This window comes from Pseudophryne corroboree, chromosome 2, assembly GCF_028390025.1.
Source record: "Pseudophryne corroboree isolate aPseCor3 chromosome 2, aPseCor3.hap2, whole genome shotgun sequence".
Lineage (NCBI taxonomy): Eukaryota > Metazoa > Chordata > Amphibia > Anura > Myobatrachidae > Pseudophryne > Pseudophryne corroboree.
The window spans coordinates 716,904,726-716,976,814 of record NC_086445.1 but is presented as its reverse complement, the minus strand read 5'-3'; the positions used below and the strand labels follow the sequence as shown (position 1 = coordinate 716,976,814).

General features: G+C 46.3%; 1 protein-coding gene across 1 annotated transcript; it reads right to left on the bottom strand.

Annotated features, from left to right (window-relative positions):
- Positions 1 to 41,645: 41,645 nt before the first annotated feature.
- ADORA3 (adenosine A3 receptor) lies at positions 41,646 to 52,514 on the bottom strand. Its single transcript, XM_063957284.1, has 2 exons — positions 51,790 to 52,514; positions 41,646 to 42,482 (listed from the first exon to the last, which is right to left on the bottom strand). Exons 1-2 carry the CDS (start codon positions 52,260 to 52,262, stop codon positions 41,852 to 41,854), a joined length of 1,104 nt encoding a protein of 367 aa, XP_063813354.1. The 5' UTR covers positions 52,263 to 52,514; the 3' UTR covers positions 41,646 to 41,851.
- Between the last annotated feature and the right edge of the window lie 19,575 nt (positions 52,515 to 72,089).

Here is a 72,089-nt window from a genome sequence, read left to right as displayed (position 1 = left end):
ACACACATGCTTCTGCTATCTCACTAGGTCATACCCTTTTCACACCTTCTTCTCTCCTCCCCTACCCAACCATGGAAATGTATTTACACATGACATATATTTTTCTCTTTTTGAAATGTTTTAGGAAGTGGCAGTTATTGTTGACTGCCAAAGGGTGGACTGTCAAAGTCAGAAAAATATCACTCCACACGTTGCCATATTTGCACCTCATTCGTGTCCCCGCTGCGCATGCGTACGCTCTCCCGTGCGTGTGCATACTCGCTGTTGCGTGCACCCGCAGGCGCACGGTATGCGCATTTACGGTAGAGTTTATGCGCGTCTAGCGGGCGACTCAATCGTTACATATTTTTACCATATAATGTATTTTGTAGATTATGGTCCCTTTGATAGAATCTGAAAGTTTAGTTAATGTAGCATGTTCATAGACAAAGAGATCCCTCTTTGTTTGATACGAAGGGTCAGACAGGGGTTACGCAGTGGTGTTTAGTATCCATCGGAAGAGTATTTAATTAGCAATATTCCGGTGTTGGTTTGAAGCGGATAAATCGCTCGTGCGAATAGTTATGGACATAAGAAGTTTATGGACTTTTACTATTATTTGCACTCTATTATCCATGCGGCGGGAAACCTAGTTTCCCACCCACCTGAGCAGTTGGAAATAGTCACAGCCCACCTGTATGAATCAACCTATGACCTTTTGCTATAATGCGAAGACGAATTCCTGTGTCCAATGAACAATAAGAATATAGGGACCATTGTACTGTATTGTGTGCAGTGTATATAAGGGTCACCGTCCCCAGACCGGCCAGTACTCTCTCTTCAACAGTTATCGCTGATAATTGGAGGACTGGATTCCGGTTGCGCCTGCGAGTGTTCCCCGTATGGTATGTTTCTCTGTTGCCACTTTGTTACTCGTATATTGTTAGCCATTCACACTTAGTCTATGTATTTGTAATGCGATCGTTCTCTATTGTGTATATTACTGCCTAGATACTCTGTTAGAATTATATGTTAGTTTGTAGCGTATGACTTGTGAACTGTTTCTCTTTTCAAAATAACTTAATACTCTTGTTAGTAAAAGGTGTTGGATCCTTAGCACGGTAATTGTGTGTTTATTATATTGCAAGGGGTAATAGGAGCGTCTCAATCGCTCAAACTGTTTTAGTATTAAAAAGGTTAAACAGCGTTATATCGCTACAGGGTTCTAGTACAAGGTTTACAGCATAAGAATATCGTATCAGTGTGTTACATACAAAGTTTACTGATTGTCATCCTGTGAGCGTCTGCGCCGCTCGTGATCTCCTCGTGGTCTCGAGTGTCCGCAACGCTGTTAGCGTACCCTTACGGTATTCCATACGCCAATAGCGTACAAAGTCTCTTAACCTCTTAGAGTGTTTAATAAGGTAATCAATATCGGCATTCTCAATTGGGGCCTCGTCCGTCCTCCACACATCCATCCGCACTAGCGAAAACAGACTTTATCTGTCAGCAAAGGGCGGGAACGCAGTATCCTTTCGTATCCGTATTGGTGGTGAGGGATACAGTAGTGCTGGCTAGATAAGCGTCTGTTTCGCTACGCTGTAGGAGTGCTGGGGTGGAACCCGGAACCGGAGGTAAGAACAATACGCTATTATCTTTTAAAACTGTTTATTTTTTGTTTTTTTTTGCATACGCACACACGCATGCACGCACACATCTACATTGTTGCAGCTCACTTTCTTGTTGCCATTAGAATTGATTATTAGACACGTGCTGAGGAATCTAGTGCTATTTAGTTAAGATTACAAAGGAAAATTGTTAAGGGTATAAGTGTAAAGGACACACACACAGCATAGCAAATACTGTGTGGTGTACGGTAAGCGATTACTGTTGAATATTGTTTACATTGATAGAAACGTGTTGATTGTGTTGCTGTGGGCGTATCTGCACTTTGTGCATAAGGGTCTCGGACAACGCGCGAAAGCACGCACGTGACGCAAAGGCATACGCACGTGGCGTGTTTTACGCAACGGAGCGTACGGATACGTCCATTGAGACTCAAATCACACAATAACCTTGTTTAGGGTGGGCGGTATAGTATAGCCACCTGATAAATAGCACACGGTTGTTCAGTTCAGTTTTCCAAAAAGTATTAGTTAAAAGAAAACCTTTTTCTACTGCAAACCCAGGGATTGGACCCCTACCTGTATGAAAGGAATTTCTGTACAGAAAGATTAAAAGTGTATATGATTGAATAGGAGTGAGTGTGGAACTTAAGGTATTATTTTTGTGAACCCACAAATCGGGATCCCGTCGGAGACCACATCAGGTGAGTGGACACTTGGTGGCGTGGGACTGGCTTGCCCGCGTTAACATTGTATAAGGTAAAGGAGCAAGTAGTTTCCGCAGACAAAAAGACTGCGAGGTATTTAAGCGCAGCCCCGGGGGTTTGGCGCAACACCCATATAGTCAAGGTAAAGCTCCGGCTGAAGGTTTCGCAGCCTAAACAACCGATTCTGTTGGTCGTAAGGCGGATAAGTAATAGTTACTTATACGCAGTGCGACTGTACCGCACGTAATTGTGTGCATTAGTTTGTTACCTTGATACCCATTAACAATTTACTGTGGGATCATAAACGCTAATTGTACATTCTAACGTGATTTGTGTAGGTGTTTGTTATTTTAAGGGAGTTTCGTTGTTCACTCAGCAAATCTCTAACAACCAATATTTGCTGGGGAGGGTAGCATACTCCCAACGCGCCCCAGTAAATAGAGGTCACAGGACGGAAGTGAGTGAAAGCACTAGTTGAACTTTCACCGTCGCCTTACCGCGGGCAAATTTGGTCTGTTTGTAAGAATTAGCTAAGACAGCAATATTTACAAACGATGGGGGCCAGTTGTTCAAAGAAGGGACGTCCAACAAGGGTTCACGTTGGTGGTTGCTGGCCCAAAGGGTCCGCACGGTATATAATGTGTGAAAAATACGGATCTCACACACAGGTATTATGCAACGAATGGGAACGTATGACAGAGGATGATGGGGAACAGTTTCCCCGGGTAGGCAGTCTGAACCCTGAGGTATTGCAGAATCTAAGAAAAAGGATAGGTCTAATAAAATCTGCAAAGCAGAGGATTAGACATTATGATTGTTTACTGATATGGCAACAGGAATGTGAAATACAACAGGAACTAGCTCAAAAAGCAAATTCCCATCCTGGTAGAAATCTAATAGCAATGGCACCACCACCATATATAGTAGGGGACAAAGTGGCTGCAGAGAATGACATGCGGGTGTGCGATAAGGGTGCACTTAATCAATGTATTAATGATAAAATTAAGATAAAAGTAAATGCAAATGTTGATACTAACGCTAACCCATGCAAGTTGTATCCTATGTTAAACTTCCCCCAGGAATACGACCAAGAAGATGAGCCCACTACGATTTCAGCTCTCTCTCTAGCGGCCACCATAAGCGATACTCCAGTGGGCACCGCCCAACCAGTAAGGGGGGCATCAAAAGCCCATAGCTCAGGGACAGGTGAGGTTGTGTCTACAGGTAAGTACGGCACTGTACAATATGCTGAAACTATTACACCTCACACTGAAGAATCAAACCAGAGTGAAGTAGTCCAGATTAACCCTGTTAGAGTAATAGCGGTCCCCAATGGTAAGACTGATACAAATGGAGCCACACCCATTAGAAATATTGCTATGCACTGCCCCTGGTCCCGAGCAGAATTAAGAACAATTTTGTCTGAATTTCCTGATCCCAGGAAAGATTTAGCCGCATGCCAAAGGTTCATTAAGGACCTAGGTAACTCCACTGAACCAAACGACAAAGATTGGAGAACACTACTGCGGGCATGTCTGCCCTCTAGTATTGACCCTATCAAGTTTATAGCTGACTGTAAACTAGATCAGGAGGTACCCCTTACGGATGCATATAATCAAGAAAATGTAACCAGGATCAATCTGCAGTTGGGAATATATTTCCCAGCTGTAGTAAAATGGAACAAAATATTTTCCATTAAACAAATGGAAGGGGAAACTGCCCCCGACTATTTCCACAGAGCATTAGAGGAAATGGCTAAATACACTGGGATCATGGATATTGAGGCAAATGTACACCATAGAGAGGTAGCGGTGTCCGTCCTGATGGACGGTTTAAAGGAGGTATTAAGGAGTAGGGTACAAACCACTCAACCTAACTGGAGAGGTATGTCGGTGGCCGCCTTAAGAGAGACTGCTGTTGGGCACGACAGGAACATTACAAGACGCAGGGAGTCACAGAGTGATAGACTAATGGCAATAAGTATCCAGGCCCTAACAACAAGGCCGCCTCAGTCCAGATCACAGATCCCTGGTGGTAAGCCGCATGTGGTAAAATGTTACAATTGTAACAGGGAAGGACATTTTGCACGGAATTGTACAAGTAACTCACATAATGCACATAAAAACCCTAGACAACGACACGACATACGGAATTGGGATCAAGGACCGCAGAGAAGGAGTTATGAGCCACACGCAGGGGAAACAAGAAGGTATCCCCCAAAAAGAGACTGGCAAGTCTCTGATAATACCCATTTACCCCCTTCACAGGTGATAGCTGCAACTGCAATGCAGGGAGGTCACCATACCCAATAGGGGTGTGGCCACACCTGTAATCTGCAGCCAGTAAAACTGATTGCAAGTCTTGGAAGTGAACCCAAGATTGCAATTGATGTAACTGGTAAAACATTAAATTTCCTTGTAGATACGGGGGCGGCCAAATCAGTGATAAATTCGACAGTGGGCAAGACAATTCCAGCCATGGGAGTAACGGGAGTAGTCCAGCACTACCCTGTTAGCAAACCAGCAAACCAGCAGAGGTTACAGTAGGGCCTTTGCATACCAAGCATTCCTTTTTGCTGGCTGCATCGGCACCGACTAATCTCCTGGGAAGAGATCTATTGTGTAAAATGGGGTGCGTCATTTATTGTACTCCTGAAGGTGTATTCTTGGACATACCTGAGAATCACGCTCAAGAAGTGCGAGACATGTTAGACTCGCCATCAAAATGAATGTCACATACCGTCATGACAAATAGGACTCCATCCCAAGTAGAAGAAATGACATCCCAAATACCAGAGTCGCTTTGGACTAAAGATGGACAAGACACTGGATTAATGGCAAACGTAGCTCCGGTAGTTGTGCAAGTAAAAGATGGTAGGATAGCTCCAAAAATCCCACAATACCCTCTGAAGCCAGAGGTGGAGTTAGGAGTGTACCCCGTAATAGAGCGCTTGCTACAACAGGGCATTCTGGTAAGAACATCCAGCACTGCCAATAGTCCCATCTTCCCTGTTAAAAAGAGTGGGGGGAGGGGTTACAGGCTAGTACAGGATCTAAGGGGGATTAACAAAATAGTTGAGAGTCAGTTCCCCGTAGTGCCAAATCCAGCTGTCATCCTTATGCAGATCCCTCCCACTGCGAAATTTTTCACTGTTATTGACCTCTGCTCCGCCTTTTTCTCGGTACCTCTACACCCTGACAGCCAATATTTGTTTGCATTCACATACAGAGGAGTTCAATACACATGGACTCGATTACCACAAGGTTTCATAGACAGTCCAAGTATATTTTCACAGGCTTTGCATGATTGTTTACAGTCTTTCCAACCAGAGAGTGGATCAATATTGATACAGTATGTTGATGATTTACTACTGTGTTCAGATTCATTGGAAGCGTCCCTGAAAGATACGAAACAGCTCCTGTTTCATCTTTCAGACACAGGACACAAGGTTTCCAAAGACAAGTTGCAATTATGCCAGACTAAAGTGAAATATTTGGGACACTGTCTGACACAAGGACTGAGACACCTGACCGCTGATAGAATTCAAGCAATTAGAGACATGACTCTGCCACAGACCCAGCAACAGATCAGAACGTTTTTAGGAATGTGTGGGTATTGCCGTAACTGGATCCCAGGGTTTTCCATTCTAGCATTACCTTTGCAGGAGATGGTCTCATCAAACAAACCTGATCGGATTTCGCATACAGACGAATCCGAGATGGCATTTGAGAGACTTAAACAGTGCCTAACGCAGGCGCCAGCATTAGGTATGCCAGACTATGGGAAACCCTTTGAGCTGTACGGAACAGAAAGTGCTGGTTGCGCGGCAGGCGTCCTAACCCAAAAGCACGGTGATGCCAGCAGGCCGGTAGCATACTACAGCGCTCAGCTAGATACGGTAGCGCGATCCCTCCCCACATGCTTGCGAAGTGTTGCTGCGATAGCATTGCTAGTAACGAAAAGCGAAGATGTAGTGCTAGGTCACAACCTCACAATTCATACACCACATGCAGTGTCAGCCTTGCTAAATTCTGCCCAAACCAGGCACGTCTCATCAGCGCGGTTTACAAGATGGGAATTGGCATTAATGGCCCCCGTAAACATCACCATAAGTAGATGCAGTGCATTAAATCCTGCAACATATCTCCCAGGTGTGCCTGGACAGGCACAAAGGGTGGAGGATGAGAGTAATAGTGAAGGAGGATTTAATACAAGGAATGACATGCATGATTGCATGGAATATTTGACCCAAAATTTCACAGCAAGGCCTGACATCAGTGACAACCCACTGGAAAATGCAGATTTTACTTTCTACACTGACGGTAGTTGTCACAGACAGACGGACTCGGGAGACTTGTGTACTGGATATGCAGTCGCAGATGACCAAGGCACCATAGAAGCAGAACCGCTAGGCCCACCTCACTCAGCCCAGGTTGCTGAACTGGTTGCCCTAACCAGAGCATGTGAATTGGCTAAGGGCAAGTCAGCCAATATCTACACCGATTCTAGATACGCCTTCGGGGTAGTCCATGATTTCGGAGCCCTATGGCGCCTCAGAAATTTCATGACGGCAGCTGGTACACCGGTAGCGCATGCAGCTCACATCAAAAGGCTTCTAACAGCGATACAGGAACCCGACAGAGTGGCTGTTATCAAGTGTAAAGCACACACATATAGCCAGGACCCAGTATCACTTGGTAACAGCCGAGCAGACGAAGCTGCTAAGTTAGCAGCTGGTACCCCCAGACAGACAGAAAGACACCACACAATTGATGGTATTTAATACCATCAACACACAGAAGTTGTGTGAAATGCAAAATTTGTGTTCCACACAGGAAAAGGCAGTCTGGAAGGCAAAAGGATATGGCCAGGAGTCCTCAGGACTCTGGACAGATGGACAGGGTAAACCAGTGGCCCCCAGAGCATATCTTCCATGTTTAGCTGAGGCAGCACACGGGCTGACTCATCTGGGCAAGGAAGGAATGTGTAAGTTGGTAAGAGCATATTGGTGCGCCCCAGGATTTTCATCCCATGCAGGTAAGAGAGCAATGTCATGCCTTACCTGCTTGAGGAAGAATATCGGAAAGGCAATACCAACAGAACCATCTCATATCCCACCTACAGGCGGCCCTTTTCAGGTAATACAGATTGACTTTATACAATTACCCCCTTGTCGAAATTTGAAATATGTACTTGTTTGCATAGATGTATTCTCAAATTGGGTCGAAGCATTTCCTGCGGCCACAAATACCGCTATGTTTACTGCTAAGAAAATTGTGCAGGAATTTGTGTGTAGATACGGTATCCCTAGAATAATTGAAAGTGATAGGGGTACCCATTTTACAGGTGATGTCTTTCAAGGAATGTGTAAGTTGATGGGAATTGATAGTAAGCTGCACACTCCATACCGCCCCCAGGCAAGTGCGAAGGTGGAAAGAGTGAACAGCACTATTAAAAATAAACTGAGCAAAGTTATGGCAGAAACGGGATTGACATGGCCAGAAGCTTTACCCATTGTACTATACAGCATCAGAACCACTCCCTGGTCCCCTCTTAATCTGTCCCCCTTTGAAATCTTGTTTGGTCGACAACCGCATGTTATGATTAACCCTCAGGATGATTTGAAGTGTAACAATGAAGTGACTGTAAAATACCTGGTTAACATGAGTAAACAGCTAAGGAATCAAAATGATAATTTGAAGTTGGTGATTCCAGATTTGCCAGATAGTAATTGTCATGACATTGAACCTGGGGATTATGTAATGATACGGAATTTTCTACGCTCAGGTTGCCTTATTGACAGATGGGAAGGACCGTACCAAGTCTTATTGACCAGCACAACTGCTTTGAAGGTTGCCGAGAGAAAGACTTGGGTCCATACGTCTCACTGTAAAAAGGTTGCAGATCCAGAGAGGTCCCGTGACAAAGAACAGATGGTAGAGGTGGTATCACTAGAGTGTCTGTTCGGGGAAGATTGAGACAACACCTGAGCGTAGAGGATAATAAGACCTGAAGCTTGTCGAGCCAGATTTCTTTCTCCCTTTTATTGTTTTCCCCACTTCCCATCCCATCTCCCTCAAATTATTTTTCCCCCTTCTCATTCTTCTCCGTTTCCTCCTATAAGATGGACTTGCCCCAAGAGACTGTGATCCGGATTTTCCTGTTGACCATGATGTTGACCAGAGCAGTCTGTTCCGGCGAGAGTACCATGGAGGTCGAGAGAGGTTCTGGAATGGGTTCTGATGACAAAGATGGAGGCGTAGTTTTCCAAGAGCAACTTAACCAACAAGTAAAGGCGAGTATCAGAAAACGATCCGATAGCATTGACAATAGAAGAAATTGTGAAGGATTGTTAGCTGAAGAAAACTGTATCTGTAGACTCTGTGACAATGTAGTTGAGGATGGGTGCATCAAGAAATGTCAGTCCAGTTTTAATATCCACATGGACCGGCATCCATTGAGTGACTATCACTCCTTAGTGGGTAATGTGTTAAATCAGACAGATTGTTGGGTATGCTCTCAAGTACCTCAAGGCCATAGCAAATCAGGATTAGTACCATTCCCTTTAACGGTAGGGGAGGTACTTGAGCTAAAGGGTGGGAGACCGGTGGACAGGAGGTTTAATATCTCCAGTCCTCCTAGTTTGAAGCTCCACCAATATCATGTGGATAGATCCCTAATATGTTTTAACATTTCCAATCCCCGAAAGCCGGGAAATTGGGAAGTGTCATGGAGTAACCAAACCATGACCTTTTCATATAGAGCAGATAGAATGCCTACAGATACAGAGCTTATACGCCACATAGCCGGTAGGGAAAAATCTTTCCGATATAGGTATACCCTAGGAAATAGGATCATGAGAGTCGGAGAGGTATCACCAGGATACTGTGCACATATCATACAAACAGATACGTGTACTAGACAGATGGGAGAATTAGGGTTAGGAGATTTCACATGGAAGATGTGTAATATGGTTATGTCCTACTCAGTCCCATATGGTCTCCCCGATGATGCATATTTCATATGCGGGAGAAAGGCGTATAAGTGGCTTGCCCCAAACTCTGAAGGATTGTGTTATATTGGAAAGGTACTGCCTGAGGTAATGACTGTATCGCATACCAAAATGAAAGATATTCACCGTGGTGCCCAAGCTCCTTACACTCACACTCATTACGAGCACGTAGTTAAAAGGCAACTGACAGAAAGGACAGAGCATCCGGCCTCTGATCTGATCCATGAATCCACCGGGATTCAGGTTCTACTCGCGTTAGATTTCACTCGCACCGCTAGAGGAGTGTTGAATTATAGATATATATCTGCGCTTGCAAATTTATTAGACAATATCACTGAAATGTATGACGACACTTTAGGTATACTGGAAGGGAGCTCCAAGCTTATAAAACAGAACTGGTTCAGCATAGGATGGTTCTTAATTATCTCACGGCAGTGACAGGTGGATATTGTGTCACACTGGCAACGCAGTACGGCGTGAATTGTAATTCCAATGGATTTGATTTATGACCCAACGATAGAGACAATGATGTGATGAAAATGTGATTCTACGGTCCGTTTCTTTCACCCGTTTCTCCTTTGTTTTTCTCCAAGATAAAAAGACCCGCTTGGAAGAAGAATTTGACGACCTTGTATACAGACAACAGATGGACTAAAGAAGAAGTTTGACAACCTTGTACACAGACAACCGATGGACTATGCCATAGACCCCCAGTTTCCCTAGAAATTTTAACTTACGCTAGCCCAACATTTTTTTTGTAAGTCTATGGACATTGACAAAGCTTTTTGCATACCGCTAATAGCAAAAGCCCAAAGGAGACTACAGACAACATGTACATCGAGACAAGACACCAGACAAGACTTCAATCGACAAATGTTTATTAACCTCACATAGAATACCACTGCATTTACCATAATTGTTTCTTATCTTCACCTCTACAACCTTCAGGTAATGACACACATAGTCGATAGGGAATACAGGCACAGATATCAGCACTCACATATTCCCCCCCATTCATGTATCATCAACTAAAATGTGCTCCCCCATTTTGTTGCAACTAAAAGCCGAAAAGAGCTCGGTAAAGTTTGACAGCCCATCCACAGACCCGTACCACGGGATAAGAAGGAATTCAAATGTATACTTCGCAATACCTCGAAGCTTGATCTAAAACACGTACGGCACGATGATACATGACCCTCCAAACATGGACTCATACACACATGCTTCTGCTATCTCACTAGGTCATACCCTTTTCACACCTTCTTCTCTCCTCCCCTACCCAACCATGGAAATGTATTTACACATGACATATATTTTTCTCTTTTTGAAATGTTTTAGGAAGTGGCAGTTATTGTTGACTGCCAAAGGGTGGACTGTCAAAGTCAGAAAAATATCACTCCACACGTTGCCATATTTGCACCTCATTCGTGTCCCCGCTGCGCATGCGTACGCTCTCCCGTGCGTGTGCATACTCGCTGTTGCGTGCACCCGCAGGCGCACGGTATGCGCATTTACGGTAGAGTTTATGCGCGTCTAGCGGGCGACTCAATCGTTACATATTTTTACCATATAATGTATTTTGTAGATTATGGTCCCTTTGATAGAATCTGAAAGTTTAGTTAATGTAGCATGTTCATAGACAAAGAGATCCCTCTTTGTTTGATACGAAGGGTCAGACAGGGGTTACGCAGTGGTGTTTAGTATCCATCGGAAGAGTATTTAATTAGCAATATTCCGGTGTTGGTTTGAAGCGGATAAATTGCTCGTGCGAATAGTTATGGACATAAGAAGTTTATGGACTTTTACTATTATTTGCACTCTATTATCCATGCGGCGGGAAACCTAGTTTCCCACCCACCTGAGCAGTTGGAAATAGTCACAGCCCACCTGTATGAATCAACCTATGACCTTTTGCTATAATGCGAAGACGAATTCCTGTGTCCAATGAACAATAAGAATATAGGGACCATTGTACTGTATTGTGTGCAGTGTATATAAGGGTCACCGTCCCCAGACCGGCCAGTACTCTCTCTTCAACAGTTATCGCTGATAATTGGAGGACTGGATTCCGGTTGCGCCTGCGAGTGTTCCCCGTATGGTATGTTTCTCTGTTGCCACTTTGTTACTCGTATATTGTTAGCCATTCACACTTAGTCTATGTATTTGTAATGCGATCGTTCTCTATTGTGTATATTACTGCCTAGATACTCTGTTAGAATTATATGTTAGTTTGTAGCGTATGACTTGTGAACTGTTTCTCTTTTCAAAATAACTTAATACTCTTGTTAGTAAAAGGTGTTGGATCCTTAGCACGGTAATTGTGTGTTTATTATATTGCAAGGGGTAATAGGAGCGTCTCAATCGCTCAAACTGTTTTAGTATTAAAAAGGTTAAACAGCGTTATATCGCTACAGGGTTCTAGTACAAGGTTTACAGCATAAGAATATCGTATCAGTGTGTTACATACAAGGTTTACTGATTGTCATCCTGTGAGCGTCTGCGCCGCTCGTGATCTCCTCGTGGTCTCGAGTGTCCGCAACGCTGTTAGCGTACCCTTACGGTATTCCATACACCAATAGCGTACAAAGTCTCTTAACCTCTTAGAGTGTTTAATAAGGTAATCAATATCGGCATTCTCAATTGGGGCCTCGTCCGTCCTCCACACATCCATCCGCACTAGCGAAAACAGACTTTATCTGTCAGCAAAGGGCGGGAACGCAGTATCCTTTCGTATCCGTATTGGTGGTGAGGGATACAGTAGTGCTGGCTAGATAAGCGACTGTTTCGCTACGCTGTAGGAGTGCTGGGGTGGAACCCGGAACCGGAGGTAAGAACAATACGCTATTATCTTTTAAAACTGTTTATTTTTTGTTTTTTTTTGCATACGCACACACGCATGCACGCACACATCTACATTGTTGCAGCTCACTTTCTTGTTGCCATTAGAATTGATTATTAGACACGTGCTGAGGAATCTAGTGCTATTTAGTTAAGATTACAAAGGAAAATTGTTAAGGGTATAAGTGTAAAGGACACACACACAGCATAGCAAATACTGTGGTGTACGGTAAGCGATTTCTGTTGAATATTGTTTACATTGATAGAAACGTGTTGATTGTGTTGCTGTGGGCGTATCTGCACTTTGTGCATAAGGGTCTCGGACAACGCGCGAAAGCACGCACGTGACGCAAAGGCATACGCACGTGGCGTGTTTTACGCAACGGAGCGTACGGATACGTCCATTGAGACTCAAATCACACAATAACCTTGTTTAGGGTGGGCGGTATAGTATAGCCACCTGATAAATAGCACACGGTTGTTCAGTTCAGTTTTCCAAAAAGTATTAGTTAAAAGAAAACCTTTTTCTACTGCAAACCCAGGGATTGGACCCCTACCTGTATGAAAGGAATTTCTGTACAGAAAGATTAAAAGTGTATATGATTGAATAGGAGTGAGTGTGGAACTTAAGGTATTATTTTTGTGAACCCACAAATCGGGATCCCGTCGGAGACCACATCAGGTGAGTGGACACTTGGTGGCGTGGGACTGGCTTGCCCGCGTTAACATTGTATACGGTAAAGGAGCAAGTAGTTTCCGCAGACAAAAAGACTGCGAGGTATTTAAGCGCAGCCCCGGGGGTTTGGCGCAACACCCATATAGTCAAGGTAAAGCTCCGGCTGAAGGTTTCGCAGCCTAAACAACCGATTCTGTTGGTCGTAAGGCGGATAAGTAATAGTTACTTATACGCAGTGCGACTGTACCGCACGTAATTGTGTGCATTAGTTTGTTACCTTGATACCCATTAACAATTTACTGTGGGATCATAAACGCTAATTGTACATTCTAACGTGATTTGTGTAGGTGTTTGTTATTTTAAGGGAGTTTCGTTGTTCACTCAGCAAATCTCTAACAACCAATATTTGCTGGGGAGGGTAGCATACTCCCAACGCGCCCCAGTAAATAGAGGTCACAGGACGGAAGTGAGTGAAAGCACTAGTTGAACTTTCACCGTCGCCTTACCGCGGGCAAATTTGGTCTGTTTGTAAGAATTAGCTAAGACAGCAATATTTACAAACGATGGGGGCCAGTTGTTCAAAGAAGGGACGTCCAACAAGGGTTCACGTTGGTGGTTGCTGGCCCAAAGGGTCCGCACGGTATATAATGTGTGAAAAATACGGATCTCACACACAGGTATTATGCAACGAATGGGAACGTATGACAGAGGATGATGGGGAACAGTTTCCCCGGGTAGGCAGTCTGAACCCTGAGGTATTGCAGAATCTAAGAAAAAGGATAGGTCTAATAAAATCTGCAAAGCAGAGGATTAGACATTATGATTGTTTACTGATATGGCAACAGGAATGTGAAATACAACAGGAACTAGCTCAAAAAGCAAATTCCCATCCTGGTAGAAATCTAATAGCAATGGCACCACCACCATATATAGTAGGGGACAAAGTGGCTGCAGAGAATGACATGCGGGTGTGCGATAAGGGTGCACTTAATCAATGTATTAATGATAAAATTAAGATAAAAGTAAATGCAAATGTTGATACTAACGCTAACCCATGCAAGTTGTATCCTATGTTAAACTTCCCCCAGGAATACGACCAAGAAGATGAGCCCACTACGATTTCAGCTCTCTCTCTAGCGGCCACCATAAGCGATACTCCAGTGGGCACCGCCCAACCAGTAAGGGGGGCATCAAAAGCCCATAGCTCAGGGACAGGTGAGGTTGTGTCTACAGGTAAGTACGGCACTGTACAATATGCTGAAACTATTACACCTCACACTGAAGAATCAAACCAGAGTGAAGTAGTCCAGATTAACCCTGTTAGAGTAATAGCGGTCCCCAATGGTAAGACTGACACAAATGGAGCCACACCCATTAGAAATATTGCTATGCACTGCCCCTGGTCCCGAGCAGAATTAAGAACAATTTTGTCTGAATTTCCTGATCCCAGGAAAGATTTAGCCGCATGCCAAAGGTTCATTAAGGACCTAGGTAACTCCACTGAACCAAACAACAAAGATTGGAGAACACTACTGCGGGCATGTCTGCCCTCTAGTATTGACCCTATCAAGTTTATAGCTGACTGTAAACTAGATCAGGAGGTACCCCTTACGGATGCATATAATCAAGAAAATGTAACCAGGATCAATCTGCAGTTGGGAATATATTTCCCAGCTGTAGTAAAATGGAACAAAATATTTTCCATTAAACAAATGGAAGGGGAAACTGCCCCCGACTATTTCCACAGAGCATTAGAGGAAATGGCTAAATACACTGGGATCATGGATATTGAGGCAAATGTACACCATAGAGAGGTAGCGGTGTCCGTCCTGATGGACGGTTTAAAGGAGGTATTAAGGAGTAGGGTACAAACCACTCAACCTAACTGGAGAGGTATGTCGGTGGCCGCCTTAAGAGAGACTGCTGTTGGGCACGACAGGAACATTACAAGACGCAGGGAGTCACAGAGTGATAGACTAATGGCAATAAGTATCCAGGCCCTAACAACAAGGCCGCCTCAGTCCAGATCACAGATCCCTGGTGGTAAGCCGCATGTGGTAAAATGTTACAATTGTAACAGGGAAGGACATTTTGCACGGAATTGTACAAGTAACTCACATAATGCACATAAAAACCCTAGACAACGACACGACATACGGAATTGGGATCAAGGACCGCAGAGACGGAGTTATGAGCCACACGCAGGGGAAACAAGAAGGTATCCCCCAAAAAGAGACTGGCAAGTCTCTGATAATACCCATTTACCCCCTTCACAGGTGATAGCTGCAACTGCAATGCAGGGAGGTCACCATACCCAATAGGGGTGTGGCCACACCTGTAATCTGCAGCCAGTAAAACTGATTGCAAGTCTTGGAAGTGAACCCAAGATTGCAATTGATGTAGCTGGTAAAACATTAAATTTCCTTGTAGATACGGGGGCGGCCAAATCAGTGATAAATTCGACAGTGGGCAAGACAATTCCAGCCATGGGAGTAACGGGAGTAGTCCAGCACTACCCTGTTAGCAAACCAGCAAACCATCAGAGGTTACAGTAGGGCCTTTGCATACCAAGCATTCCTTTTTGCTGGCTGCATCGGCACCGACTAATCTCCTGGGAAGAGATCTATTGTGTAAAATGGGGTGCGTCATTTATTGTACTCCTGAAGGTGTATTCCTGGACATACCTGAGAATCACGCTCAAGAAGTGCGAGACATGTTAGACTCCCCATCAAAATGAATGTCACATACCGTCATGACAAATAGGACTCCATCCCAAGTAGAAGAAATGACATCCCAAATACCAGAGTCGCTTTGGACTAAAGATGGACAAGACACTGGATTAATGGCAAACGTAGCTCCGGTAGTTGTGCAAGTAAAAGATGGTAGGATAGCTCCAAAAATCCCACAATACCCTCTGAAGCCAGAGGTGGAGTTAGGAGTGTACCCCGTAATAGAGCGCTTGCTACAACAGGGCATTCTGGTAAGAACATCCAGCACTGCCAATAGTCCCATCTTCCCTGTTAAAAAGAGTGGGGGGAGGGGTTACAGGCTAGTACAGGATCTAAGGGGGATTAACAAAATAGTTGAGAGTCAGTTCCCCGTAGTGTCAAATCCAGCTGTCATCCTTATGCAGATCCCTCCCACTGCGAAATTTTTCACTGTTATTGACCTCTGCTCCGCCTTTTTCTCGGTACCTCTACACCCTGACAGCCAATATTTGTTTGCATTCACATACAGAGGAGTTCAATACACATGGACTCGATTACCACAAGGTTTCATAGACAGTCCAAGTATATTTTCACAGGCTTTGCATGATTGTTTACAGTCTTTCCAACCAGAGAGTGGATCAATATTGATACAGTATGTTGATGATTTACTACTGTGTTCAGATTCATTGGAAGCGTCCCTGAAAGATACGAAACAGCTCCTGTTTCATCTTTCAGACACAGGACACAAGGTTTCCAAAGACAAGTTGCAATTATGCCAGACTAAAGTGAAATATTTGGGACACTGTCTGACACAAGGACTGAGACACCTGACCGCTGATAGAATTCAAGCAATTAGAGACATGACTCTGCCACAGACCCAGCAACAGATCAGAACGTTTTTAGGAATGTGTGGGAATTGCCGTAACTGGATCCCAGGGATTTCCATTCTAGCATTACCTTTGCAGGAGATGGTCTCATCAAACAAACCTGATCGGATTTCGCATACAGACGAATCCGAGATGGCATTTGAGAGACTTAAACAGTGCCTAACGCAGGCGCCAGCATTAGGTATGCCAGACTATGGGAAACCCTTTGAGCTGTACGGAACAGAAAGTGCTGGTTGCGCGGCAGGCGTCCTAACCCAAAAGCACGGTGATGCCAGCAGGCCGGTAGCATACTACAGCGTTCAGCTAGATACGGTAGCGCGATCCCTCCCCACATGCTTGCGAAGTGTTGCTGCGATAGCATTGCTAGTAACGAAAAGCGAAGATGTAGTGCTAGGTCACAACCTCACAATTCATACACCACATGCAGTGTCAGCCTTGCTAAATTCTGCCCAAACCAGGCACGTCTCATCAGCGCGGTTTACAAGATGGGAATTGGCATTAATGGCCCCCGTAAACATCACCATAAGTAGATGCAGTGCATTAAATCCTGCAACATATCTCCCAGGTGTGCCTGGACAGGCACAAAGGGTGGAGGATGAGAGTAATAGTGAAGGAGGATTTAATACAAGGAATGACATGCATGATTGTATGGAATATTTGACCCAAAATTTCACAGCAAGGCCTGACATCAGTGACAACCCACTGGAAAATGCAGATTTTACTTTCTACACTGACGGTAGTTGTCACAGACAGACGGACTCGGGAGACTTGTGTACTGGATATGCAGTCGTAGATGACCAAGGCACCATAGAAGCAGAACCGCTAGGCCCACCTCACTCAGCCCAGGTTGCTGAACTGGTTGCCCTAACCAGAGCATGTGAATTGGCTAAGGGCAAGTCAGCCAATATCTACACCGATTCTAGATACGCCTTCGGGGTAGTCCATGATTTCGGAGCCCTATGGCGCCTCAGAAATTTCATGACGGCAGCTGGTACACCGGTAGCGCATGCAGCTCACATCAAAAGGCTTCTAACAGCGATACAGGAACCCGACAGAGTGGCTGTTATCAAGTGTAAAGCACACACATATAGCCAGGACCCAGTATCACTTGGTAACAGCCGAGCAGACGAAGCTGCTAAGTTAGCAGCTGGTACCCCCAGACAGACAGACACCACACAATTGATGGTATTTAATACCATCAACACACAGAAGTTGTGTGAAATGCAAAATTTGTGTTCCACACAGGAAAAGGCAGTCTGGAAGGCAAAAGGATATGGCCAGGAGTCCTCAGGACTCTGGACAGATGGACAGGGTAAACCAGTGGCCCCCAGAGCATATCTTCCATGTTTAGCTGAGGCAGCACACGGGCTGACTCATCTGGGCAAGGAAGGAATGTGTAAGTTGGTAAGAGCATATTGGTGCGCCCCAGGATTTTCATCCCATGCAGGTAAGAGAGCAATGTCATGCCTTACCTGCTTGAGGAAGAATATCGGAAAGGCAATACCAACAGAACCATCTCATATCCCACCTACAGGCGGCCCTTTTCAGGTAATACAGATTGACTTTATACAATTACCCCCTTGTCGAAATTTGAAATATGTACTTGTTTGCATAGATGTATTCTCAAATTGGGTCGAAGCATTTCCTGCGGCCACAAATACCGCTATGTTTACTGCTAAGAAAATTGTGCAGGAATTTGTGTGTAGATACGGTATCCCTAGAATAATTGAAAGTGATAGGGGTACCCATTTTACAGGTGATGTCTTTCAAGGAATGTGTAAGTTGATGGGAATTGATAGTAAGCTGCACTCTCCATACCGCCCCCAGGCGAGTGCGAAGGTGGAAAGAGTGAACAGCACTATTAAAAATAAACTGAGCAAAGTTATGGCAGAAACGGGATTGACATGGCCAGAAGCTTTACCCATTGTACTATACAGCATCAGAACCACTCCCAGGTCCCCTCTTAATCTGTCCCCCTTTGAAATCTTGTTTGGTCGACAACCGCATGTTATGATTAACCCTCAGGATGATTTGAAGTGTAACAATGAAGTGACTGTAAAATACCTGGTTAACATGAGTAAACAGCTAAGGAATCAAAATGATAATTTGAAGTTGGTGATTCCAGATTTGCCAGATAGTAATTGTCATGACATTGAACCTGGGGATTATGTAATGATACGGAATTTTCTACGCTCAGGTTGCCTTATTGACAGATGGGAAGGACCGTACCAAGTCTTATTGACCAGCACAACTGCTTTGAAGGTTGCCGAGAGAGAGACTTGGGTCCATACGTCTCACTGTAAAAAGGTTGCAGATCCAGAGAGGTCCCGTGACAAAGAACAGACGGTAGAGGTGGTATCACTAGAGTGTCTGTTCGGGGAAGATTGAGACAACACCTGAGCGTAGAGGATAATAAGACCTGAAGCTTGTTGAGCCAGATTTCTTTCTCCCTTTTATTGTTTTCCCCACTTCCCATCCCATCTCCCTCAAATTATTTTTTCCCCCTTCTCATTCTTCTCCGTTTCCTCCTATAAGATGGACTTGCCCCAAGAGACTGTGATCCGGATTTTCCTGTTGACCATGATGTTGACCAGAGCAGTCTGTTCCGGCGAGAGTACCATGGAGGTCGAGAGAGGTTCTGGAATGGGTTCTGATGACAAAGATGGAGGCGTAGTTTTCCAAGAGCAACTTAACCAACAAGTAAAGGCGAGTATCAGAAAACGATCCGATAGCATTGACAATAGAAGAAATTGTGAAGGATTGTTAGCTGAAGAAAACTGTATCTGTAGACTCTGTGACAATGTAGTTGAGGATGGGTGCATCAAGAAATGTCAGTCCAGTTTTAATATCCACATGGACCGGCATCCATTGAGTGACTATCACTCCTTAGTGGGTAATGTGTTAAATCAGACAGATTGTTGGGTATGCTCTCAAGTACCTCAAGGCCATAGCAAATCAGGATTAGTACCATTCCCTTTAACGGTAGGGGAGGTACTTGAGCTAAAGGGTGGGAGACCGGTGGACAGGAGGTTTAATATCTCCAGTCCTCCTAGTTTGAAGCTCCACCAATATCATGTGGATAGATCCCTAATATGTTTTAACATTTCCAATCCCCGAAAGCCGGGAAATTGGGAAGTGTCATGGAGTAACCAAACCATGACCTTTTCATATAGAGCAGATAGAATGCCTACAGATACAGAGCTTATACGCCACATAGCCGGTAGGGAAAAATCTTTCCGATATAGGTATACCCTAGGAAATAGGATCATGAGAGTCGGAGAGGTATCACCAGGATACTGTGCACATATCATACAAACAGATACGTGTACTAGACAGATGGGAGAATTAGGGTTAGGAGATTTCACATGGAAGATGTGTAATATGGTTATGTCCTACTCAGTCCCATATGGTCTCCCCGATGATGCATATTTCATATGCGGGAGAAAGGCGTATAAGTGGCTTGCCCCAAACTCTGAAGGATTGTGTTATATTGGAAAGGTACTGCCTGAGGTAATGACTGTATCGCATACCAAAATGAAAGATATTCACCGTGGTGCCCAAGCTCCTTACACTCATTACGAGCACGTAGTTAAAAGGCAACTGACAGAAAGGACAGAGCATCCGGCCTCTGATCTGATCCATGAATCCACCGGGATTCAGGTTCTACTCGCGTTAGATTTCACTCGCACCGCTAGAGGAGTGTTGAATTATAGATATATATCTGCGCTTGCAAATTTATTAGACAATATCACTGAAATGTATGACGACACTTTTAGGTATACTGGAAGGGAGCTCCAAGCTTATAAAACAGAACTGGTTCAGCATAGGATGGTTCTTAATTATCTCACGGCAGTGACAGGTGGATATTGTGTCACACTGGCAACGCAGTACGGCGTGAAATGCTGCACTTATATTACGAATAGCACCGAGGACCCGGTCGAGGTCATAGACCAAAAGATGGACGACATTCTCCAATTAAAGTGGGAATTCCGCAGGAGACACAATCTCACCCTTGCTGCTGTGGGTAATGAGCTGACCGGTTGGGTGTCATGGTTGAACCCGCGAAATTGGTTCTCTGGTTTAGGAGAATGGGCTCAAGGAGTTATAATGGATGTAGGGAAGTTTCTTCTATGTATCCTGGGTGTTGTCATAACGATTGGCTTGATATTTAGATGCGGTCAAGCTTTAACGAAGTGTAAACGTAGTACCAGGGTAATGAGTCTAAGGAGTGAGGAAATTGTAATTCCAATGGATTTGATTTATGACCCAACGATAGAGACAATGATGTGATGAAAATGTGATTCTACGGTCCGTTTCTTTCACCCGTTTCTCCTTTGTTTTTCTCCAAGATAAAAAGACCCGCTTGGAAGAAGAATTTGACGACCTTGTATACAGACAACAGATGGACTAAAGAAGAAGTTTGACAACCTTGTACACAGACAACCGATGGACTATGCCATAGACCCCCAGTTTCCCTAGAAATTTTAACTTACGCTAGCCCAACATTTTTTTTGTAAGTCTATGGACATTGACAAAGCTTTTTGCATACCGCTAATAGCAAAAGCCCAAAGGAGACTACAGACAACATGTACATCGAGACAAGACACCAGACAAGACTTCAATCGACAAATGTTTATTAACCTCACATAGAATACCACTGCATTTACCATAATTGTTTCTTATCTTCACCTCTACAACCTTCAGGTAATGACACACATAGTCGATAGGGAATACAGGCACAGATATCAGCACTCACATATTCCCCCCCATTCATGTATCATCAACTAAAATGTGCTCCCCCATTTTGTTGCAACTAAAAGCCGAAAAGAGCTCGGTAAAGTTTGACAGCCCATCCACAGACCCGTACCACGGGATAAGAAGAAATTCAAATGTATACTTCGCAATACCTCGAAGCTTGATCTAAAACACGTATGGCACGATGATACATGACCCTCCAAACATGGACTCATACACACATGCTTCTGCTATCTCACTAGGTCATACCCTTTTCACACCTTCTTCTCTCCTCCCCTACCCAACCATGGAAATGTATTTACACATGACATATATTTTTCTCTTTTTGAAATGTTTTAGGAAGTGGCAGTTATTGTTGACTGCCAAAGGGTGGACTGTCAAAGTCAGAAAAATATCACTCCACACGTTGCCATATTTGCACCTCATTCGTGTCCCCGCTGCGCATGCGTACGCTCTCCCTTGCGTGTGCATACTCGCTGTTGCGTGCACCCGCAGGCGCACGGTATGCGCATTTACGGTAGAGTTTATGCGCGTCTAGCGGGCGACTCAATCGTTACATATTTTTACCATATAATGTATTTTGTAGATTATGGTCCCTTTGATAGAATCTGAAAGTTTAGTTAATGTAGCATGTTCATAGACAAAGAGATCCCTCTTTGTTTGATACGAAGGGTCAGACAGGGGTGTCAGGAATCGACTTACCAGGCTGACATCCGTCCGCCGCTGCGGACTCCGTCCTGGCTCCCTGCGGTCACCTGTCACCTATGCCCCTGCCATGGGACATCATCAAGGGCCTGGGAACACTCCTGAGACAGCGGGCATGTAGCGCGCCGCGTCCCTGCTAGGCCGCAGCGTGGGCGCCGCCATGACAGTCTGTAAACAGCCAGTATACTGCGGCCAATCCGGTGCTTGGCCGCACCCACTTTCCTTCACTCATCCAATCCCTGTGCACCATGGGGTACATAAGAGACTGCAGGATCAGTCTGCAGGCATCCTGGACTTTGTGTCTCTCCAGCGACCCATGTGAAAGGATCTGTTCCTGTTCCTCCTGTGTTCCTGGTTCTCTGCTTAAGAACTTGTACTCCTGGTTACTCTGCACAGCTCCGTGGAACTTCAAGGCCCAGCAATACCTGCAACCTGCAAATAAGGCTTCACACTCATCACCACCTTGTGTGCTTCAGCCTGCAGTTGAAGACTGACTCCAGGTGTGTTTCATTCCTCCACCTGTGATACAGCTTGCTGCTGCCAGTGCCTCATCACCTGCACTGTGAAGTCAGACTCCTGCCTCTGCTCAGGTTTGCCATTCTACACCTTGCTGCCTAAGTTTCCTGTTTTAAAACCTGCACTGGTTTCCAAACCAGAACCATTTCACAAACACTTGTTCTTCTGTTTATATATTACCGGATATTATTTTCTCAAGTCATCTGTCATCCATTGCCATAGACTTTCAGTTATCATACTGAGTGATTGACTTTATTCATCTGTTATTATTGTTTCTGCTACCATTCTGTGTTATATCATCTGCCAAATAAAATACCATTGCGCTCATGCGCAGGAACGTTATCCAGCCTCCTCGTTTTCTCCCATCTACCTCCACTGACCCACTAGCGCCCCCTCCGGGGACACAGCCCAAACACAATCTGACAGTAAGTCCAGGATCTATGGACTCGGATGGTGGACGGAGTGTGGGGTCAGAGGCCTTGCAAAATCTGGTCTCCCGTCTGGATGGTCAAGAGGTTGCGCAGCAGCAGATGCTTCAATTCCTGCAAGGGATGTCCTCCCGATTAGATACACTACAGCAATCCCTGCCTAGTGTACTCTCTCCTACTGTTTCTGTTACTCCAGCACCTGCCAGTGCTGTGAGTTCTTCTATGCCGGCTGCATCAGCTCCAGTGTCACGTCTGCATCTGCCCGTGCCGAGCAAGTATGATGGCAGTCCTAAGTTATGTCGCGGGTTTCTCAATCAATGTGAAATACAGTTTGAGTTATTGCCACATAATTTCCCCACGCCAAGATCCAAGGTTGCCTACATCGTCTCCTTACTCTCTGGATCTGCTCTGAGTTGGGTGTCTCCTCTGTGGGAACGTGCTGACCCTCTGATTAACAACTACACAGACTTCGTGTCAACCTTCAGACGGATCTTTGACGAGCCTGGTCGTGCGACATCAGCTTCGGCAGACCTGATCCAACTTCGTCAAGGTACCCGAAGCATGGGACAATATGTCATCCAGTTCCAGACGTTGGCTGCAGAGGTTCAGTGGAACAACCAAGCTCTGGTAGCAGCTTTCTGGCACGGACTCTCGGATCGGATCAAGGATGAACTGGCGACCCGTGACATTCCTGTTCAACTGTCTGATTTGATCTCCCTGTGCATTAAGTTGGACTCTCGCATCCGCGAACGCAATAATGAACGCGCTCGGAGTGAGCCACGCAGATCAAGGTTCATACCTTCTGTACAGTTCCAGTCTCCCTCTTCTGACGAGCCTATGCAGATAAATAGGTCCCGCCTAACTCCTGAAGAGCGGGCAAGAAGAATACGTGAGAGACTCTGCCTATACTGTGCTGCTGCGGGCCATCAGATTAACTCCTGCACGGTGCGTTCGGGAAACGCCAGATCCTGACTTGTAAGGGAGGAGTCAAGTTAGGATCTTTCAGTCAAGCTCCTTCTCAACAAGACCTCATCCTTCCAGTGATGCTAGAGACTCCAGTTGGGCTCCAGTCTGCGTCAGCATTAGTGGACTGCGGTGCTGCAGGAAACTTTATCACCCAAGCTGCGGTAAATAAATTTTGCCTATCTACCTGTGAACTTTCTTGTCCAGTTTACATTACTGCTGTGGATGGTAGTCGAATCTCCAAGGGGAACATTTCTCATCAAACTGTTCCAGTGGTTCTGGGAGTTGGATTTCTCCATTCTGAACTGATCAAGTTCCTGGTCATCCCTCAAGCCACCCAGGAGATTGTCTTGGGCATGCCCTGGCTCCAGCTACATAATCCACAGTTTGACTGGTCAACGTTGCAGCTTACCTCATGGGGTTCACATTGTCATCAATCCTGCTTAGCCCAAGTGTGTCCCATTAAGTCTACCGAAGTAAAGACACAGTCAAGTCTCCCAGCAGCTTATCAAGACTTCTCAGACGTCTTCTGTGAAAAGGCTGCTGATATCCTGCCGCCCCATAGGGAATGGGATTGTCCCATCGATCTCCTTCCTGGCAAGAAGCCACCTAGGGGGCGCACCTACCCGTTGTCTGTTCCTGAAACTGAGGCGATGAGTAATTACATCAGAGAGAATCTTCAGAAGGGATTCATCCGTCCGTCATCATCTCCTGCTGGTGCAGGTTTCTTCTTTGTTAAAAAGAAGGATGGAGGACTGCGTCCATGCATTGACTATCGGGGTCTCAATGACATTACTATCAAGAATAGTTATCCATTACCACTCATTACCGAATTATTTGACAGAGTTAAAGGAGCCCGCATCTTCACCAAGTTAGATCTCCGCGGTGCCTATAATCTCGTCAGAATCCGGAGTGGTGACGAGTGGAAGACAGCTTTCAACACTCGAGATGGCCATTATGAATACCTGGTAATGCCATTTGGGTTGAGTAATGCTCCAGCAGTGTTTCAACACTTTGTGAACGAAATCTTTCGTGATGTCCTGTATAAGTACCTCGTTGTTTACTTAGATGATATCCTTATCTTCTCCCAAGACCTTCCATCTCATCGTCTACAAGTTTGTGAAGTTCTCCGACGTCTTCGTGAGAACCGGCTCTACGGGAAACTATCTAAATGCACCTTTGAAGTTCCCTCTATACCCTTCCTGGGTTATATAATTTCCGGATCGGATCTTCAGATGGACCCGACAAAATTGGAAGCTATTGCCAATTGGTCCATTCCAAACTCTCTCAAGTCTATCCAGCGATTCCTGGGTTTCGCCAACTACTATAGAAAATTTATTTGAGGATTCTCCACTCTCATCGCTCCTATTACCAACCTAACTCGGAAAGGGGCAGACCATTCCAACTGGTCAGAAGAAGCCTTGGCAGCCTTCCAGAAGATCAAGCTAGCCTTTATGTCTGCTCCAGTGCTGTCTCAGCCAGATGTCAACAGACCATTCGAGTTGGAGGTAGATGCCTCTACAGTTGGGGTTGGAGCTGTTCTCTCCCAGAAGGGATCCGATGGGAAAGTCCACCCTTGTGGATTTTATTCTCGAAAGTTTCTTCCTGCAGAAGCTAACTACTCCGTGGGAGATCAAGAACTACTGGCGATCAAGCTGGCTCTCGAGGAATGGAGATATCTCCTAGAAGGGGCCAAACATCCGTTTAATATCTACACGGATCATAAAAACCTGCTATATTTAAAGGCAGCTCAGTGCCTTAACCCTCGCCAGTCCAGGTGGGCTATGTTTTTCTCACGTTTTAATTTCAAGCTTCATTTCCGCCCAGGTTCGCAGAATGTGAAAGCCGACGCGTTATCCCGATCCATGGAATCTGAAGAAGGAACATCTGACTCAGTGCCACATTCCATCCTGAGTCCCGTGGTTTTCGCTGCATCTCAAGTCTCCCCAGCTCCTCCTCCTGGTAAGACTTTTGTTTCCCCAGATCTCCGTCCCAAGTTGCTATCTTGGGCCCATCAATCCAAGTTTACTGGTCATCCTGGGGTCCTGAAGACCTACAAGTTCCTTTCTGCTACCTATTGGTGGCCAAAGATGAAAATGGACATCCAGGATTTCGTGGCATCCTGTCCTAAATGTGTGCAGCACAAGACTCCTCGTCAGTCTCCAGCAGGTCAGTTACAACCACTGTCTATCCCTAGTCGTCCCTGGTCACACCTGTCCATGGATTTTATCACCGACCTTCCTCCTTCTCAAGGACATAATACCATTTGGGTTGTAGTGGACAGATTCACCAAGATGGCTCATTTTGTTCCTCTCCAGGGTCTCCCTTCTGCCCCAAAACTTGCCCAAATCTTCCTACGGGAGATTTTCCGCTTACATGGTTTACCCTCTGAAATAATATCTGACCGGGGGGTACAGTTTGTAGCGAGGTTTTGGAGGGCCCTCTGTTCTGCCATGCAGGTCAAACTGAAGTTTTCATCTTCATACCATCCTCAGACGAATGGGCAGACAGAGAGGGTCAATCAAGAACTTGAGACTTTTTTAAGATTATATGTTTCATCTTCCCAGGATGACTGGTTCGATCTGCTCCCATGGGCCGAGTTTGCCCACAACTTTCGATACCATACTGCCACTGAAACGACACCATTCTTTGCAGTATATGGGCAACATCCCCGTGTACCTGATTTCCAAGAGCTCCCTCATATGGATGTTCCTGCTGCCACTACTGCTCTGACTCAGTTTTCATCTATTTGGAGAAAAATTCACGTTTCCCTCAAAAAGGCCTCCAGTCGGTACAAGGTCTTTGCCGACCGCAAGAGACGTGCGGTTCCCCATTTGAAACCTGGGGACAAGGTTTGGCTATCAACCCGTAACCTCCGTCTCAGGGTCCCATCCATGAAGTTTGCACCACGCTTCATTGGTCCTTACCCTGTCGAAAGAGTCATCAACCCAGTGGCCTATAAATTAAAGTTACCATCTTCCCTTCGTATACCTAACGCTTTTCATATTTCTCTCCTCAGACCTCTAGTCCTAAACCGCTTTCAGAATACTCTTCCAGTAGGTCCCAAGGTTCGAACTCAGCGGGGCGTGGAATTCGAGATCAACAAAATTCTGGACTCCCGTTGTCGGTATGGACGTCTCCAGTACCTGGTCGATTGGTCCGGTTATGGCCCAGAGGAGAGAAGTTGGGTGAATTCGTCCGATGTCCATGCTCCTAGGTTGGTCCGTGTCTTCCACAGCACTCATCCCTCCAAGCCACGTGGGTGTTCGGTGTCCACCCCTAAAGGAGGGGGTACTGTCAGGAATCGACTTACCAGGCTGACATCCGTCCGCCGCTGCGGACTCCGTCCTGGCTCCCTGCGGTCACCTGTCACCTATGCCCCTGCCATGGGACATCATCAAGGGCCTGGGAACACTCCTGAGACAGCGGGCATGTAGCGCGCCGCGTACCTGCTAGGCCGCAGCGTGGGCGCCGCCATGACAGTCTGTAAACAGCCAGTATACTGCGGCCAATCCGGTGCTTGGCCGCACCCACTTTCCTTCACTCATCCAATCCCTGTGCACCATGGGGTACATAAGAGACTGCAGGATCAGTCTGCAGGCATCCTGGACTTTGTGTCTCTCCAGCGACCCATGTGAAAGGATCTGTTCCTGTTCCTCCTGTGTTCCTGGTTCTCTGCTTAAGAACTTGTACTCCTGGTTACTCTGCACAGCTCCGTGGAACTTCAAGGCCCAGCAATACCTGCAACCTGCAAATAAGGCTTCACACTCATCACCACCTTGTGTGCTTCAGCCTGCAGTTGAAGACTGACTCCAGGTGTGTTTCATTCCTCCACCTGTGATACAGCTTGCTGCTGCCAGTGCCTCATCACCTGCACTGTGAAGTCAGACTCCTGCCTCTGCTCAGGTTTGCCATTCTACACCTTGCTGCCTAAGTTTCCTGTTTTAAAACCTGCACTGGTTTCCAAACCAGAACCATTTCACAAACACTTGTTCTTCTGTTTATATATTACCGGATATTATTTTCTCAAGTCATCTGTCATCCATTGCCATAGACTTTCAGTTATCATACTGAGTGATTGACTTTATTCATCTGTTATTATTGTTTCTGCTACCATTCTGTGTTATATCATCTGCCAAATAAAATACCATTGCGCTCATGCGCAGGAACGTTATCCAGCCTCCTCGTTTTCTCCCATCTACCTCCACTGACCCACTAGCGCCCCCTCCGGGGACACAGCCCAAACACAATCTGACAAGGGGTTACGCAGTGGTGTTTAGTATCCATCGGAAGAGTATTTAATTAGCAATATTCCGGTGTTGGTTTGAAGCGGATAAATCGCTCGTGCGAATAGTTATGGACATAAGAAGTTTATGGACTTTTACTATTATTTGCACTCTATTATCCATGCGGCGGGAAACCTAGTTTCCCACCCACCTGAGCAGTTGGAAATAGTCACAGCCCACCTGTATGAATCAACCTATGACCTTTTGCTATAATGCGAAGACGAATTCCTGTGTCCAATGAACAATAAGAATATAGGGACCATTGTACTGTATTGTGTGCAGTGTATATAAGGGTCACCGTCCCCAGACCGGCCAGTACTCTCTCTTCAACAGTTATCGCTGATAATTGGAGGACTGGATTCCGGTTGCGCCTGCGAGTGTTCCCCGTATGGTATGTTTCTCTGTTGCCACTTTGTTACTCGTATATTGTTAGCCATTCACACTTAGTCTATGTATTTGTAATGCGATCGTTCTCTATTGTGTATATTACTGCCTAGATACTCTGTTAGAATTATATGTTAGTTTGTAGCGTATGACTTGTGAACTGTTTCTCTTTTCAAAATAACTTAATACTCTTGTTAGTAAAAGGTGTTGGATCCTTAGCACGGTAATTGTGTGTTTATTATATTGCAAGGGGTAATAGGAGCGTCTCAATCGCTCAAACTGTTTTAGTATTAAAAAGGTTAAACAGCGTTATATCACTACAGGGTTCTAGTACAAGGTTTACAGCATAAGAATATCGTATCAGTGTGTTACATACAAGGTTTACTGATTGTCATCCTGTGAGCGTCTGCGCCGCTCGTGATCTCCTCGTGGTCTCGAGTGTCCACAACGCTGTTAGCGTACCCTTACGGTATTCCATACGCCAATAGCGTACAAAGTCTCTTAACCTCTTAGAGTGTTTAATAAGGTAATCAATATCGGCATTCTCAACCTGGATCTAGTAAATGTGTTAGGAATTTTCTTCACCCCCATTGAGTCTACCCAGATCAATGTGTGTAATTGCTTGTTTGTGTGTCCTTGTTTGTAATGTACGCATGGATATCAAGCTTTGAATATGTGTGTAATTGTTTAGCTCCCATGCATCAGTTACCATGTTTTAGTTTTATCAATTACTGTATTAGGGAAAGAATTGACCCATTAATGTGTAATTATCCTCTGGTATGAAGGTTTTGTAAGTAAATACCAACTGGGTCAGAGTTTGTATCATAAACAGATTTCGTTTAGGATTCCATGAGGCTGCGTTGTGCTTGCATGCATCAAACATTGGGAAACACAACTATCTTGTGTCCACTAGCCATCTTTCTGCAACAATTCACTGGTCACTTGTGCGTGCCTGTGGCCTAGCATGCATGTTTCAATCCCTTAGGTCAAGAAACCGAAAGTCATCTCCAGGACAGCTATGCATCATGGAGCTGTCCCAGAAAGAAGAAGATAAAACATGCCTATGGACAATCCTGGAGGTAAGTATGCATAGATATTGTTAATGATTATATTACAAATGTAATCGTCCATTTCGCCCCACTTTCTCTGCTTCATGATAATAGGACTCAAAATGTGCAACCCTACATAAAATTACATTTTATGTACTATGCTCTATTGTTCTAGCAACATTCTGCTGTACATGAAACATTAACCAGAATCTTAATTACTGTATTCCACAAAATCCCTGACCCTTGTCCTGTCTCCGAGAACAGTTTAAATCAAATATTGTAACAGTCAAAATATTCTTTGATCAATTTAAACTACTAATCTACTTTTACTTATCTTTTAATTAAATTCCTATTTATATATCTGCTACTTGCATGTAAAAAACATTAACCATAAAGCACTTGCAGCATCTTACAAAATAAAAAGCTGCAAATACTTTCATTTAGACTCATGAGTTCTCGTGTTGCTATCTTGCTGGTCTCCTTCTAAACAGAAATCTACCCCGACCTTCAAACTGTCCCAAATTTAATGTGTCACCTCTGATTTTGGAGGAGCAGTCCTGATTTTCTGGAACTCTCCCTCCGGCCTGTGATAAGGACATTGGTACTGATTTTCAGGGAGTTGGGAGGCGTTTTACCGTTGCACGCCTATGTGTACTGGCTAATCTGTATTTATCTTCTGTGATATGTGACATCCAGGTTTTTCAGGATATTTCCTTTCTTGATGGTGCCTCCACATGAGTCGTCTATCTTACAAGAAAACGGGGTTCACCAGGGGTCATAGATATCAGTGATATGTTATAGGAGTGGTGAGTCTTCCCCCTCACCCTAAAAGATAACACATATGTACACAAGGTAAAAAAAAAAAAAAAAATATCCCTCAGAGTTTTATGTCATTTTATTTATTGATGATATCTGCCACGCCCCTGCATTTCCGACCGCAAAGTAGCTCCCCATAGATGCATGTGTCGGCTGCTCAGTGCGCAGTCTCAGTCTGAACCAGGAACCAGAATGATAGCATAAGCTTTCCTCTACTTCCAGCTCTTTGCCATGACAGGCTATTGTTAGCAGTTGGGCAAAACCATGTGTACTGCAGGGGAGGCAGATATAACATGTGCAGAGAGAGTTAGATTTGGGTGGGTTATTTTATTTCTGTGCAGGGTAAATACTGGCTGCTTTATTTTTACACTGCAAATTAGATTTCAGATTGAACTCACCACACCCAAATCTAACTCTCTCTGCACATGTTATATCTGCCTCCCCTGCAGTGCACATGGTTTTGCCCAACTGCTAAAAAATGTCCTGCTGCGATCAACTTGGAATTACCCCCATTATGAGAGCCCACCTACCAACAAGAGCTTTTTGGTAAATTTGCATGAAAATATTTATTTTAACATTGCGAATTTAGGTAAAATTTATCACTTCTGCATTAAAAATGCAGATTGTGATGAATATGCCCCCAAAAGTTTTTTTGTGTCTCCGGCAACTAGTATGGTGGGAATGTCTGATTGCAGGTGAGGAGTTCTGATGGACATGCAAGTGGAATGTGGGAGGTCTAATGGAATGTGGTGAGATATGGGGGGGGGGGGGGGGTTGAATGGGAGCAGAGGAGCATTTGGTGCATGCTACTGTAGTACTGTGTGTGGGGTGGCATTATAGCATGCACTTTTATCAGGGCTCCATGCTACACCTCTGAGTCCATTGGATCAGTGGCAGAGCCCTGCCTGTTTCATTTGTTCTGACTCCATAATATCCTAAATCGGCCCTGGTACATATCAAGGTGATGAGATGCATTCTGATGAGTTCTGTTTACCACCAGAGTTAGTTGTCTGCTGTAAAATAGCCACAGGTATTGAAGATTTGATGCAGTGCTATAACTAGAGTGTGTGCATGTGTTTATACTTGCGTTTGCTCCTGAAGCAGCTGCCTTCCACCAGCCTCCTCACGCCAAAAAAGCTGCAGACACAGAAGGGGAACGAGGGACGGGAAGCTACCTGGCTACCTATGAGGCAGGCCAGTTACAGCCCTGCAAATGCAGGTTATCGGGCAGCAGCAGACATACTGATGACCGCGGCAGTGTGCTGGCTGGGTCATGGGGGATGCAGGCAGCGGCGAAGCGTGTGGCTGGGTGTGATGTGGAGATTCTCTGCCCACAGTGCCTATGCGCTGTGAGCCGAGCACACTTGGCACACACCTAGTTACGGACTAATGTACACTAACCACCAGAGATTAGAGTCCTAGGGGTAAATCTAACTGCCAGTTTTGGGTTTTTGGACACGTTTCCAATGGTTTTACAAACCATTACTAAAGGCATAACCTACAGAAAACTGACAAAATGACCAAAGTTAGACCAAAATCAGAACATCGGACAAACTGTAAATTATTTCACATAATATATACACCTCAGATTTGCCGAGTATCAGTTTTCCAACGGACCACAAAACGAGGGCCTACCCACCAAAATAATGGGCTACCAATTGGCAAGCATGTTTGACTTGTAAAACACATGGATGGGCATGTGGGTCCTCTCTGCTGCTTCTCTCCCACTTCATCTAAACAAATAATAAATAACACAAAGAAGACAGAAAAGACAAATAAGGATGTGCGCTGGCCCAAATCTCAGGTTTTGGGTTCTTGTATTGGATCTGTATCTCCTTCGTGTTTTGGATCTGTATTTGTTTTGCCAAAACCTCATTTGCAAGTTTTGGATCTATATTTGTTTTTAATCTGTAATTTTTTTAATAAAATCATTAAAACAGCTGAAATCACAGAATTTGGATCACGTTAATTTACACTCACTTCCAGTTAATTTTGACCACCTCACAGCTCACAATATTGTTTTCATCCAGTTTAGGCCAAAAGGTTGCACCGAGGTAGCTGGATGACTAAGCTAAGTGGCAACAATAGACGGCACAAACATGTGGCCTTAAACTTCCAATATGGCACATCCAGGAAACAGAATGGCACTGCAGTGACAGACAGGGTGGCATTTTAATAAACTATACAAATGTTTGTTGTCACAGCCAGCAATGCTCCAAACAGCACATAATGCAAAGAAAAGAGGTGCAAGATGGAATTATCCTTGGCCCTCCCACCCACCCTTATGTTGTATATATTAAACAGGACATGCACAGTTTAACAAACCAATCATTTCAGTGACAGGGACTGTCAGTTGTGGCTGAAATGATTGGTTTGTTTGGGCCCCCACAAAACAAATTTTTAGAAGGACTGCCTCCGATAAGTAATGACTCTGACTATGTTGATGATGAGGGTGATAACTACATTATAATCTTGTACAATAAATGTAATGTCTTCGCCGCAAATGACGTAACATGGAAGAGGTGCCTAGATGGCTAACATTCCTATATCTACTAACTTTGGCCTCACAAATGGAGCAGATGCTTTCACAAACATTGTCAGAATTGGGGTAAAAATAATCCCACACCCAAGAGGTGGCTTTTTTGGTCTTATGCCCAGGCATCGCCATGGCTTTCTTTTTTATCATGGTCAACAACTGCAGCCACCAGTGGCTGACTTACACAAACAACATCATCAACATCATCCTCAGTGTCAGATAGTAGTAGTACACACATATCTCCCTCATCTTGTTCCACTTCCACGCATGAATCCTCAATTTCTATTATGTCCTCATCATCAACACCAGCCTTACTTCTACTGCTCCCCACATGTGCAGATGTTTCAGAAATGGTGGAAGGAGGTGAAAGAGGATTCTCAATGAGGACAGTTGTCAGACAATTTCAGACTCAAACATAGCTGACGTGGACACCCCTAAACGTTCCTCAAGAATGTCTGATGGTTCTGATTCTGAATGCACAATTTGTCTTAATGCCTCTGCAGCTAACTTTCCTTTTGATGTTTTTTCTTTACCACTGTAAAATTAAATGATTTTACTTGCCCTGACTTGAGCCCTCTATGCCCCTGGGCATCTGCCTTAGTATATGACGCTGACGGACTTGTATCATCATGACTGGTGGCAGCACCTGCACCACTAGTATGTGCTTCCTGCTCTTCTCTCAATTGTACATCACACACCACACTTTGTACAAAAAATGTACTACCTTTAGTACTACCTTAAGTCAGAAATAGTAATAAAACACTGCAGTTTGTTTTCACCAACAGTGTCAAAAAAATCTGTATGAGTACAAAATAATAATAAAACACTGCAGTTTAATTTCACCAAAAGTGTCACAAAATATGTGTATGAGTATGAAATAGCAATTAAACACTGCAGTTTAATTTTGCCAACATTGTCACACAATATGTGTATGAGTCAGAAATAGTAATCGAACACTGCGGTTGATCTTCACCAACAGTCTCACACAATACGTGTATGAGTAGGAAGTAAAATATACTACTGTGGAACCACCCACACCAGCAGCATCACACAAAATGTGTGTGCGTCAGAAATAGTAATCAAACACTGCGGTAGATCTACACCAACAGTGTCGCCCAATATGTGTATGAGTACGAAATAATAATATACTGCAGTCTGACCGACTGTACTTATGTTTCACTTTACTTATGAGAATAAAATAAAAATTGTATAGTACACTGAGGTACAGCACAAACAAAAAAATATTTTTATTATAATTATATATATAGGCTTTTTGTTTTTAGATTTTATTATTTTAATTTTACACTGGGGCGGAGCCCCTGGATGGATGCACACATCACCCCTTTCAGGTAGAGCAGACAGAGCACCCCGCCTGGACATATACACGGTCGTGCAAGTAGACATATTTTCTTAGTGGTACAGAGTGTGCCAAAAAATGGGCATGGTCATATGTCATGAGGGGGCATGACCACATGACACTAGGGAGAGTGGCTACTTTACACTAGGGGTGTGGCCACACAGCATAGTCCCTTTTCAGTACACTCTAGTATCCCACATTACAATATAAATATATAGTAATATCCCATAATAATAACTCAAACCTCCTATGCCGATCGCTGACAAGGTTACGGGCTGCACTAAACACTCTTTCAGATTACACACTGGAGGGGGGGGGGGGGGCAACTTAGGTAAAATAAAGCCAGTTTGTGCAAGGGCATCCAAATTGCCTCTTTTTCCTGGCGGCACTGCTGTATCTAGGCATTTTAATGCTGTGTGCAAGAAACGGCATTGGCGCCCCCCCCCCCCCCCCATATAAGATAGGGGCAGTGTGCGCCGTAGGTGTGCGGAAAATATATAGGGGTGTGGTTTCATTGGGAAGGGGCGTGGTCACAAAATAATACCAATTCATACTACGTGCACAGTAGTCTCCATTCAAATTACGCTGCACAGTAGCGCCACTACACCAGGTAGATACCCTTTTACACATTACAGCAGACAGTCCCCTTTTTACCATTTTCTCACCAGCAGGTCTTTGAACCTCTGCAGACTTGTGTCTGCCGGAAAGATAGATACAACGTAGGCTTTAAACCTAGGATCGAGCACAGTGGCCAAAATGTAGTGCTCTGATTTCAACAGAATGACCACCCTTGAATCCTGGCAAAGCAAATGAAGAGCTCCATCCACAAGTCCCACATACTTTGCGGAATCGCTCCGTTTTAGCTCCTCCTTTAATTTCTCCAGCTGCTTCTGCAAAAGCCTAATGAGGGGAATGACCAGACTCAAGCTGGCAGTGTCTGAACTGACTTCATGTGTGGCAAGTTCAAAGGGTTGGAGAACCTTGCACAAGACAGAAATCATTCTCCATTGTGCTTGAGTCAGGTGCATTCCCCCTCCTTTGCCTATATCATAGGTGGATTTATAGGCTTGAATGGCCTTTTGCTGCTCCTCCATCCTCTGAAGTACATAGTGTGTTGAATTCCACCTCGTTACCTCTTCTTGCTACAGATAATGGCAGGCAAGGTTCAGGTGTGTTTTATGGGGCTCCAGTCTTCAGCACGCGGTGGCTGAATGCCAAAAGTGGCCCGCATTTTTTCGGGCCACCGACAGCATCTCCTGCACGCCCCTGTCATTTTTAAAGAAATTCTGCACCACCAAGTGAATTGTATGTGCAAAACATGGGAAGTGCTGGAATTTGCCCAGATGTAATGCACACATAATATTGGTGGAGTTGTCCGATATCACAAATCCCCAGGAGAGTCTAATTGGGGTAAGCCATTGTGCAATGATGTCCCTCAGTTTCCGTAAGAGGTTGTCAGCTGTGTGCCTCTTATGGAAAGCGGTGATACATAGCGTAGCCTGCCTAGGAACGAGTTGGCATTTGTGAGATGCTGCCACTGGTGCCGCAGCTGTTGTTGCTGTGGGAGGCCATACATCTACCCAGTGGGCTGTCACAGTCATATAGTCCTTAGTCTGCCCTGCTCCACTTGTCCACATGTCCGTGTTTAAGTGGACAGTGGGTACAACTGCATTTTGTAGGACACTGAGGACACTTTTTCTGACGTCTCTGTACATTGAAAAGACTTGTGACAGTAATTAGTTTATGAGGGTGCACTCTATCCCTTTCACATATGTTGTATAAATTTTAAATAAAGAATTTAATTTTAATTTAACTATGTATTACTTAGTACATGTTTCAAAATTGAAATACCAATACCCACGTGGAATGTATTCTTTTATTCGTAATCCCACATGTGGTATTATTATGACCTGGGTATAAGGTCATACAAAGCAAAATATTAAAAACAATAAAGAAATAGAAAAATGTGATGAAAAAGTTTTTTTGAATTTTTTTTGTCTGTGTGAAAAAATAATAATACATTTTAAAAACAAATCGTGTGCCGTCTCTTATTCTTATATATAATTATTATACTCTTTTATAGCGTTCTAGTGTTCTTATGCTCCAGTATTTGTGTATAATTTCAGAAGTACCAGTACTGTGTCCTGTTGCTTTATTCTCCTTACTTATAATGTATCTATTGCATGCCAATAAATGTACCTGTGTACAGATGAATGTAACTGTGCATGTAATGAAGTGATTTATTCTCTGGGCTTCTCAGTGCACTATGTTTCCAATTGAATGGAAACATTGGCTAATTGTTTCTGACCATGTATCCATTTGTCAGCTAGACACATATGTATCTTGTTCTCCAGGGCTCTCCTGGACATGTATCCATTTGTCAGCTAGACACATATGTATCTGTACATTCTCTGTATCGCCTGCCTAGAGAAGTGGAACCTAGATGGGATTTGATACCGGGGACACACTACCTCAAACAATTCTCTAAGTCCCACTGAACTAACGGCGGATACCGGACGCACATCTAACACCAACATAGCTGTCAAGGCCTCAGTTATTCGCTTTGCAAAAGGATGACTGCTGTCATATTTCATCTTCCTCGCAAAGGACTGTTGGACAGTCAATTGCTTACTGGAAGTAGTACAAGTGGTCTTCTGACTTCCCCTCTGGGATGACGATCGACTCCCAGCAACAACAGCAGCGGCAGCAACAGCAGGTGTACCACTCAAGGATCCTCTGGAGGAATCCCAGTTTGGAGAGGACTGCTCATTCTTGACAGTGACATGGCCTGCAGGACTACTGACATACCTGACTGAGGAGGAAGTTGACGTTGAGGGAGTTGGTGGTGTGGCTTGCAGGAGCTTGGGTACAGGAGGAAGAAGGGATTTAGGTGTCAGTAGACTGCTTACACTTTTACCCAAAGTTTCACAACTTGACACTGACTTCTGATGAATGCGCTGCAGGTGACATATAAGGGAGGATGTTCCTAGGTGATTAACATTCTTACCCCTACTTATTACAGATTGACAGAGGCAACAGATGGCTTGACACCTGTTGTCCGGATTTGTGGAGAAATAATTCCACACCGAAGAGGTGGCTTTTTTGATAGTTTGCCCAGGCATCACAATTGGCTTCTTCATCCCACAGACAACAGGTGTCTCCCCCGGTGCCTCATTTAAACAAACCACATCACCATCAGAATCCTCATCATCAACTTCCTCCTCAGCGCCAGCAACACCCATATCCTCATCCTGGTGTACTTCAACAGTGACATCTTCAATTTGAATATCAGAAACTGGACTGTGGGTGCTCCTTCCAGCACTTGCAGAGGGCGTGAAAATGGTGGAAAGAGCCACCTCTTCCCATCCAGTGTTGGGAAGGTCAGGCATCGCAACCGACGACACACTTGGACTCTCCTTGGGGATTTGTGATACCATCTTAGAACGCACAGTTCTTTTCTGTGCTTTTTCCATCTTAACTCTTCTAATTTTTCTAGCGGGAGGATGAGGGCTTCCATCGTCATGTGAAGCTGAACCAGTAGTCATGAACATAGGCCAGGGCCTTAGCCGTTCCTTGCCATTCCGTGTCGTAAATGGCATATTGGCAAGTTTATGTTTCTCCTCAGACCATTTACATTTATTTTATTTTTATTTTTTACTGAACTTTGGCTTTTTGGATTTTACATGCCCTCTACTATCAGATTGGGCATCGGCCTTGACAGATGACGTTGATGGCATTTCATCATCTATGTCAATATGCGACACATGAGAGCGTACCCCTAGACCTCACAGGGCAAACCCTGTAAAAATTATTTGAATTAAATATTAATAAATATTAATAACCCCTTTATTTGGAGTAAATAATATACAGTACAGGACAGCACCACTGAATTTAAATGGCAGCACCACTGGACTGGTATTATACGGAATTATATGGATTTATATGGAATTATATGGCAGGATCACTGGAATTATACGGCAGGATCACTGGAATTATATGGCAGGATCACTGGAATTATACAGCAGGATCACTGGAATTATATGTCAGGATTACTGTAATTATACACAAGTACCACTGTAATTATAATACAGGATTACTGTAATTATACGGCAGGATTAATGGAATTATACGGCAGGATCACTGGAATTATACGGCAGGATTACTGGAATTATACGGCAGGATTACTGGAATTATACTGCAGGATTACTGGAATTATACATCAGGATTACTGGAATTATACGGCAGGATCACTGGACATATACGGCAGTACCACTGGATATATACGACAGTACCACTGGACATATACGGCAGCACAGGGACACCACCACTGAACTGATGCAGGACAACACAGCACCACTGCAATGGACTGGATTTATACAGCAGCACTGGACATATGGCAGCAGAGGACACCACCACTGTGACTGGTCACTGGACTGACTGATGCACAGGACACCTCCACTGGTCTGATGCAGTACAACACAGCAACACTGTAAGGGACGTATTATACAGCAGCACTGGACATATGGCAGCAGAGGACACCACCACTGTGACTGGACTGATGCAGCACAATACACCACCACTGAACTGGTGCAGCACAACACAGCACCCTATACAGTAGCACTGGACATATGGCAGCAGAGGACACCGCTGTGACTGGTCACTGGACTGACTGATGCACAGGACACTACCACTAGTCTGATGCAGGACAACACAGCAACACTGTAAGGGACTTATTATACAGCAGCACTGGACATATGGCAGCAGAGGACACCACCACTGTGACTGATCACTGGACTGACTGATGCACAGGACACTACCACTGGTCTAATGCAGGACAACACAGCAACACTGTAAGGGACTTATACAGCAGCACTGGACATATGGCAGCAGAGGACACCACCACTGTGACTGGTCACTGGACTGACTGATGCACAGGACACCACCACTGGACCAATGCAGGACAACACAGCACCACTGCAATGGACTGGACTTATACAGCAGCACTGGACATATGGCAGCAGAGGACACCACCACTGTGACTGATGCAGCACAACACAACACCACTGGACAGCACTAGACATATGGCAGCAGAGGACATAAGCACTGTGACTGGACAAATTCAGCACAAGACACGGACACTGAGGACACTGAGAGAATGAAGACACGTCCTCTCTCTACACTCTCCAATGCTGGAGTGAAAATGGTGGCGACGCACGGGTCCTTATATGGAATCGAAACCCCGCAAGAATCCGACAGCGGGATGATGATGTTTTGCCTTGTTCTGGTTTCCGAGTCAGGCGGAAAAACCCGAGCCTGACTCGGATCCGGGCTCGGATGGTAAAGTCCGGTAGGGTTCGGTTCTCTGAGAACTGAACCCGCTCATCTCTAGTTTGAAGTCACCATGGCATAATGCTAAAAGATAGATTTTCTATCTAGCCAAAATGTCTCTTGTCAGAAGAAACTTTTAGCTGTAGAGTTGGTAAGGCAAACGTGTCCTAAGTTGCCAGTGTCTCAGAACGTTGTCTGTCTTGAGTGAGGTCAGAAAGGCTGGACAGTGACAATAATGGACACATGCAATCTGTACATTCCGTTCACCAAAACCACACATGAAAGTTGGCAAGAGTGTGGATCCCTGAGTTTCAAAAAAAGATGCTTTCTATGCTGAAGAGTTGACCATGTTCAGATCAGTGGTCAAACATATAGTTGCAGTAAAAATTGGTATTGTATAAAGAGTAGATCTGATTCTGCTTGTACTATCATTATTTCTGTAAGTGCATTATCAAGAGGGCCTGACTGTGTTCTTGGCGGCTTATGTGAGAAATTTAATGGAGGATGGTAACTCCCTCAGCGGAGTGGTGATAAGTTTTGGCAAATCACACTCCACTCATGCTATCTCATAATAAAAATGTTTGATTGGCAATAATACCGCATTATTTCTGTTGTTTGCATAACATCATCATCCTATGGAATTTCAACAATATCACAATAAGAATATAAATTTATACTGTACATCTGCACAAAAAGGAAAATATCATTATTATTTAACACCTGTGTGACTATATACATATTGGTGTTATATCTGCTTTGTCATGCGGTTCATGATGCATTCATGGAGTATTTTCATTTAAACTGAATGAATAAATAAATAAAGCATTTGTTGAATTGTTAATGCTAGTGTTTAAAAATAATCAGTTATATTTAAATCCGTTTTCACCTTTTAAATCACTTCTGACCTCAAGAAGAGCTATTGGGAGGTTGAAACCTCTACTTGAGGCTAATTACGTACCAACCACCTCTGGGTGGGACACTTTAAAATTTACATTTTTATTTTTTTTATCACTGTTCTTTGTAGTACTCCATTTAAGGTCTATAACCATTAATGATAATTTGGGACTTAGGCTGGGTACACACTTGCTGATGTCAGTGACATTGTGCAAGGTCTCCAAGCAAACAATATCGTTCATAAACACTGAACAATATCATTTGCGTCTTGTCAGTGAGGTGCATGCTGTCTCGTACAATGGGGGTCATTCCGCGTTGATAGCTAGCTGCTTTCGTTTCTTTGCGCAGCGATCAGGCAAAAAAATCTGCACTTCTGCGCATGCAGCGCAATGCGCACGTGCGTCATACTATTACAAAGAACGATGTTGTTTCACACAAGGTCTAGTGAAGTTTTTCAGTCGCACTGCTGGCCCCAGTGTGATTGACAGGAAGAGGGCGTTTCTGGGTGTCAACTGACCGTTTTCAGGGAGTGTTCAGAAAAACGCAGGCGTGCCAGGAAAAATGCAGGCGTGGCTGGGCGAACGCAGGGCGTGTTTGTGACATCAAAACAGGAACTGAACAGTCTGAAGTGATCGCAAGCGCTGAGTAGGTCTGGAGCTACTCTGAAAATTTTTGTAGCCACTCTGCGATCCTTTCGTTCGCACTTCTGCTAAGCTAAAATACACTACCAGAGGGAGGCGGCTTAGCATTTGCACGGCTGCTAAAAACTGCTAGCGAGCGAATAACTCAGAATGACCACCAATATGTTTAGCTTTCAAGTTGAAAACTAATGATATTATACCTCATTAAAAACCCGCGGGAGCGCGCATTGTTAATGATATAGAGTATACACACTTGCTGATGTATACAATATGTTGTCCGATCCACCGGTTCAGACGTTATATCAGGTACACATTGGCAAGTGCGTAACCAGCCTAAGTGGTGTGAAGTCTGCCAGCATGACACAGAGTTACAGCCGCAGGATAAGACAAAATTAAGTGGAACCATTTACACCAGTTTATTAGCTGCTTCATCACTGTATCAATAAAGCAGTTCCCTATTTTTATCATTGTAGTATATTCATTGCATATTAAATTAAATATATGGGTTTTCTGCCTATAGGTTAAAGTATTTTTTTAAATGCAAAATTATCCAAGTTATTTTATTATTTGGCAACATTTATTTCCAGCATGTGCTAATATGCAATATGTACAGTATCCTGTAAGCAGTTTGCATAATATAAAATATACTGAAATGTCTATTAATGAAATAGATGCAAGATATGTCAGTCATTAATCCGGCAGATGTAGCAACCTACCAGGATATAATAGATTTGAATATTTTTCTTGATACTCTACAGTGTTTATGATCTCTCCTGAGTTATTTCATCCAGTGTGTGCTCCCCACTCGAATCTTCAGTTAACATTCGCCTATGGAGGAAGTATGTTTTTATAATCTGAATGAATGTATCTTTAAATTTTTTAATTTTGAATGCATAAATGATGGGGTTCATTGCAGAGTTAGCATGAGACAGCAAAATGGCTGTGAAACTAGCCGGCCGGAATGCCTTGTACATCACAATATTTGGGCTAAAGTAAATTAAACAGTTGAGAATGGACAATGGCAACCAGCTGAGAGCAAACAGCAGTAAGACCAGTGCTAGGGATTTTGCAGTCTTATACTCCTTGCCAAAAAAAACTCCATTGCTTGAGGTGCTTTTTGTTAATTGTTTTCTTATCAGGTAGAAAATCTCAATATATAAAGCCAGCATGACTATTAAAGGGAAAAAAACCCATCCAATAATATTAAAGTAGACAATGTAGTCCATTCTAATAACGCTGAGGAACTTGCAGTTCAAGTAGTCTCGCTCTTCATCCTTTAAATTGGACCTGTTGTTCCATCCAAACATTGGTATCAGCCCAAGTAGAAAGGATATAATCCAGACACACCAGATGGACAGACAGATTCTCCTAGGTGTGATCACAATTTTATACCTGCAGAAGGAAACGGCTGTTACTCACTGTAGGGATACAACATGGGATTTAAAAGGGCACTCAAAAATGTTATGTAATTCATAACAGCTGCTTGATAATTAGATGTATGGAATTATTATGTCTTACTGTCTTTTGTGAAGAAATAAGCAGATCTTAAAGTTAAGTTGTTACTTCCTTTCAAGTAGAAATAGCTGCTGAGAATACTTAAACAGTTAAAAAGCCACACGGCCATCTGGAAAAGAGGAAGTGTAGTGGTCCCATGGATAACCAGAAGTAAAACATGTGACACATTACTAAACTTGCCATCATGATGTGAACTTGTATTAAAATACAAACAGTGGGGCAGATGTAATAACCTGGAGAAGGCATAAGGAAGTGATAAACCAGTGATATGTGCAAGGTGATAAAGGCACCAGCCAATCAGCTCCAATATGTAAATTAACAGTTAGGATCTGATTGGCTGGTCCCTTTATCACCTTGCACATATCACTGGTTTATTACTTCCTTATGCCTTCTCCGGGTTAATACATCTGCCCCTTTGAAAATGCTGATAGAACAGGATGGCCAGCATGCTCCTTTGATGTCACTGAGCCTGCACATTTCCTATATATTAGCCCTTTGATTCTGTGCCTGGGTCTCTAACGCTGGGCGTGGCTAGGAGCTCTCATTGGGTTAGTGGCAGGTCTATCACACCCAGTCCACAGCTGACTGGGCAAGAAACGCCTTCCCACACAGGTTACATCCAATGGGAGGCTCTGCCCTTTAGCTGCTGTGTTTTCCCAGAGCAGGATTAGCAATGCGACTGATGGAGCTGCAGCTCCAGCCCCACACCCCAAAATAGGCCCACTGCATCTGCAGCACCATACCCTCCAACAATTTACACATAAACATTGATGCAAATTCAAAAAGGGGGCATGGCCACGGGTACAGCGACGTGGCCACGCCCCTTTTCCTATACTTTCAGTGGAAGCTTGGAGAGTCACAAACCGGTACAGACCATAAAAACAAGGGACTGTACCTGCCAAAAAGGTCCAGCTGGAGGGTATGCCACTGCATCTGCAGCAAGTCTTTGCACTGTAGATAGGGGAAAAAACATCCTTTTACTGCAGCGTCCTATGGGGGTCATTCCAAGTTGATCACTAGCTGCATTCGTTCGCTGTGCAGCGATCAGGCAAAAACTCGGCACTTCTGCGCATGCATATGCAGCACAATGCGCACGTGCGGCGTACTATTACAACCAACGATGTAGTTTTACACAGGGTCTAGCGATGCTTTTCATTCGCACAGGCAGCCGCAGAGTGATTGACAGGAAGAGGGCGTTTCTGGGTGTCAACTGACCGTTTTCAGGGAGTGTTCAGAAAAACGCAGGTGTGGCTGGCCGAACGCAGGGCGTGTTCATGACATCAAATCAGGAACTGAATGGTCTGAAGTGATCGCAAGTGCCGAGTAGGTCTGAAACTACTCTGAAACTGCACAACATTTTTTTGTACCCGCTCACTGATCCCTTCGTTCGCACTTCTGCTAAGCTAAAATACACTCCCAGTGGGCGGTGGCATAGCGTTTGCACGGCTGCTAAAAACTGCTAGCGAGCGATCAACTCGGAATAACCACCAATGTCTTGCTGCCAATCCACCTGCCCCCTCCGGCATCAACAATCCACACTCCCTAGCCACGCCGCTGGTGGAACAAAAGCTGCTGCGGCCACCGGCATAGATGTGTATGAAAGCGGCACAGCGGAAGGCTTTCATAGGCCTTCCTGCGCCGCATACTCTCTGAGCCCCGGAGCCTGCTCTGCGTGTGATGTCACAGAAGTGCCTCCCCGCCACAGCCGCACCCAGATCCCCAGAGGCCCTAACTCCGCAACACAGCACCTGGCTCAGTAGCGGATCTTGCCACCGGCAAACAGGACTTTTGCCCGGCGCGCCGCCTTCTGGAGGGCGCAGGGCGCCATCCGGAGGGCGCCGCACCAGGGCAAGATCCGCTGCTGCTGTGCCCCCCGCTGCCGCTGCCCCCCCCCGCTGTGAAGGGAAACTAGACGCGTACGCGTCTAGTTTCCCTTCGTGGAGAGGTCCTTTACTGTGCGGTGCGCGATGACGTCATCGCGCACTGCACAGCAAAGGTCCTCTCCACAAAGGGAACTAGACGCTACGCGTCTAGTTTCCCTTCATGGAGAGGACCTTTGCTGTGCGGTGCGCGATGACGACATCGCGCACCGCACATCATTTCAGTCTGTACAGGGGGCGTAAATGACCATGCCCCCTGTACGAAGCCACGCCCCCTATTGCCGCCCGGGGCGCACAGAGCCCCAGAACCGGCGGTGCCTGGCCTGCCGGCCTGGAAGCCCCGAGATGGTTAATGTAGCGGATAGAGAGGGTGATATCGCGGAGGGTAATGTATGGATGCTGAATCAATGTAAAAGGTGACAGTGCTGTGCAGTGCAGTGGGTATGCAGTCAGGGCCCTTGCTAGAGTGTTCGGCGCCCCCCTGCAAAATATAAAATTGCACCCTCGCATACTTTAGAAAGGCACAGCACACATAATACCCCCTGTAGTAGAGACACACATGTAATGCCCCCTGTACCAGAGACGCTTACACATGTAATGCCCCCTGTACCAGTAATGCTTACACACGTAATGCCCCCTCTACCAGTACCGCTTACACACATAACGCCCTCTGTACCAGTACCGCTTACACACTTAACGCCCCTTGTAGCAGTGCTGCTTACACACGTAACGCCCCTGTACCAGTGTCGCTTACACACGTAACGCCCCCTGTACCAGTGACGCTTACACACATTATGCAGCAGTCACACATACGCAACAGACACATAAACAGTATATACAAACACACACATAAATACTGTACATACATTACACACATACACAGTCACACATATATACAGACTACACAGACATTGTATATACACACACACTCACTCTCTTTCCAGACACTTATCTAATGAAGTCTGGCTGGCCGAGGCTGTAGCAGCTCATCCTCCTGCTGCAGCATGGTCCCATGTAGCTCCGCCCCTAACTCTCATCTAGCTCTGCCCACTTTGGCTCCCTCCCGGCCACTGAATGTCACACAGGGGAGGGGGGAGAGGAGGTTTTGTGCTGATGGCGCCGAGGGGGAGAGGAGGCTTTGTGCTGCCGGCGCGGAGGGAGAGAAAAGGTTTAGTGCTTCCGGCGCCACTGCATGTGTGACAGCAGCCAGCAGCAGCAGCAGGGATAGCAGCAGCAGCTCAGCACAGGGATGCAGAGCAGGGAGAACGTCTCTCCTTCCTGGTGCCTCCCTGCACTGCATCCCTTTGCTGAGCGGCTAGCGCCGGGCCTGTGTGCAGTGTCACTGACACTGCACAGCACTCTCACCTTTTACATTGATTCAGCCAGTCACTCAGTTCTGCCAGCCAGTCACTATTGTTAGCACCAGTGTCCCAACGCACCGCATTACAGGGAAGTAGACGCACTAAATAAACTACAGCTCCCAGCAGCCCTTAGTGCCAAAGCATTCCGGCCCTTAGGGCTTCTGGGAGCTGTAGTTTATTGCGTGTATCTTCTTCCCTGTAATGCGGCGCGTTGGGACACTGGCGCTAACAATAGTGACTGGCTGCTGTGCGAGTCTCCGGGAGAGCCACTGCCAAAGGGAGGACAGCAGCTTAGCTGCTGACAGGAGGAGAAGCAGGATAAACATTACCCGCCCCTCCCTGACTCACAGTACCTCCGGGCCCCATCTGTGGCACCCCCACACACCCCCTCCAGCACCCGCGGTAGCTCCGGGCCCCCTCCCCCACCTGCAGCAACCCCGCACCCGCCCCTCCCGTTGCACCACCGCATCCGCCCCTCCCCCACCCGGGACACCCCCACAACTGCTCCTCCCCCACCCACAGTGGCTCCGGACCACCACCCGTGGCTCCCACGCACCCTCCTCCACCTGTGGCACCACCGCACCAGCCCCTTCCCCACCTGCAGCACCACCACAACCGCCCCTCCCGCGGCACCCCAGGGTCCCATCCGCATCTTCCCCGCACCCGCCACTCCCCCAAACAAAGCACCTACTATGTGATTCATCAGGCTCTGCGTGCACTGTTCACGCCGTTGCAAAGGCCTTCGACCCCTTAACCATTGCACGCCCTTTGTCCATGCAATATTTAACCACTCACACAATTATGATTGGATGTAATACTCCATATAATAAAAATATTGCACGCCACAAGGGTGTACAAGGGTTAAAGGGGTGTATCCCCTTACGACGGTGTGAAGAGCGCCCATAGGACACGATGAATCACCTAGTGATATAAGAAGTAACTACTGTAGTTTAATGTGACATCACAGTAGGCCCGATTCAGAGGTGGATGTAATGTTGATGGCTGCACAGTTGTGTGAATATTTGCAATTGCGCATGTATTAAAAGACCTGAAACTGCAACAGTGCATGCGTTTCCCTGAGTGCACATAGAGACCGCTGTTGCTGGTAAAGGATCTGGTGGCGCAAAAACATGGGCGCTCCTGGGCGGTAGCTGGCAGGTGGCCCGAAGTGATTGCAAAAATAGGCGGTCTCATGGGCGTTATGGGAGTAATACGGGTGTGTCAGTGATTGCGGATGCATTCCTACACGCCCAGCTGCAGCCACAGAGGCCATGTGTAGAGGAATTATAGAAGAAGACACTGCGTCTGCCATAGGCTGGTGCAAGTGTTGATGGTGCATGCAATGGCATGCAGATGGTGCAGTGTTCAGTACCACCAGCAGAGTTGCACTGACCATGGGCATTGAAAGTGCACACTTGGGAAGGGCTGAAATTAGCATATTATTGCTGCTGCAACTCAGCAAAAGGTCACAACCACCATTGCATTAAAGTGTACCACTGAATCAGGCCCATTGTGCGGTAAGATCATAATTCCCATCAGATACTTCTTTTTCAGTACTTGATCAACTATCAGGCTGCAATCTAGGTGCCATGGATTGCCACAGTGCTTTCTTTTTTTTTATAAAATTGTTTTTGTTTTTACTTCTTGATTTCCCATTCACCATATGCAGTGCTTGCATACTGTAATTGCCACCATTGGAAAATAATTTGATGTGGCTGATCGAATCTGGAGGTATATATTAATGCTATAACAGTTTTCCTCCCACCATTGGTTACCTGCAAATGTGTTCTTACCATGTGTGATTTTTATTATTATTATTTTTTTATTCTTGCAGTGTACTATTTCTGTAATGTGTACCTGACCTGATTGCACACCCTGCACAGCAGATAGTTGCCTCGGATGGTTCCTCCTCCGTGGGCAGGATGTACTTCACGTGGATCTTTCCGTGCAGAGTATATCATACCACTACACACGTGTTAGTTTTCCCATTTATGCATTTGGCCCTTGTATGGCTCACCTGCCACAGTTTATCCTTTGCAGTGCTCCCAACATGGCTGCCTCATCTGGTATGCTTGTTGATGAGATGGAAAATACATGAACGTGACTATATTGTTGGTACCAGGGGTTAAAGTGGGACGGAACGGGGCGGAACTGCGTTCCGCCACTTCTAATTGAAGGCGGAACCAGTTCCGCCTCCGTCCGTCCACCAACAAGTAAATGCTTCAGGTCCCAGCAGGAGTTGGAAGCAGCAAAAGCAGCTGCCAGCCAATCTCTGCTCGCTGGACCAGCGTCAGAGCCAATCACGGCTCGTGGATCACCAGCTAATGAGAAGCAGCCAAGTGGCAGCTTTTCATTAGCTGACGGCCCGCGATCTGTGATTGCTTCAAATGAGCGTCCCCCTCGTGGTAGCAGGCAGTGGCGGCGGCGGTGCTGCCAGGCAGCCGATCTGTAACTTCAGGACTGTCTGGCGGCCGCTAACAGCCGCGGTCGGACGCGGAAGGTGGATGTGATCATGTGGGGAATGAGCAGCAGGGGGTGAGATGGTGGGGCTGGGGGGATGATGAAAAAGCAGGAGGTGAAATGGGCAGGGCAGTGCAGTGAGATGGCAGGGGATGACGAGAGCTACAGGGGGTGAGATAGTAGGGGGCAATGATGAGAGCTGCAGGGGGTGAGATAGTGGGGGGCAATGATGAGAGCTGCAGGGGGTGAGATAGTGGGGGGCAATGATGAGAGCTGCAGGGGGTGAGATAGTGGGGGGCAATGATGAGAGCTGCAGGGGGTGAGATAGTGGGGGGCAATGATGAGAGCTGCAGGCGGTGAGATAGTGGGGGACAATGATGAGAGAAGCAGGGGGTGAGACGGCAGGGGGATGATGAGAGGAGCAGGGGGTGAGACGGCAGGGGGATGATGAGAGAAGCAGGGGGTGAGACGGCAGGGGTTGATGAGAGGAGCAGGGGGTGAGACGGCAGGGGATGATGAGAGGAGCAGGGGGTGAGACGGCAGGGGGATGATGAGAGGAGCAGGGGGTGAGACGGCAGGGGGATGATGAGAGGAGCAGGGGGTGAGACGGCAGGGGGATGATGAGAGGAGCAGGGGGTGAGACGGCAGGCGGATGATGAGAGAAGCAGGGGGTGAGACGGCAGGGGGATGAAGAGAGGAGCAGGGGGTGAGACGGCAGGCGGATGATGAGAGTAGCAGGGGGTGAGACGGCAGGGGGATGATGAGAGGAGCAGGGGGTGAGACGGCAGGCGTATGATGAGAGGAACAGGGGGTGAGACGGCAGGGGGATGAAGAGAGGAGCAGGGGGTGAGACGGCAGGCGGATGATGAGAGTAGCAGGGGGTGAGACGGCAGGGGGATGATGAGAGGAGCAGGGGGTGAGACGGCAGGCGTATGATGAGAGGAACAGGGGGTGAGACGGCAGGGGATGATGAGAGGAGCAGGGGGTGAGACGGCAGGCGGATGATGAGAGAAGCAGGGGGTGAGACGGCAGGCGGATGATGAGAGAAGCAGGGGGTGAGACGGCAGGCGTATGATGAGAGGAACAGGGGGTGAGACGGCAGGCGTATGATGAGAGAAGCAGAGGGTGAGACGGCAGGGGGATGATGAGAGGAGCAGGGGATGAGACGGCAGGCGTATGATGAGAGGAACAGGGGGTGAGACGGCAGGCGGATGATGAGAGAAGCAAGGGGTGAGACGGCAGGCGGATGATGAGAGAAGCAGGGGGTGAGACGGCAGGGGGATGATGAGAGGAGCAGGGGGTGAGACGGCAGGCGTATGATGAGAGGAACAGGGGGTGAGACAGCAGGCGGATGATGAGAGAAGCAGGGGGTGAGACGGCAGGCGTATGATGAGAGGAGCATGGGGTAAGACGGCAGGCGTATGATGAGAGGAACAGGGGGTGAGAAAGCAGGGGGATGATGAAAGAAGCAGGGGTGAGATAGGTGGGGGAATGATGAGAGAAGCAGGGGGTGAGACTGGGATGGAGTAGAGAGAGGAGCAGGGGGTGAGATTGGTGTGACGGTGGTGAGAGAAGCATGGGGTGAGATGGGAGAGTAACACCCCTTTCAGACCGCCTAAGGCAGGTCGCACCCTGGAGCCTGACACGGAAGCTCCCAGCGTGCGACCCACCTCAGGCGCCCCGCTGCCGCTGACTGCACGGTATTTCAATCCTGGCACCTTTCAGACCGCATATGAACATGGGTTATGCACATTCATGTGCCAATAACCCGTGTTCAGAGGTGGCGGTCTGAAAGGGGTATAAGAGAAGATGTGGCTGAGATGGGAGATTGAGGGGCACAGGGGTGAGATAGAAGCAGAGCCTGAAAGGGTAGCAGGGAGTGAGAGATGTAAGGGGTAAGTAAAGGAGAGAAAGATTCAGGTGATCAGACACAAAGGAAAGTACAGTACAGTATATAGGGAGTAAGGGTTGCCTAGGATGAAGATATAGACACAAGGAGAGTGACAGACAAAGGAAGCAAGAAAGTAGAAAGGACACATGGAAGACATAGGAGAGGTGAGCAAAGGTTGTTCAACATATCCTGCTGTATTGTGCTTTTCATCTAAATGTAAACACATAAAAATCCCTATAGCTTCGGGGGAAGGGGCATTAATCCTACTGTGGGTATTGTTGTGTGTGTAAAAGGGCACTGATATGCGGGGCAATGTGAATAAGATTATGCTGCTGTGAGGCGTTATTTTGAATCGGTACTATTGTGTGGCCACGCCCCTTCCTAGTGATGCCACACACCCTTTTTGCAGCGCGCGCCTCCTCTCAAGGACCACTTTAAGCTCTGGTTGGTACCCTACTCTGAGCATTAGGACGCTGCACTCACCCCACCCATTTTGTGTCATCTCTTCTAGGGGCAGACTATTCCACCCTGAACAATCCAACGCAGTGCGCCTAAGATGGCTGCCCTACCTGGTACCTTGTGAGGGTGGAATACACAACCTGTGTAAGTTTTTACCCAAAATGTCTACACCTATCCTGCATTATGCTTGCTCTGTGCTCTAGATTTCCTTTTTATGTCTGTGCTGCTTGTCTATTGCTGTATAACTTAAATGCTCTGTATATGTGCATTGTGTTTGATATTGTAAGTCTTGAGTCCTGATGAAAAAAAGATGCTATATAAATAAAATTATTATTATTATTATTATTATTATTATTATTTACTGAGCTATTCCCTGCTATATCATCCTTTTTTATTCCTGTCTTTTACATGTAAAATGTTGGAGCTAGCTGTATAATTGTGGAGCAAATATCTTCCAAAACTTCTCAAATGTATTTCCTAGATGAACTTGGGTTTAATGCGTGTGTGACTTCCAGCAGAAGGAACTGACAGATCCCTCTTCACAACCAGGACACCCTCCTGTAAATATATATGGAAATAGAAAATACAAGAAAGACCAACCAGGCAATTTTTATTGGGTGAGGATCATTAGGATGACCTTGAAAAGGTCGACAGTGCCTAGTTCGACCCCAGAAGGTCAACATGCATAAGGTTGACATGGGAAATAGGTCGACGTGGACAAAACATCGACACAGGAAAGGGTTGGCATGGGAAAATGTCGACATTAGAGGTGAGGGTTTTTTGCTGTCGTTTACTACATAAAATGCCATGCTTCGGACAAGGTGCCTCGCTCTGCTACTGTTGTGCCCAGCACAGGTTACTATTCCCAATCGTAGTCCACGTACATGGTAAAGTATGAAACAGTTGACAAATGAAAAATATTGTAAAAATCTCATGTCGACCATATGCTGTATCAAACATTGCCAAGTCGACCTTTTGACCATGTTGACCAAATGCATCTTGACCATTATTGGTTGACATATTGACTGTAGTCCTTATTGCTGTTAACCTATGACCTGGATCCCCTTTTTCTTCAATGCAGATTTAAGAGATACAATGGAAATTTGAAATTGAATAAATTATATGTAACTTACCTAGTAGAAATCTTAATTCTCAAGTATCTGTCAATGGATATTGCCAGCAAGGAAAGGATTGATGCGTTGGTTAAAATGATTATCAGACAGCACATAAACAAACAGGAGTGAAAATGTAATGGTTTCCCCAGGCTTACTACAATGGCCAGGGGCATAACCAGGACTCCCACAGCAAGATCTGCAAATGCCAGTGACACAATGAAGAAAAAAGTTGTATTCTGAAGACTTTTGTTCAACTTCACTGCCCAGATAACCAGGATGTTGCCCAAAACTGCTGATATACCGATCACAGTCTCCACTGCAATGTAGGCTCTGTTATAATTATCTAGCTCTGTTGTTTCATTTGCCATTTCCACAGATGTCTGAAGAGTTTCACAGCTCAGAGAAGAAAAAGCTTGGATGGTAAGAAACACAAAAAGGTTTAGAGGTTTTGTGTAGTATCTGTGTTCATTCTTCCATTGCACTAACTGCATCAAATATTTCTTGTTGCTCTTGTTTCCAAACTCCTGTAGTGATAGCAGATCTTACTTTACTGATCTTTCACATAGGTTGAATTATATGTTAATTCAATCTCCCTGTCATTCCTGGTTGTGTCAAAGAAAGCGATTGCTGTACTTAAAATCCCAATTCCGATTAGTGCTGCTGTCGATTTGGAATATGAACTAAGTTATCTCTTTCATCTTTCGTTATCTATCCTTCTACAGTACTGACATAGAAACCAATGCTTCCTTTTCTTAGGTAAGGGAAATGAGGAAGTTGTACAGTATCCATAGTAACATACAGTATACAGTAGAAATCATCTGATATACAGAGAGGGGATGTAGTATTGTGACCAGCGGTCAGTAGACCGCCGTTCACAATACCTCAACCTCCATTCCGCCCCCCTCACTATCCCGGGGGTCAGCATGCCGGTCAACAGGGACTAGTCCCACGACACCCATAGAGTGGGAATAGAACATGTGGCGAACGCAGCTCGCCACCGAGCCTGCAAGGGGCTTGTTATGCTGGCCACCCAGCAGTCACATATAATAGGTTTTGCGGTCGGGATCCTGGCGTCGGGATGCATACAGTATACAGTATGTGTTTGTAGCCTAAGAGCAGCTGATTAGATGTCTTCTCTCATTTTCCAAAATGCAATATTATAATAGCACTTACAATCTGATTTTCTACTGTACCTTATAAAGCATTAATGCACAAACCAAAACTTAATTAAATATCAGAAAACCCCAGTATCACAATTACAATGTCACTCTTCATTATTATACACATCCAGAATAGAGCGTTATTTGCTGGGGAACATATTCGTAAAATATTGTCAGAAATAATAAATAAAAAAACATAAATGTAATACTGTTGCCAAAAGTAAGTTATTGCTTCCTCATACCAGAAAATGCTGTAGAACAGGTTTGGAGAGATCATAATCAGTATTAAAATAATTATTAATTGACTAAGCACGATTTATTAGACTGAGATCTGTAAATGAGAAGCTCACATAGCTCCACCTCTGAGAAAGCATATGGCCTGATTCAAAGTTGCATGCTATGCCAACAAACAATGGGGCTAATTCAGATGTGGATGGATTGGCGCAGCAGTGATGGTGCTGTATGCTAATGCAGCAGGAGGTGTCTATTACAAGTAGTGATGTGCACTGGACATTTTTCGGGTTTTGTGTTTTGGTTTTGGATTCGGTTCCGCGGCCGTGTTTTGGATTCGGACGCGTTTTGGCAAAACCTCACCGAAAAATTTTTGTCGGATTCGGGTGTGTTTTGGATTCGGGTGTTTTTTACAAAAAACCCTAAAAAACAGCTTAAATCATAGAATTTGGGGGTCATTTTGATCCCATAGTATTATTAACCTCAATTACCATAATTTCCACTCATTTCCAGTCTATTCTGAACACCTCACAATATTATTTTTAGTCCTACAATTTGCACCGAGGTCGCTGGATGGCTAAGCTAAGCGACACAAGTGGCCGACACAAACACCTGGCCCATCTAGGAGTGGCACTGCAGTGTCAGGCAGGATGGCACTTCCAAAAAATTGTCCACAAACAGCACATGATGCAAAGAAAAAAAGAGGCGCACCAAGGTCGCTGTGTGACTAAGCTAAGCGACACAGGTGGCCGACACAAACACCTGGCCCATCTAGGAGTGGCACTGCAGTGTCAGGCAGGATGGCACTTCAAAAAAATTGTCCCCAAACAGCACATGATGCAAAGAAAAAAAGAGGCGCACCAAGGTCGCTGGATGGCTAAGCTAAGCGACACAAGTGGCCGACACAAACACCTGGCCCATCTAGGAGTGAACTGCAGTGTCAGGCAGGATGGCACTTCAAAAAAATTGTCCCCAAACAGCACATGATGCAAAGAAAAATGAAAGAAAAAAGAGGTGCAAGATGGAATTGTCCTTGGGCCCTCCCACCCACCCGTATGTTATCCTTTGGACTTTCTCAATGGACCTCCACCGCTACTCACAATCTCGGCCACTCCCTCGACCTTGTCTTCACCCACCGATGTGATCTCTCTGATTTCTCAAACTCTCCCTTCCCTCTCTCTGACCACCATCTGCTTTCTTTCACCCTCTCATCCTCCCTCCTCCTCTCCACGCCCAGACCCACCACCACCAGACGCAATCTCGGGTCTCTCAACCCCACTTTCATGTCCTCCCTCGAAACTTTCCTCTCTCCTCTTTCCACTATGACTTGTCCCAACCAGGCAGCCACCTTCTATAACTCTTCCCTAACCGCTGCTCTCGACTCTGTGGCCCCCCTCTCCTCTGTCCCCCTCCGCCGCTCCAAACCCCAACCCTGGCACACCAAACTAACACGTTTCTTACAAAAATGCTCATGCTCTGCTGAACGCTCCTGGAGGAAATCTCACTCTCTGGCGGACTTCCTCCATTTCAAGTTTATTCTCTCCTCCTACAGCTCTGCTCTTTCCCTCGCCAAGCAATCCGTTTTCCAAGCACTCATCTCTTCTCAGTCCTCCTGTCCACGCCGTCTCTTTGAAACTTTCAACACTCTCCTTCGCCCCCCTCCTCCTCCCCTCCCATCCTCCCTCACTGCCACTGACTTTGCCTCCTTCTTCATCTCCAAAATTGAGGATATCCGACACGACATCTCCCGCCGTCACCCCTCTGCTACCCCCCTGCCCCCTTTATCCCTCCCCTCCATCTATCCCACCCTGTCCTCCTTCCATCCCACTTCAGAAAAGGAAGTCCACTCCCTCATCTTATCCTCCCCCCCCCACCACCTGCCCCCTGGACCCCCTTCCCGCCCGTCTTCTCCGCTCCCTCTCCCCCACTGCCTGCTCCCACCTTGCTCACCTCTTTAACCTGTCCCTCTCCACCGGCATCTTCCCCTCACCATTCAAACATGCTCTTGTCTCGCCTATTCTCAAAAAACCCAACCTCGACCCCTCATCACCCACTAACTACCGCCCCATCTCTCTTCTCCCTTTTGCCTCCAAATTACTTGAACGACTAGTCTACAGCCGTCTCACAAGCTACCTCTCTGACAACTCCATCCTCGATCCACTACAATCTGGCTTTCGCCCACTCCACTCAACTGAGACTGCCCTGGTGAAAGTCACCAATGACCTGCTTTCGGCCAAATCCAGGGGCCACTTCTCTCTGCTCATCCTTCTGGACCTCTCTGCTGCCTTTGACACCGTAGATCATCCTCTCCTCCTCAGCACTCTCCAAAACGCTGGCCTCTCTAGCACTGTCCTTGACTGGTTTTCTTCTTACCTCACTAACCGCTCCTTCTCTGTGTCTGCCTCAAGCACCACCTCACACCCTTCCATCCTTCCTGTTGGTGTCCCTCAAGGTTCTGTCCTTGGACCCCTTCTGTTCTCCCTGTACACCTCTTCCCTGGGTGCGCTCATTAACTCATTTGGCCTTCAATACCATCTCTATGCTGATGACACACAACTCTACCTCTCATCTCCTGATCTGTCCCCCTCTGTCCTCTCTCAGGTTTCCAGCTGCCTCTCTGCAATCTCCTCCTGGATGTCTGAACGCTCTCTAAAGCTCAACATGGACAAAACGGAACTCATCATCTTCCCCCCATCCAGAGCAACACCCCCGACCAATATCTCCATCATTGTTGACAACACCACCATCTCCCCCGTTCCCCAACTCCGCTGCCTGGGCGTCACTCTTGACTCCTCCCTCTCCTTTGCACCCCACATCCAAGCTCTGGCACAATCCTGTCGTTTCCAGCTACGCAACATTGCTCGTATCAGGCCATATCTCTCCCAGAGTGCAACTAAACTCATCATCCACTCACTGGTCATCTCACGACTTGACTACTGCAATGTCCTCCTCACTGGCCTCGCTTGCTCCCATCTTGCTCCCCTCCAATCTGTCCTGAACTCCGCAGCTAGGCTTATCTTCCTCTCCCGCCGCACCACATCTGCCACTCCCCTTCAACAAAATCTACACTGGCTCCCATTCCCCTACAGAATCCTCTTCAAACTCCTCACCCTCACATAGAAGGCCATCTCTAATTCCACTGCTCCCTACATCTCCAACCTCCTTTCCCTTCATACTCCCTCCCGCCCCCTACGGTCGACTAATGACCGTCGCCTCTCCACCACCCTGGTCACTGCTTCCCATGCACGAGTTCAGGATTTTGCCCGTGCTGCACCCCTTCATTGGAACGCACTCCCCCGCTCCATTAGACTCTCCCCAACCTTGCAAAGCTTCAAACGGGCACCAAAAACCCACCTATTCATCAAAGCATACCCTCCCGATGCATAACCCAGTGTTTAAGCCGCGCCTCCACCCCCCTGCCTCATGCCGTGAACATCTCAGCTTTGCTTGCATACTGCCATCAGGCTACCTCCCACTTACCTGCACCTCTTGTCATCTGTCTGTCGCCCCTCCCCAATAGATTGTTAGCTCTTCAGAGCAGGGCCCTCTTTCCTCTTGTTATCTAAGCCCTCGTCTCAACACATTTCACTCACAGCTCTCCCCTACTCAACGACCATCTTTATCCTGCTAGTAAAGGCTCATCTCCATCTATGGCCACCAGCCTCTAGTAGTACGATGATCACTCCCTCAATACTTACATCTTAGCTGTATTATGTCTTGAGAATGTGTGGTGCTCTGTTACCTGTACTCTATTTCTGTTATTTATTTACTGTAATGCAATGTTTTGTCCCCTGTACTGTCCTTTGTACGGCGCTGCGAAACACATGTGGCGCCTTATAAATAAAATGTAATAATAATAATAAACAGGACATGCACACTTTAACGAACCCATCATTTCAGCGACAGGGTCTGCCACACGACTGTGACTGAAATGACTGGTTGGTTTGGGCCCCCACCAAAAAAAGAAGCAATCAATCTCTCCTTGCACAAACTGGCTCTACAGAGGCAAGATGTCCACCTCATCATCATCCTCCGATTCTTCACCCCTTTCACTGTGTACATCCCCCTCCTCACAGATTATTAATTCGTCCCCACTGGAATCCACCATCTCAGGTCCCCGTGTACTTTCTGGAGGCAATTGCTGCTGGTGAATGTCTCCACGGAGGAATTGATTATAATTCATTTTGATGAACATCATCTTCTCCACATTTTCTGGAAGTAACCTCGTACGCCGATTGCTGACAAGGTGAGCGGCTGCACTAAACACTCTTTCGGGAGTACACACTGGAGGGAGGGCAACTTAGGTAGAATAAAGTCAGTTTGTGCAAGGGCCTCCAAATTGTCTCTTTTTCCTGCCAGTATACGTACGGACTGTCTGACGTGCCTACTTGGATGCAGTCACTCATATAATCCTCCACCATTCTTTCCATGGTGAGAGAATCATATTCAGTGACAGTAGACGACATGTCAGTAATCATTGGCAGGTCCTTCAGTCCGGACCAGATGTCAGCACTCACTCCAGACTGCCCTGCATCACCGCCAGCGGGTGGGCTCGGAATTCTTAGCCTTTTCCTCGCACCCCCAGTTGCGGGAGAATGTGAAGGAGGAGATGTTGACGGGTCACGTTCCGCTTGACTTGACAATTTTCTCACCAGCAGGTCTTTGAACCTCTGCAGACTTGTGTCTGCCGGAAAGAGAAATACAACGTAGGTTTTAAATCTAGGATCGAGCACGGTGGCCAAAATGTAGTGCTCTGATTTCAACAGATTGACCACCCGTGAATCCTGGTTAAGCGAATTAAGGGCTCCATCCACAAGTCCCACATGCCTAGCGGAATCGCTCTGTTTTAGCTCCTCCTTCAATGTCTCCAGCTTCTTCTGCAAAAGCCTGATGAGGGGAATGACCTGACTCAGGCTGGCAGTGTCTGAACTGACTTCACGTGTGGCAAGTTCAAAGGGTTGCAGAACCTTGCACAACGTTGAAATCATTCTCCACTGCGCTTGAGTCAGGTGCATTCCCCCTCCTTTGCCTATATCGTGGGCAGATGTATAGGCTTGAATGGCCTTTTGCTGCTCCTCCATCCTCTGAAGCATATAGAGGGTTGAATTCCACCTCGTTACCACCTCTTGCTTCAGATGATGGCAGGGCAGGTTCTGGAATGTTTGGTGGTGCTCCAGTCTTCTGTACGCGGTGCCTGAATGCCGAAAGTGGCCCGCAATTCTTCGGGCCACCGACAGCATCTCTTGCACGCCCCTGTCGTTTTTTAAATAATTCTGCACCACCAAATTCAATGTATGTGCAAAACATGGGACGTGCTGGAATTTGCCCAGATGTAATGCACGCACAATATTGCTGGCGTTGTCCGATGTCACAAATCCCCAGGAGAGTCCAATTGGGGTAAGCCATTCTGCAATGATTTTCCTCAGTTGCCGTAAGAGGTTGTCAGCTGTGTGCCTATTCTGGAAAGCGGTGATACAAAGCGTAGCCTGCCTAGGAACGAGTTGGCGTTTGCGAGATGCTGCTACTGGTGCCGCCGCTGCTGTTCTTGCTGCGGGAGGCAATACATCTACCCAGTGGGCTGTCACAGTCATATAGTCCTGAGTCTGCCCTGCTCCACTTGTCCACATGTCCGTGCTTAAGTGGACATTGGGTACAACTGCATTTTTTAGGACACTGGTGAGTCTTTTTCTGAGGTCTGTGTATCGCCTGCCTAGAGAAATGGAACCTAGATGGTATTTGGTACACAGTACCTCAATCAAGTCTATAGTTGCCTCTGAATTAACGATGTATACCGGAACCACGTTTCTCACCGCCCAGGCTGCCAAGGCCTGAGTTATCTGTTTTGCAGCAGGATGACTGCTGTGATATTTCATCTTCCTCGCAAAGGACTGTTGGACAGTCAATTGCTTACTGGAAGTAGTACAAGTGGTATTCCGACTTCCCCTCTGGGATGACGATCGACTCCCAGCAGCAACAACAGCAGCGCCAGCAGCAGTAGGCGTTACACTCAAGGATGCATCGGAGGAATCCCAGGCAGGAGAGGACTCGTCAGACTTGACAGTGACATGGCCTGCAGGACTATTGGCTTTCCTGGGTAAGGAGGAAATTGACACTGAGGGAGTTGGTGGTTGGTTTGCAGGAGCTTGGTTACAAGAGAAAGGGATTTAGTGGTCAGTGGACTGCTTCCGCTGTCACCCAAAGTTTTTGAACTTGTCACTGACTTATGATGAATGCGCTGCAGGTGACGTATAAGGGAGGATGTTCCGAGGTGGTTAACGTCCTTACCCCTACTTATTACAGCTTGACAAAGGCAACACACAGCTTGACACCTGTTGTCCGCATTTGTGTTGAAATAATTCCACACCGAAGAGCTGATTTTTTTTTGTATTTTGACCAGGCATGTCAATGGCCATATTCGTCCCACGGACAACAGGTGTCTCCCCGGGTGCCTGACTTAAACAAACCACCTCACCATCAGAATCCTCCATGTCAGTTTCCTCCCCAGCAACACCCATATCCTCATCCTGGTGTACTTCAACAGTGACATCTTCAATTTGACTATCAGGAACTGGACTGCGGGTGCTCCTTCCAGCACTTGCAGGGGGCGTGCAAATGGTGGAAGGCGCAAGCTCTTCCCGTCCAGTGTTGGGGAGGTCAGGCATCGCAACCGACACAATTGGACTCTCCTTGGGGATTTGTGATTTCGAAGAACGCACAGTTCTTTGCTGTGCTTTTGCCAGCTTAAGTCTTTTCATTTTTCTAGCGAGAGGATGAGTGCTTCCATCCTCATGTGAAGCTGAACCACTAGCCATGAACATAGGCCAGGGCCTCAGCCGTTCCTTGCCACTCCGTGTCGTAAATGGCATATTGGCAAGTTTACGCTTCTCCTCAGACGATTTTAATTTTTGGGTCATTTAACTGAACTTTTGTTTTTTGGATTTTACATGCTCTCTACTATGACATTGGGCATCGGCCTTGGCAGACGACGTTGATGGCATTTCATCGTCTCGGTCATGACTAGTAGCAGCAGCTTCAGCACGAGGTGGAAGTGGGTCTTGATCTTTCCCTATTTTAACCTCTACATTTTTGTTCTCCATTTTTTAATGTGTGGAATTATATGCCAGTATCAATAGCAATGGCCTACTACTATATTTACTGCGCACAACTGAAATGCACCACAGGTATGGATGGATAGTATACTTAATGGATGACGACACAGAGGTAGGTACAGCAGTGGCCTACCGTACTAGTATATATAGTATACTGGTGGTCACTGTGTCAGCAAACTGCAAAACTAAAATGCACCACAGGTATAGAATGTAGATGGATAGTATACTTAATGGATGACGACACAGAGGTAGGTACAGCAGTGGCCTACCGTACTGCTAAATATAGTATACTGGTGGTCACTGTGTCAGCAAACTGCAAAACTAAAATGCACCACAGGTATAGAATGTAGATGGATAGTATACTTAATGGATGATGACACAGAGGTAGGTACAGCAGTGGCCTACCGTACTGCTATATATAGTATACTGGTGGTCACTGTGTCAGCAAACTGCAAAACTAAAATGCACCACAGGTATAGAATGTAGATGGATAGTATACTTAATGGATGACGACACAGAGGTAGGTACAGCAGTGGCCTACCGTACTGCTATATATAGTATACTGGTGGTCACTGTGTCAGCAAACTGCAAAACTAAAATGCACCACAGGTATAGAATGTAGATGGATAGAATACTTAATGGATGACGACACAGAGGTAGGTACAGCAGTGGCCTACCGTACTGCTATATATAGTATACTGGTGGTCACTGTGTCAGCAAACTGCAAAAATAAGAATTTACTCACCGGTAATTCTATTTCTCGTAGTCCGTAGTGGATGCTGGGGACTCCGTAAGGACCATGGGGAATAGACGGCTCCGCAGGAGACTGGGCACATCTAAAGAAAGATTTAGGTCTATCTGGTGTGCACTGGCTCCTCCCCCTATGACCCTCCTCCAAGCCTCAGTTAGGACACTGTGCCCGGAAGAGCTGACACAATAAGGAAGGATTTTGAATCAGGGGTAAGACTCATACCAGCCACACCAATCACACCGTATAACTCGTGATAGGAACCCCGGTTAACAGTATGATAACAACGGAGCCTCTGAACAGATGGCTCGCAATAACAACCCAATTTGTGTAACAATAACTATTTACAAGTATTGCAGACAATCCGCACTTGGGATGGGCGCCCAGCATCCACTACGGACTACGAGAAATAGAATTACCGGTGAGTAAATTCTTATTTTCTCTGACGTCCTAGTGGATGCTGGGGACTCCGTAAGGACCATGGGGATTATACCAAAGCTCCCAAACGGGCGGGAGAGTGCGGACGACTCTGCAACACCGAATGAGAGAACTCCAGGTCCTCCTCAGCCAGGGTATCAAATTTGTAGAATTTTGCAAACGTGTTTGCCCCTGACCAAGTAGCAGCTCGGCAAAGTTGTAAAGCCGAGACCCCTTGGGCAGCCGCCCAAGATGAGCCCACCTTCCTTGTGGAATGGGCTTTTACAGATTTAGGCTGCGGTAGTCCCACCGCAGAATGCGCCAGCTGAATAGTGCTTCAAATCCAGCGCGCGATAGTCTGCTTAGAAGCAGGAGCACCCAGTTTGTTGGGTGCATACAGGATAAACAGCGAGTCAGTTTTCCTGACTCCAGCCGTCCTGGAAACATAAATTTTCAGGGCCCTGACTACGTCCAGCAACTTGGAATCCTCCAAGTTCCTAGTAGCCGCAGGCACCACAATAGGCTGGTTCAAGTGAAACGCTGATACCACCTTCGGGAGAAACTGAGGACGATTCCTCAACTCTGCCCTATCCATATGGAAAATCAGATAAGGGCTTTTATAGGACAAAGCCGCTAATTCTGACCCACGCCTGGCCGAAGCCAGAGCCAACAGCATGACCACTTTCCACGTGAGATATTTCAAATTCACAGTCTTAAGTGGTTCAAACCAATGTGATTTCAGTAACTCCAAAACCACATTGAGATCCCAAGGTGCCACTGGGGGCACAAAAGGAGGCTGAATACGCAGAACTCCTTTGACAAAAGTCTGAACTTCAGGCAGTGAAGCCAGTTCTTTCTGGAAGAAAATCGACAGGGCCGAAATCTGGACCTTAATGGACCCCAATTTGAGGCCCAACGTCACCCCTGCTTGCAGGAAATGCAGGAATCGACCCAGTTGAAATTCCTCCGTTGGGGCCTTCCTGGCCTCACACCAAGCAACATATATCCGCCAAATGCGGTGATAATGTTTTGCAGTGACATCCTTCCTGGCTTTGATCAGGGTAGGGATGACTTCCTCCGGAATGCCCTTTTTTCAGTACCTTGGGAATGAAAGGCAGAGAAGGAAACACATAAACCGACTGGTACACCCACGGTGTTACTAGAGCGTCCACAGCGATCGCCTGAGGGACCCTTGACCTGGCGCAATATCTTTTTAGATTTTTGTTGAGGCGGGACGCCATCATGTCCACCTGTGGTCTTTCCCACCGGTTTACCAGCATTTGGAAGACTTCTGGATGAAGTCCCCATTCTCCCGGGTGGAGGTCGTGCCTGCTGAGGAAGTCTGCTTCCCAGTTGTCCACTCCCGGAATGAACACTGCTGTCAGTGCTAACACATGATTTTCCGCCCATCGGAGAATCCTTGTGGCTTCTGCCATTGCCCTCCTGCTTCTTGTGCCGCCCTGTCTGTTTACATGGGCGACCGCCGTGATGTTGTCTGATTGGATCAGTACCGGCTGGTTCTGAAGCAGGGGCCTTGCTTGGCTTAGGGCATTGTAAATGGCCCTTAGCTCTAGAATATTTATGTGAAGCGAAATCTCCTGATTTGACCACAGTCCTTGGAAATTTCTTCCCTGTTTGACTGCGCCCCAGCCCCGAAGGCTGGCATCCGTGGTCACCAGGACCCAGTCCTGTATTCCGAATCTGCGGCCCTCTATTAGATGAGCCCTCTGCAGCCACCACAGCAGCGACACCCTGGTCCTTGCCGTCAGGGTTATCCGCTGTTGCATCTGGAGATGGGACCCGGACCATTTGTCCAACAGGTCCCACTGGAAAGTCCTTGCGTGGAACCTTCCGAATGGAATCGCTTCGTACGAAGCTACCATTTTTCCCAGGACTCGTGTGCATTGATGTACCGACACCTGTCCCGGTTTTAGGAGGTCTCTGACTAGAGATGACAACTCCTCGGCTTTTTCCACTGGAAGAAACACTTTTTTCTGGTCTGTGTCCAGAATCATTCCCAGGAACAGAAGACGTGTCGTCGGGACCAGCTGTGACTTTGGAATATTGAGAATCCAGCCGTGCTGTTGTAGCACTTCCCGAGAAAGTGCTACCCCCACTACCAACTGTTCTTGGACCTCGCCTTTATCAGGAGATCGTCCAAGTACGGGATAATTAAAACTCCCCTCTTGCGAAGGAGTATCATCATTTCGGCCATTACCTTGGTAAAGACCCTCGGTGCCGTGGATAACCCAAACGGCAGCGTCTGGAACTGATAGTGACAGTCCTATACCACAAATCTGAGGTACTCCTGGTGAGGAGGGTAAATGGGGACATGCAGGTACGCATCCTTGATGTCCAGGGAGACCATGTAATCCCCCTCGTCCAGGCTCGCAATAACCGCCCTGAGCGATTCCATCTTGAACTTGAACCTTTTGATATAAGTGTTCAAGGATTTTAAATTTAAGATGGGTCTCACCGAACCGTCCGGTTTCGGTACCACAAACATTGTGGAATAGTAACCCTTCCCTTGCTGATGGAGGGGTACCTTGACAATCACTTGCTGTGAATACAGTTTTTGGCTAGCCACCAACACTGCCTCCCTGGCAGAGGGAGTTGCTGGTAAGGCAGATTTTAGAAAACGGCGGGTGGGGGGGGGGACGTCTCGAATTCCAGCCTGTACCCCTGAGATACTACTTGAAGGGCCCAGGGATCCACCTGTGAGAGAGCCCACTGTGTGCTGAAATTTCTGAGACGGGCCCCCACCGTACCCGGATCCGCCTGTGAAGCCCCAGCGTCATGCTGTGGACTTACCGGACGCGGGGGAGGACTTTTGCTCTTGGGAACTGGCTGTATGCTGCAGCTTTTTCCCTCTACCTTTGCCTCTCGGCAGAAAGGATGCGCCTCGAGCCCTCTTGTGTTTATGGGGCCGAAAGGACTGTACTTGATAATACGGTGCCTTCTTTTGCTGTGGGGTAGCCTGTGGCAAAAATGTCGATTTCCCAGCCGTAGCTGTGGAAACGAGGTCTGAAAGACCATCCCCAAACAGTTCCACCCCCTTATAAGGCAAAACTTCCATGTGCCTTTTTGAATCGGCATCACCTGACCACTGCCGAGTCCATAACCCCCTTCTGGCGGCAATGGACATTGCGCTTATTTTTTATGCCAGCCGGCAAATATCCCTCTGTGCATCACGCATGTATAAGACAGCGTCCTTTATATGCTCTACTGTCAGCAAAATAGTGTCCCTATCCAGGGTATCAATATTATCCGACAGGGAATCTGACCACGCAGCAGCAGCACTGCACATCCATGCTGATGCAATCGCTGGTCGCAATATAATGCCCGTGTGTGTATATATAGCTTTTAGGGTAGCCTCCTGCTTTCTATCAGCAGGATCCTTTAGGGCGGCCGTATCCGGAGACGGGTGGTCTTCTGTTTGCCGGCGGTCGGGCTCCCGGCGCTCAGTATACCGGCGCCGGGAGCCCGACAGCCGGAATACCGACAATTATTTTCCCTCGTGGGGGTCCACGACCCCCATAGAGGGAGAATAAAATAGTGTGGCGCGCGTAGCGCGCCACCGTGCCCGTAGCGTGGCGAGCGCAGCGAGCCCGCAAGGGGCTCATTTGCGCTCGCCAAGCTGTCGGTAAGCCGGCGGTCGGGCTCCCGGCGCCGGGATGCTGGTCGCCGGGAGCCCGACCGCCGGCCAGCCGTAGTGAACCCCCGGAGACGGTAGTGCCACCTGTTTTGATAAACGTGTAAGCGCTTTATCTACCCTAGGGGACGTTTCCCAACGTGACCTATCCTCTGGCGGGAAAGGGTACACTGCCAATAACCGTTTAGAAATTATCAATTTCTTATCGGGGGAAGTCCAGGCTTCCTCACACACCTCATTTAATTCCTCAGATGCAGGAAAAACTACTGGTAGTTTTTTCTCACCGAACATAATACCCTTTTTTGTGGTACCTGGGGTACTATCAGAAATGTGTAATACATTTTTCATTGCCTCAATCATGTAACGGGTGGACCTATAGGAGGGTACACTAGTCTCATCGTCGTCGACACTGGAGTCGGTATCCGTGTCGACATCTGTGTCTGCCATCTGAGGTAGCGGGCGTTTTAAAGCCCCTGATGACATTTGAGACGCTGGAACAGTCACAAGCTGATTAGCCGGCTGTCCTATGTCGTCAAACCTTTTATGTAAGGAGCTGACACTGTCACGTAATTCCTTCCATAAGTCCATCCACACAGGTGTCGACCCCTCAGGGGGTGACAACACATTTACAGGCATTTGCTCTGCCTCCACATCATTTTCCTCATCATACATGTCGACACAGCGGTACCGACACACAGCACACACACAGGGAATGCTCTGACAGAGGACAGGACCCCACAAAGCCCTTCGGGGAGACAGAGGGAGAGTATGCCAGCACACACCAGAGCGCTATATACCACAGGGATATCACCTATAAAGAGTGTTTTCCCTTATAGCTGCATATATATATTATACTGCGCCTAAATTTGTGCCCCCCCTCTCTTTTTTACCCTTTCTGTAGTGCAGGACTGCAGGGGAGAGCCAGGGAGCGATCCTTCCAGCGGAGCTGTGAGAGAAAATGGCGCCAGTGTGCTGAGGGAGATGGCTCCGCCCCTTTTTCGGCGGGCTTTCTCCCGCTTTTTGTGTTATTCTGGCAGGGGTAATTTACACCTATATAGCCTCTGGGGCTATATATGGTGTCAGTTTTGCCAGCCAAGATGTTAATATTGCTGCTCAGGGCGCCCCCCCCAGCGCCCTGCACCCATCGGTGACCGAAGTGTGTGGTGTGCATGAGGAGCAATGGCGCACAGCTGCAGTGCTGTGCGCTACCTTGGAGAAGACAGAAGTCTTCAGCCGCCGATTTTCCGGACCTTCTTGCTTCTGGCTCTGTAAGGGGGACGGCGGCGCGGCTCTGGGAACGGACGACGAGGTCGGGTCCTGTGTGCGATCCCTCTGGAGCTAATGGTGTCCAGTAGCCTAAGAAGCCCAAGCTACCACCACTTAGGTAGGTTCGCTTCTTCTCCCCTTAGTCCCTCGCTGCAGTGAGCCTGTTGCCAGCAGGTCTCACTGTAAAATAAAAAACCTAAACTATACTTTCTTTCTAGGAGCTCAGGAGAGCCCCTAGTGTGCATCCAGCTCGGCCGGGCACAGAAATCTAACTGAGGCTTGGAGGAGGGTCATAGGGGGAGGAGCCAGTGCACACCAGATAGACCTAAATCTTTCTTTAGATGTGCCCAGTCTCCTGCGGAGCCGTCTATTCCCCATGGTCCTTACGGAGTCCCCAGCATCCACTAGGACGTCAGAGAAACTAAAATGCACCACAGGTATAGAATGTAGATGGATAGTATACTTAATGGATGACGACACAGAGGTAGGTACAGCAGTGGCCTACCGTACTGCTATATATAGTATACTGGTGGTCACTGTGTCAGCAAACTGCAAAACTAAAATGCACCACAGGTATAGAATGTAGATGGATAGTATACTTAATGGATGACGACACAGAGGTAGGTACAGCAGTGGCCTACCGTACTGCTATATATAGTATACTGGTGGTCACTGTGTCAGCAAACTGCAAAACTAAAATGCACCACAGGTATAGAATGTAGATGAATAGTATACTTAATGGATGACGACACAGAGGTAGGTACAGCAGTGGCCTACCGTACTGCTATATATAGTATACTGGTGGTCACTGTGTCAGCAAACTGCAAAACTAAAATGCACCACAGGTATAGAATGTAGATGGATAGTATACTTAATGGATGACGACACAGAGGTAGGTACAGCAGTGGCCTACCGTACTGCTATATATAGTATACTGGTGGTCACTGTGTCAGCAAACTGCAAAACTAAAATGCACCACAGGTATAGAATGTAGATGGATAGTATACTTAATAGATGACGACACAGAGGTAGGTACAGCAGTTGCCTACCGTACTGCTATATATAGTATACTGGTGGTCACTGTGTCAGCAAACTGCAAAACTAAAATGCACCACAAGTATAGAATGTAGATGGATAGTATACTTAATGGATGACGACACAGAGGTAGGTACAGCAGTGGCCTACCGTACTGCTATATATAGTATACTGGTGGTCACTGTGTCAGCAAACTGCAAAACTAAAATGCACCACAGGTATAGAATATAGATGGATAGTATACTTAATGGATGACGACACAGAGGTAGGTACAGCAGTGCACTCTGCACTGTACTCCTCCTATATAATATTAATTATACTGGTGGTCCCCAGTCCCCACAATAAAGCAGCACACTGAGCACAGATATGGAGTGTTTTTCAGGCAGACAACGTATACTGGTGGTCACTGTCAGCAAAACTCTGCACTGTACTCCTGCTATATAAATAATACAGCTGCTCCCCAGTACCCACAATTAAGCAGTGTGAGCACTCAGCACAGATATATTATGCAGCACACTGAGCACAGATATGGTATGGAGCGTTTTTTTCAGGCAGAGAACTGATAAAAACTGGTGGTTACTTATCAGCAAAACTCTGCACTGTACTCCTCCTAACAGCTGCTCCCCAGTCCTCCCCACAATTAAGCAATAAAGCAATCAACTTCAACAATAAACGGAGAGGAAGCCAGCCACGTCCTCTCCCTATCATCTCCAATGCACGAGTGAAAATGGCGGCGACGCGCGGCTGCTTATATAGAATCCGAATCTCGCGAGAATCCGACAGCGGGATGATGACGTTCGGGCGCGCTCGGGTTAGCCGAGCAAGGCGGGAAAGTTCGAACCTGCCTCGGACCCATGTAAAAAGGGAGAAGTTCGGGGGGGTTCGGTTTCCGAGAAACCAAACCCGCTCATCACTAATTACAAGTAGACACCTCCTATTGCAGTAGTAATTACTGGACACACCATCAGGTGGTTTCAGGCACCCATGTGGACGTGCAATCCACTCATCGCAGAGGCCAGGAAATCTCCGTCCAATGATGGAGAACCGGGCCTCTTCCTTCCCCCCAAATGGCAACGACACACCCCAGTTTTCACAGTTTTCACAAACAGAGGCTGTCACCGCCCTCACCCCACTTAAAATTAGAGGAGAGAACATTTCTTACCCAATGAAGGAAGGGTTATTTACAGTAAGGGCAGTAAGGATTTGGAATTCCCTGCCAGAAAAGGTAGTAATGGCAAACTCAGTAAATATGTTTAAAAATGGATTGGATATATTTCTAACTGAAAAGGCTATCCAAGGATAAAGCATTTAAATTGAATGTATTTTAGTAAGAGTATGCACTCCAGTTGTCAACTAGGCTATCTACAGTCATCACTTGAGTCATCATAATTAACCCAGTGTAGAATAGTGTAGGAATTTTAAATACAGGTTGAACTCGATGGACAACTTGCCTTTTTAACCTCATTTACTACGTTACTATGTTACCTCCAATAAGGCATCAGACTGTCAGTGACTGATAGTCTGATGCCAGTCTGCTTTCTACATCAAAGGATCCAACCACACATGCACAGAATTGGTCCTGCACATGTGCAAAGTACCAAACATCGGATCTTTTGCACATAAGGAAGCAGATCCAATAGGCCAATGTTTTTCTTCTGAGCCTGTGTCTGAGTCACACTACACATGCACACGATTATGTGCATACAAAGTGACAGTAAAGATTTGCACACAGGTATCAGGCGGCCCTGGGAGGTAACGGGTAGCTAAAAAGGCACACAGAGATGTTTTGTGGGAGTTTTGCAGGCATGTCGCTGAAAGTGGTTGAGTACAAAGGCCGGATAGGGAAATTGCACTTGGCATAGGGATGATGCAAATATCTATGGTGCAGCAGAAAGTGCATCTAAAGATGCACCAAGCGGTGTTTCAGCTTCTGCAGACTCTGACAGTAGACGTCTCAATGCTTGCGCTTTGCGTGGCATGAATGAACACCAAGGAAGGGCTTTTTAATGGTATTTGCATAAGCACACAGATGTATCAGGCTCATGGTTTGTTTGTGGCAGGAACACAAAAGGACGGTTATCTCACTGCACTGGTTCAGAGAGACAGAATATGTGATATAATATAGTCTCGTTTATCTAACCACTAATTAATTAATATAGAAGAATTGTCTAAATTGAAAAATAGCAGAAAGTGGTGGTGCTCCCACAGAGTCAAAAAAACGTAAATGCAAAGACAGCTTAGAAAAAAGCCTAAAAGGGACTCTATAAGTGGTTGAGCACTCTTTGTGCATAAGCTGAAAAAGGGGGGAATGGGAGTGACAGAATTTCACACAAACTATAAAACGTAACTTTTATTATAGACAATGGCTCTCAGGCCCGTTTAGAAGTAAAATGGACTAACAAGGCGAAATATAAAGACAATAGACAAACAAACATAGAAGTAAAATAAATTCATTAAAAGGCATTTAGGTTTTAAATAATACAATTGCAAATATGACTCAATTTCCCCACAAAAGAAATAAATGATAGACAGACAGGACTACCAAGACACGGTCTGAGTACTGCTGTCCCCCATGTGAAGTACAGTGAATGGGGGATGAGAGTGATTCCTACTGGTGTCAGTCCTGTGGCAGGATCAGAGCTTTTCAGATGCAGCTGTAATGGGGTGGTGAGCTTCTGGCAATATTAATGGGATGGTGTGCGTATCTCAACATTAATGGGATGGTGTGCTTCTCCAAACATTAATGGGAAGGTGTGCTTCTCCCAACATTTATCGGATGGTGTGCTTCTCCCAACATTTCTAAGATGGTGTGCTTCTCCAAACATTAATGGGATGGTGTACCACGCCCAGCATTAATGGTATGGTGTGCTTCTCCCAACATTTATGGGTAGTGTGCTTCTCCCAACATTAATGGGATAGTGTGCTTCTCCCAACATTAATGGTATGGTGTGCTTCTCCCAACATTTATGGGTAGTGTGCTTCTCCCAACATTAATGGGATAGTGTGCTTCTCCCAACATTAATGGGAAGGTGTGCTTCTCCCAACATTAATTGGATGGTGTGCTTCTCCCAATATTTATGGGATGGTGTCAGGAATCAGCATTTAGCTGGTGCGCGGGCCTCCGGTGGTCACGCTCCCAGCTTGATGCTCCATGTGTACCCTGTCCATGGTGCACTGAATCCTCTACCTCTGTGCACCCCTGAATTCCATCTGGCGTATACCCCTCTGTATTCCCACCATCTGTACTGCATGGGTGCCACCTTGACACTTACGGTCAGCTGACTCTGTAACATCCAGTCCTGCGCTGTGTCTGCACACATGACTCAATCATCCAATACCTGCTGACCAGGAGGTATAAAGCCAGAAGACCAGCTCAGTATCATTGCCTTGAACAACACGTCACATCCAGTGCACATCATCTCCTGTCTTCTGATACTCCCCTGTGACAACTCTTCTGTGGAACTACAGGCACCAGCCATCCAGGTTGTCTTCAGCTTGAGCTACACTCTGCTCCTACAACCACTTGCACTCTCTCCAGGTGCTGCATATGATACTCACCTGTTTGTTGCTACACTGTGCCATTCAACCTGCACTAAAGAATACTGCTTAAAGTTCAGCTGTCTTGTGCAATAACCAAACCTGTTGACTTGTAGCTCTGTTGCAAGTTCCTGCTGGTTTCAAGGCCGATCATCTGTATCACCAATTATCTGTATTTCCAATTGCCTAAACAAATTCTGTTTCAAGTTACTATTGGTTTCCAGGCCAATCATCGATATTGGCAAGTATCTGTGTTAAGTCGATTCAAGTCATCATTGGCTTCCAGGCCGACCATCGTTTATGCCAAGTTGTTACCGGTTTCCAGACCAACCTATTATATGTGACAGTTTTTGCTTCCAGAGATCAATTTCTCTCATTGAACTGCAGTTGTATTAACCATTGCTCCAGTTCTTTTATATATTCTCTGTGTGCTTCAATAAACATCATTGCGCACATGCGCAGGAATTTACTACAGCCTCCTTGTTTCCTCCACCACACCACCACTGACCCACTAGCAGTGTCGGACTGGGGCAAGTAGGGCCCACCGGGAAAATGAAGTGGTAGGGGCCCATGTTTAGGGGTGTGGCCAGTCTCTATAGGGGGGGTGCCTAGCCACCACATTGGTTTGATAACCATTTTGCAAGTGTTGGTCCCCTAGATAAATATATACAGTAAATACTGAAGTGCATGCAAGATAATGTACTAGATTAGTAACAGCACAATCTGGAACCTGATCCCTAGAGGAGGGTGTGGGCCCCCAGGAAGTAGGGCCCACCGGTGGTTTCCCCTGTAACCCTGTGGGCCAGTCCAACCCTGCCCACTAGTGCCCCCTTCGGGGACAGACACAGACCTGACAGATGGTGTGCGTCTCTCAACATTAATGGGATGGTGTGCTTGTCCCAACATTAATGGAATAGTGTGCTTCTCCCAACCTTAATTGGATGGTGTGCTTCTCCCAACATTAATGGCATGGTGTTCTTCTCCCAACATTAATGGCATGGTGTGCTTCTCTCAGCAGTTCCGATTTTCCACCCAGTGTGCATCTGCAGCCTGGGAAATGCGTTCACAATCCATCAATGCAAATGCCTTTGCCTAACTGACAGGCAGAGGTGTTCACTGGGCAGTCAGAGGCAGCAACGCAGAGTTGCGGGGGCAGCGACACA

Excerpts from the sequence above, each read along its gene's own strand:
- ADORA3 (XM_063957284.1), bottom strand. The coding sequence starts at position 52,262 with ATGCAGTTAGTGCAATGGAAGAATGAACACAGATACTACACAAAACCT. Across the intron at positions 42,483-51,789 it reads AGAATTAAGATTTCTACTAG|GTATAAAATTGTGATCACAC; the intron begins GTAAGTTACATA and ends TTCCTTCTGCAG.